The sequence below is a fragment of the Diaporthe amygdali genome, assembly GCF_026229845.1.
Source record: "Diaporthe amygdali strain CAA958 chromosome Unknown NODE_40_length_369474_cov_65_526704, whole genome shotgun sequence".
In the NCBI taxonomy this organism is placed as follows: Eukaryota; Fungi; Ascomycota; class Sordariomycetes; order Diaporthales; family Diaporthaceae; genus Diaporthe; species Diaporthe amygdali.
In genome coordinates, this window is record NW_026517060.1 from 1 (window position 1) to 59,554 (window position 59,554).

The 59,554-nt window shown below is 51.5% G+C and overlaps 18 protein-coding genes across 18 annotated transcripts; 8 read left to right on the plus strand and 10 right to left on the minus strand.

Moving 5' to 3' along the window:
- Positions 1–1,218: 1,218 nt before the first annotated feature.
- Positions 1,219–4,105, plus strand: J7T55_007153 (uncharacterized protein; the record flags this gene model as incomplete). The annotated part of the gene is made up of 3 exons (XM_053133853.1): positions 1,219–1,537; positions 1,593–3,608; positions 3,672–4,105. 3 exons carry the CDS (start codon positions 1,219–1,221, stop codon positions 4,103–4,105), a joined length of 2,769 nt encoding a protein of 922 aa, XP_052988198.1.
- A 556-nt stretch (positions 4,106–4,661) lies between these two features.
- On the minus strand, positions 4,662–6,304 carry J7T55_007154 (cation efflux family protein family; the record flags this gene model as incomplete). The annotated part of the gene is made up of 2 exons (XM_053133854.1): positions 4,662–5,861; positions 5,936–6,304. The coding sequence occupies 2 exons, from the start codon at positions 6,302–6,304 to the stop codon at positions 4,662–4,664; spliced, it is 1,569 nt and encodes a 522-aa protein (XP_052988199.1).
- A 969-nt stretch (positions 6,305–7,273) lies between these two features.
- On the plus strand, positions 7,274–8,356 carry J7T55_007155 (uncharacterized protein; the record flags this gene model as incomplete). The annotated part of the gene is made up of 1 exon (XM_053133856.1): positions 7,274–8,356. One exon carries the CDS (start codon positions 7,274–7,276, stop codon positions 8,354–8,356), a length of 1,083 nt encoding a protein of 360 aa, XP_052988200.1.
- A 2,541-nt stretch (positions 8,357–10,897) lies between these two features.
- Positions 10,898–13,074, plus strand: J7T55_007156 (uncharacterized protein; the record flags this gene model as incomplete). Its single annotated transcript, XM_053133857.1, has 2 exons — positions 10,898–11,158; positions 11,221–13,074. 2 exons carry the CDS (start codon positions 10,898–10,900, stop codon positions 13,072–13,074), a joined length of 2,115 nt encoding a protein of 704 aa, XP_052988201.1.
- A 1,670-nt stretch (positions 13,075–14,744) lies between these two features.
- J7T55_007157 (uncharacterized protein) lies at positions 14,745–16,247 on the plus strand (the record flags this gene model as incomplete). The annotated part of the gene is made up of 1 exon (XM_053133858.1): positions 14,745–16,247. One exon carries the CDS (start codon positions 14,745–14,747, stop codon positions 16,245–16,247), a length of 1,503 nt encoding a protein of 500 aa, XP_052988202.1.
- A 263-nt stretch (positions 16,248–16,510) lies between these two features.
- On the minus strand, positions 16,511–17,990 carry J7T55_007158 (uncharacterized protein; the record flags this gene model as incomplete). Its single annotated transcript, XM_053133859.1, has 4 exons — positions 16,511–16,875; positions 17,005–17,489; positions 17,682–17,850; positions 17,909–17,990. The coding sequence occupies 4 exons, from the start codon at positions 17,988–17,990 to the stop codon at positions 16,511–16,513; spliced, it is 1,101 nt and encodes a 366-aa protein (XP_052988203.1).
- A 1,091-nt stretch (positions 17,991–19,081) lies between these two features.
- J7T55_007159 (uncharacterized protein) lies at positions 19,082–19,569 on the minus strand (the record flags this gene model as incomplete). The annotated part of the gene is made up of 3 exons (XM_053133860.1): positions 19,082–19,243; positions 19,314–19,400; positions 19,483–19,569. 3 exons carry the CDS (start codon positions 19,567–19,569, stop codon positions 19,082–19,084), a joined length of 336 nt encoding a protein of 111 aa, XP_052988204.1.
- Positions 19,570–20,250: 681 nt separating this feature from the next.
- On the minus strand, positions 20,251–21,055 carry J7T55_007160 (uncharacterized protein; the record flags this gene model as incomplete). Its single annotated transcript, XM_053133861.1, has 2 exons — positions 20,251–20,346; positions 20,408–21,055. The coding sequence occupies 2 exons, from the start codon at positions 21,053–21,055 to the stop codon at positions 20,251–20,253; spliced, it is 744 nt and encodes a 247-aa protein (XP_052988205.1).
- A 652-nt stretch (positions 21,056–21,707) lies between these two features.
- Positions 21,708–25,004, plus strand: J7T55_007161 (uncharacterized protein; the record flags this gene model as incomplete). The annotated part of the gene is made up of 5 exons (XM_053133862.1): positions 21,708–21,778; positions 21,842–21,891; positions 21,947–22,148; positions 22,211–22,379; positions 22,641–25,004. The coding sequence occupies 5 exons, from the start codon at positions 21,708–21,710 to the stop codon at positions 25,002–25,004; spliced, it is 2,856 nt and encodes a 951-aa protein (XP_052988206.1).
- Positions 25,005–26,125: 1,121 nt separating this feature from the next.
- Positions 26,126–27,008, minus strand: J7T55_007162 (uncharacterized protein; the record flags this gene model as incomplete). The annotated part of the gene is made up of 3 exons (XM_053133863.1): positions 26,126–26,505; positions 26,757–26,831; positions 26,921–27,008. The coding sequence occupies 3 exons, from the start codon at positions 27,006–27,008 to the stop codon at positions 26,126–26,128; spliced, it is 543 nt and encodes a 180-aa protein (XP_052988207.1).
- Positions 27,009–28,184: 1,176 nt separating this feature from the next.
- On the minus strand, positions 28,185–29,277 carry J7T55_007163 (uncharacterized protein; the record flags this gene model as incomplete). Its single annotated transcript, XM_053133864.1, has 4 exons — positions 28,185–28,565; positions 28,637–28,808; positions 28,887–28,999; positions 29,056–29,277. 4 exons carry the CDS (start codon positions 29,275–29,277, stop codon positions 28,185–28,187), a joined length of 888 nt encoding a protein of 295 aa, XP_052988208.1.
- A 698-nt stretch (positions 29,278–29,975) lies between these two features.
- J7T55_007164 (uncharacterized protein) lies at positions 29,976–30,191 on the plus strand (the record flags this gene model as incomplete). The annotated part of the gene is made up of 1 exon (XM_053133865.1): positions 29,976–30,191. The coding sequence occupies one exon, from the start codon at positions 29,976–29,978 to the stop codon at positions 30,189–30,191; it is 216 nt and encodes a 71-aa protein (XP_052988209.1).
- Positions 30,192–31,094: 903 nt separating this feature from the next.
- On the plus strand, positions 31,095–31,376 carry J7T55_007165 (uncharacterized protein; the record flags this gene model as incomplete). The annotated part of the gene is made up of 1 exon (XM_053133867.1): positions 31,095–31,376. One exon carries the CDS (start codon positions 31,095–31,097, stop codon positions 31,374–31,376), a length of 282 nt encoding a protein of 93 aa, XP_052988210.1.
- Positions 31,377–32,093: 717 nt separating this feature from the next.
- J7T55_007166 (uncharacterized protein) lies at positions 32,094–34,343 on the minus strand (the record flags this gene model as incomplete). Its single annotated transcript, XM_053133868.1, has 1 exon — positions 32,094–34,343. The coding sequence occupies one exon, from the start codon at positions 34,341–34,343 to the stop codon at positions 32,094–32,096; it is 2,250 nt and encodes a 749-aa protein (XP_052988211.1).
- A 3,485-nt stretch (positions 34,344–37,828) lies between these two features.
- J7T55_007167 (fad binding domain-containing protein) lies at positions 37,829–41,949 on the minus strand (the record flags this gene model as incomplete). The annotated part of the gene is made up of 9 exons (XM_053133869.1): positions 37,829–38,513; positions 38,636–39,815; positions 39,872–39,932; positions 40,212–40,297; positions 40,488–40,700; positions 40,837–40,899; positions 40,955–41,149; positions 41,224–41,470; positions 41,758–41,949. The coding sequence occupies 9 exons, from the start codon at positions 41,947–41,949 to the stop codon at positions 37,829–37,831; spliced, it is 2,922 nt and encodes a 973-aa protein (XP_052988212.1).
- A 1,733-nt stretch (positions 41,950–43,682) lies between these two features.
- J7T55_007168 (uncharacterized protein) lies at positions 43,683–46,506 on the plus strand (the record flags this gene model as incomplete). The annotated part of the gene is made up of 5 exons (XM_053133870.1): positions 43,683–43,759; positions 43,826–44,204; positions 44,260–44,857; positions 45,637–45,706; positions 45,819–46,506. 5 exons carry the CDS (start codon positions 43,683–43,685, stop codon positions 46,504–46,506), a joined length of 1,812 nt encoding a protein of 603 aa, XP_052988213.1.
- Positions 46,507–47,453: 947 nt separating this feature from the next.
- Positions 47,454–49,076, minus strand: J7T55_007169 (uncharacterized protein; the record flags this gene model as incomplete). Its single annotated transcript, XM_053133871.1, has 7 exons — positions 47,454–47,721; positions 47,813–47,908; positions 47,982–48,367; positions 48,438–48,476; positions 48,694–48,759; positions 48,817–48,836; positions 48,893–49,076. The coding sequence occupies 7 exons, from the start codon at positions 49,074–49,076 to the stop codon at positions 47,454–47,456; spliced, it is 1,059 nt and encodes a 352-aa protein (XP_052988214.1).
- Positions 49,077–50,336: 1,260 nt separating this feature from the next.
- Positions 50,337–53,781, minus strand: J7T55_007170 (polyketide synthase; the record flags this gene model as incomplete). The annotated part of the gene is made up of 6 exons (XM_053133872.1): positions 50,337–52,429; positions 52,491–52,754; positions 52,862–52,886; positions 52,945–53,102; positions 53,167–53,434; positions 53,488–53,781. 6 exons carry the CDS (start codon positions 53,779–53,781, stop codon positions 50,337–50,339), a joined length of 3,102 nt encoding a protein of 1,033 aa, XP_052988215.1.
- Positions 53,782–59,554: the final 5,773 nt, after the last annotated feature.

Genomic DNA, 59,554 nt, shown 5'->3' on the forward strand with positions numbered 1-59,554 from the left:
TTTTTTTTTTTTTTTTTTTTTTTTTTTTTTTTTTTTTTTTTTTTTTTTTTTTTTTTTTTTTTTTTTTTTTTTTATTTATTTTTTTTTTTTTTTTTTTTTTTTTTTTTTTTTTTTTTAAGAAAAAAAAAAAAGGTGTACTCTCTTCCCTAAGCCTCCGGCCCTCATTGCCCGAAAGCATTATAACCTCGACCAACGAGTCATTCGTAGCGGCGAAGGTCTCACCAGACACAGCATGGCTCACCTATAGGAAGTCATTTCATAGCATTTCATCCCATAGAATGCTGGAAGATATCCCACAGAAAGTTATCCTTGAGAGGGTGCGTACGGGAGTGAAGCGTAGCCGGCAGGCAATTGCTTACATAAGCGCCCGCAGCCCTCTGGGCCTTTATTTACTTCGGACCCCACGGCCCCCAGGGCTTCCCTTTTGATAGAAGGTAGCGCCGACTTAACTTCAATTGACGTATTGAGGACAGCTGCTTTTGTCTCTGAATCCCTCTCGTGACAATCCTACAAAAGTTGATCCTGGAAGAGGTTATCCCATAGAATGTCATACAGTAAGAAACTACCCAATAGGAGGTTATTCTATAAGAGGTTATGCCATAAGAGACTATCCTACAGAAGGGTTCCCTGTAAGTTATCTTATAACCCATAGGAGAGCACTCAATCAGAAATTCTGCTATGGAAGGCTCTCTTTCAGGAATGAATACCATTAATGAGTTCCATGCACTGTACTGGGCAAGTCATGCGTGAACATTTGGGGTCCATGCAAGACTATAGACTATCCCGTAAGAGGCGGAGTCAGCCAAAAGAGGATCAAGACCAACAGCAAAAAGAGGAGAATCCGTGGATCGAACACGGGACCCCAAGATTACTTGCAAATTGCAATCTTATGCTCTAGCCACTGAGCTAATTCTCCGTGACAAATGTGTATTTTGAGGCATGATATCCCTAACGCCGCTCACCCGCGTGGTCAACCCCTCCAGCCGACAGTTACCCACTGTGCAGCGTGCAGCATGAACCACACGGGTAGCTCCACGCCACTTTGTGACTGACCGCACTTCAAGCTGCTCTCTTCATGCAACAACTTTACAACTCCTACACAACACTGCTCGTTTCCCCCCCAGACGACAAAGTAGACCAGCCTCCCCAGACCTCCAGAGCCCTCCAGCTTTATATGCCATCTCCAACCAACCTGCGTCCTCTTCAACCGCCACCACCATGAGTGGACGGCTCCTGGCAGCGGGGATACTGCCCCTTACCACGCGCCGCGCCGCCGCCAATCTCCCTGAAGCCGCCGTCCGCCACTACCACCGCTTCCGACTCCCCACCGGAGGCCTTCAACGCGCCGATGCAGCCATCCACGCGACGAGACAGCGCATGTGGCCCCCGGGCAGTGCCTTCCACAATGCGGTCATCGTGCGCAACGCCTCCTTCGCGAGGTTCCTGCCCAGGCTGCTGGTCAAGTTCGTCAGGATACCCGCCATGTTTGGAGGGTTGATGATAGGCGGAGTCGCGTGGGTGCAGTACCAGGCAATACGTAAGAATGGTCATGTGTCCCAGGGCTTGGGGACTGGGTGCTAACTTGGTTGCAGAGGTCAGCAACTCGGCGTCGGAGATGTACAGGAACATGAAGTCGACCGCGATGGATACCGCTTCAGATTTCTTCGGTGGGGCGAAGGACATAGCGGGCCAAATTGGAAGGGGATGGGACAACACTAAAGAGTCGGTCGAGCTCCCAGAGTGGATGCAGAAGGTACTTCGATTACAGGAAGACATAGGCACCAGTGGAAAAGGGCCAGACCCAGGAGACGAGCCGCCGAAACACAGCAGGTCTGGAAAGGTCATGACTGGTGCTGCGGCAGCAGGCGCGTGGACTCAGATTGTGGACGACGAGCGGGATGGAGAAGAAGCCGCCAACGACGACCAGATGATGGTACTCACCAAGAAGATGATCGAGATCCGGAATATTCTCTCAAATGTCGGCCAGTCCAGCGCCCTCACACTGCCGTCTATTGTTGTCATCGGGTCGCAATCTTCAGGAAAGAGTTCGGTTTTGGAGGCTATCGTGGGGCATGAGTTCCTCCCCAAGGGCTCAAACATGGTCACAAGACGGCCGATCGAGCTCACTTTGATCAACACCCCCGAGTCAAAATCCGAGTACGGCGAGTTCCCGGATCTAGGCCTGAAGACATCCGACTTCTCCTCCGTGCAGAGGACACTGACCGATCTCAACCTGGCTGTTCCGGACAGTGAATGTGTTTCCGACGATCCCATCAGGCTGAGCATCTACTCTCCCAGTGTGCCAGATCTGTCTTTGATCGACCTGCCGGGCTATATCCAGGTCGTCGGCCAAAACCAGCCTCTGGAACTCAAGTCGAAGATTGCAGAACTATGCGACAAATACATTCAAGCGCCAAATGTGATTCTCGCAATATCTGCGGCAGATGTTGACTTGGCCAACTCCACAGCGTTGAGGGCAAGCAGGAGGGTAGACCCAAGGGGCGAGAGGACAATCGGTGTTGTCACTAAGATGGACCTGGTCGACCCAATAAGGGGCGCGTCCATATTGTCAGACAAGCAGTATCCCCTCAGGCTTGGATACGTCGGGGTCGTCTCTCGAGCACCTGGCGTGAAGACATTGTTCAACAAGGGGATGGGCAGCAATCTCACTGCCACTATTGCCAAGAACGAAAATGCCTTCTTCTCATCACATCCTTTAGAGTTTGGACCCGACGCTGGCCTCAGTGTCGGCACGCTGACGCTGCGCAAGAAGTTGATGCACGTCCTTGAGCAGACCATGTCTGCCAGCCTGCAAAGCACACACGACGCTATAAAACAGGAGCTCGAAGAGGCCACCTATGAGTTCAAGGTTCAGTACAATGACCGACCGCTGTCGGCAGAGTCGTACCTAGCCGAGAGTCTCGATGCCTTCAAGCACTCTTTCAAGCAGTTCACCGAGGAATTCGGCCGTCCGCAAATGAAAGAGATATTGAAGAAGGAGCTCGACCAGCGCGTACTAGACCTGCTTGCTCTCCGCTACTGGAACAAGCCCATCACCGACCTTTCCCAACCACCTCCAGAGGTCGACTCCCTCGCAGATCTGCCCAAAGCCGATCCTAACAACCCCTACTGGCACCGCCAGCTCGACGCCTCCACTGCGTCACTGACGAAGCTGGGAGTGGGTCGTCTGGCTACGAGTGCGGTGGCCACGACAATCCAGCAGCACATCGAGCAGCTGATTGCACAATCGACATTCGCCAACCACCCCTTTGCGCGTGAGGCAATCACCAATGCCGCGTCAAGCATCCTGAACGAGAGATTTTACAGCACAAGTGATCAGGTGGAGAACTGTATTAAGCCTTACAAGTTCGAGATCGACGTCGAGGACAGGGAGTGGAACGTCGGCCGGGAGCACGTTGGAGGCGTGCTCAAGGGTGAGCTGGACGCGTGCCAGAGCGCCCTGACGAACCTGGAGAAGGCGGTTGGCGGGCGGAGGAAGATGAAGGAGGTGATGGGTTTTGTTGACAAATGCCGGAAGGGAGATATCATCGTTGAGGGCGACGGGAGGATTGGCGCGGGCGGATTCAGCGCCGCGCTGCTGGAGAAGGGTAAGTCGACTGCGCACCACATTTCGTCCTGCAAACTCATACAAGCTGACACATTATGTACAGGCCGCGAGGCAGTGTTCCTGCGCGACCGCGCAGACATCATCAACATGCGGCTGCTGGCGGTCAAGTCGCGGCAGTGCAAGGACCCGAACAACAAGTACTACTGCCCGGAGGTGTTCCTGGACGCGGCGGCGACCAAGCTCGCGCAAACGGCGGTGCTGTTCCTCAACGTCGAGCTGCTGTCCGAGTTCTACTACAACTTCCCGCGCGAGCTCGACGCGCGCCTCGGCCGCCACCTGTCCGACGACCAGATCGAGCGCTTCGCCAAGGAGGACCCCAAGATCAAGCGCCACCTCGAGGTCATCCGCCGCAAGGAGCTGCTCGAGCTCGTCCTCGACAAGATGGAGAGCCTGCGCCAGCTCGAGGCCCCGAGGGGGTCGGCCAAGGCGGACCGCGAGGGGAGGAAGGAGAAGGGCGGGCGGTGGGGCCTGTTCTGAAGTAGTGAGTGAGTGGCTGATTGATTGATTGATTGATCACATATTCAATCCTGAGCAGGCCTGCCTGGTCCGCCCCGGAAGAGGAGCGCCTGGTGTTGGTTTCGTTGGGTGCCATGACTTATGATATATATACATCTCATCACAGCAGTGGGGTGTTGCAGGCAGGAGTTTCTGTGTGGCCGGTCGTCGTTCATTGATTGGATTGTTTTGAGATCCCCTCCCACCCAGCTTATTACTTACACATATGTATACAATTAAAGCTGCGAGCAAAGAAAGATATTCAACCTCAAGGTCGTGTGGCGTGGTCGTTTAGGCTTGCTGGTTTACGTATAGAACATACAAGGACTATCCTCCTCGCCTTATTTTATTGTGTCACGCATGAAATAGTCTACATACTCCTCGCTTCCAAAGTCGCACTCGCAAATACATTTCGTTACCGTGGTCTTCATTCAGTGTGAAATTGGTCTATGGCGAACGATTTTGATTCATAATCAGATCTTGTATACATCTACCCGATCTACCAAAAAAAGAAGAGGAGAAAGAAAGACCGTTCCCCTCAGGTCGCATCGGTACTCGTTTGTAACGTAACCTCCCACCTGAGCGCCCCTCCCTTGCCGTACCCCTCGCCCAGCCTGTTCTGTACGATGCGGCCGACGCGCTGGCGCAGCAGGCTCAGGGCGGCGTCGTCGCAGCCGCGGGCGACGCACAGCTTGAGCGTGGCCATGCACAGGCCGTAGTGGACCTGCCAGAACTGGGCCTCGTCGACGCGCGACACGTTGGGCTCCGACTCGATCTCGCGCACCACATCGTCGGCGTCGCTGTTGCCGCCATGCTTGGCGCCGCTGACGCCGAATGTCGCCGCCACCGCTGAGGATGAGGTGCTGATGGAGGATTTGTGCTGCCGCCCGCTGTACGACATGAGCAGCATCAGGCCCTGGGCCACCGCGAGGCGCATGCCGAGCACGAACATGGACACGGCGATGGCGACGCAGATGAGCTTGTCGAGCCAGGCGAAGGACCCCATCGGCAGCAGGGGCAGCATCAGCATGAGGAAGCTGAAGAAGAGCGTGAGGGAGTGGAAGGGGTTGGCGAGGATCTCGGGCAGGAAGGACGCGAAATAGCTGGGCCGCATGACGCGGCGGATGCGAGCGTGGTTCTTGAGGCCGTACGCCGATACAAGGGTGCTCAGGACGGCGGCGAGGGTGGCCACGTCGACCGCGCCGGCACTAACAGCGCCCTCGTCCCCGCCATGACCGTGGCCGTGGCCGTGGGGGTGGTGCGGCGCGTGCGAGCCCACGCTCTCGAGGACGTGCTTGAAGTTGTGGCTCAGCAGGTCGAAGCCGCCGAAGACAAGGAAGACGCTCATGGCGAAGCCGGCCAGCACCTCGACGCGCTGCAGGCCGAAGGGGTGCCGGATGGAGCTGCGCCGCCACACCTCGAAGTTGCCCAGCACGTCGACGCACACGCAGATGGCGGCGGACCCAACATCGAAGAAGACCAGGTGCGAGAGCGCCGTCATGGCTAAGGACCCTCCCGCGCTGAAGAAAACGTAGCCGGCCACGCAGGCGTGGCAGAGACTCCAGTACAGCCGGACCCGCTGGTCCTTATGCATCGAGCCCCATGCTTCCTTGAGCGTCGGCACGGGGAGGGAGGCGGGGAGGACGGGCGGCGGTCGCGGTGGTGGCTCCTGAAAGATCTGGTGCTGGGTGCTTATGGAGGAGTGTTTGTACCTGTGGCCACGGCGCTGACCGATGTTCTGGTCGTCATAGTCAATGTCAGTCAAGCTCATTCTGCGCATCTTTGGTGTATCATGGGTTGGGACAAACGTACCGACCTCACTGGCGAGGTGGACATGGACTGAGTCTGGAAGTTGAAGGGCCCTGGGGCCGGGGCGGCTGGGACGAGGCCATTCTCAGAGAGGGCTGATTCGGTCGACATGCTGCTGGCTGGGCGCCGGATGCTTCGTGGCGTGTCGGGGCTGAGGAGGGAGGCGCTGTTCGGTGAGAGCAGCAAGCCGCCTATGTCATTCCAATTGCCGATGCTGCTGGTGGCGCTGGCACGCGAAGCGGGGCGGTCGACGTCGAAGTCGCTGTCGAGGGCGAGGTCGAGGTCGACGACTTCGTCCTCAGGGGGCGGCTCGACGAGAAGGGGAGGAGTCGGGGATGGTGGAGGGAAGTCTGGCGGCAGGCCAGACGCCATGTGCCTTTCTCGGACGGGAAGACGGCACAGAGAGGAGGGGAGGCACACGGAGGATCTATCTCTTTGATGGCGGTCGCGCTCGCGATCGGTCTGGGGATAGTGGGCCTTGGAAGAAGCAGCCCAACTGCTGGATTCAGTCTAGCGCATTGCAACTATGGGCGGCGATCTGCAGATATGCTTGTCCGGTGACGGTGACGGGAGCTGATGACGATGTGTTGAAGAAATCATCAATTGAAGTGGTGAAGATTCGTGTATCGCAGGAAAGAGCCTCACAGGTCTCATGAGGAGACCACGAGGCCTGACCGAGACAGGGACGGCTCGACGTCGAGGCCATCGCGCCCGCCCCCCGTGCAGTGCGAAGCGGGCACGCACTGGCATGATGATGCCTCCCTGGCCTGGGTGCATTGACTTCAATTCCGCTGCTGCTGGTGGCCAGGAGCAAGGGTTCAGGGGAAAAGGGCCGCTAAGTCAGGGGTCCTGACAGGTCTGATAGGTCCTCTCGGCAGGCACTCAAGGTTCTAGTCTTAGTTCAGTAGTCTGTGTAGTCTATTTGCAGTAGCTAGGACCTGCTAGGTACAGTAGCTGACTACTGTTACTGTAGGTAGACTAGGTGCGGACAGGTGCGGATACACAGAGTCGCATTGGATCGCTGATTTCTCTGGTTGCGGATTTCATCTAGGCCACACCCCATCATACGCTCGAGATTACCATGCTGCCGACTACTGTAACTGCACATGCCCCAGGCATTTTCGTCTTCCTCCGCCATAATTGACCACTGCTCGGATTTCACATGTTCCAATTCCAAACATGTGGGGCGGAAGCTTCTCTCTCTCTTTCTTGACCTCATCTTATCTGACATCTGACATCTGACATCAGCCCGCCTGTGGTCTGTGGCCTGTGAAGCAGTCTGCCAGTCTGCCTGGCTCGGGCGGATCGCCTATCGCCTGTGCCGCTCCCGATCGATCCATCATGGAGCCGCTACCTTCGACCCAAGACACCCACCAAGGTGCTGGTGCCACAGATCCAAACCGCCCCGGCCACAGACGCATGTCCTCTGGCGGCGGCCTCCTCTCCAAACTCTCCTTCATGCGCGCCCACTCCTCCGAACACAACGAGCTCGACGACCCAACCCACCAGCGCGAGAAGGAGAACCGATCCCCGGCCTCCACCATCTACATGCCCACACCGCGGGCCCCCTCCTCCATCGCGACCGCACTGCAGCAGCAGAAGACGAGGCGCCGCCGCGGGTCCCTCCGAAAAGTCGCCCTCCTCGGGCGCGGCGCCCAGCGCGAGCGGCGCGAGGCCCACCGCGCCAGCCTAAGCATCGACGTCAAGCAGGCAGAGACATACAGCATGAGCACACCCACAGAGGAAGGCGGCGCCTTCGGCCTCGGCATCTCGGACATCACGCCCCGGCCCTCGATGGACGGGTACGCGAGCCGCAACGCGCCGGCCGTGGCTGCCGCGACAAACATGCTGCGCGACAGCACTGCGTCCGGGGCTGCCGCGGCCCTGCCCAAGCCTAAGGTCGAGGTCGACGAGCCCACGCCCACGAGCCCCACGATGAGCTACACGACGACGGATGACGAGGACGTGCTGCATATGGGGAGGAACGCGGGCAGCAGGAAAGGCCCCGAGCTGGCGAGCCTGAGCTCCGGGTCCGATGGCTACTTTGGCTCGCTGCCGCGCCGGCGGACGATCAGCCGGGCCAGGTCGCCTCTGAGTCTGTCCGGGCTGGCATCTACGCCTCTGCTGCCCACTGATGACGACTGGGACTACTCGGAGACGGAATGGTGGGGATGGGTGATCCTAGTCGTCACCTGGGTGGTGTTTGTAATAGGCATGGGCTCTTGCTTCAGCATCTGGAGCTGGGCGTGGGACGTCGGCACGACGCCGTATGCGCCCCCCGAGCTGGAGGACGACCCGACGCTGCCCATCACAGGCTACTATCCGGCCTTGATCATCCTGACGTGTGTGATGGCATGGGTCTGGGTGGTTATCGCGTGGGTGGGCATGAAATACTTCAGGCACGCAAAGATAAGTGGCGACTGAAAGCCATGCGGATTGGAATCCTTTTTATTATCAACTACGGCAGAGGCCTTGACCTTGTCAGGTCTCGTCAAATCCAGAAAGAATGGCGTGGGATATGCCTTCAACTGCAGGCAATGCCTCAAGCCTGATAGTCATGTGGTCAGAACGACCAGGCCCTCGAACTGCCTCGCGGAGACAGCAAGTCATCCCTGCAGGCCGGCCGGCGCCCCATGAGAAGCTCTCCTCGCGGCAGGTCACAAGACCCACGACGAAAGTTGATGAATGTCTATTTGAGTGTGAGACAACACAGAAGAGACTGATCTCCGCCAAAGGATATGGAACCTGGGATGCAGGCCACATGCTTCATAGCAGTCACCGACACGTTGCCATCGAAGGGGTACCTGTTATTACAGGATTGAAGACTGTTGGGAACGAGATTCGGTCTGCGACTCGACGACTTCATACTAGGGAGGAAGGCGACCCAGTGAGCTATGGTTAACACGTGCGAATGCTGCATCCGTGAGCAAGGCTAGCAGAGGCAGTCCTGAGCTGGGGCGTAGTGCCTTCGATAGACAGGAAAGTAAGAGTAGCGAAGAAAGCACAGGCTTTGACAAGGCAATATGATCTCGGCTAGCCTAGCGAGTTTCATTGCCTATGGGCATGTCCACAGGAAGCTATAAAGATGAACAATAAAATACCTGATCACACTCTTATTCGAGTACTATACAACCAAGACCGCGCGTTGTCTTCTCAATTTTTCTTGTCCCAGCGCCGCCCAACTAATGGAACCGGACACCCTGCGCGGGACCCGTTGGACTCCACTTTCGGCCACACATGCTCATGACGAGATTATCACAGAGCAAGTGGGTAGCATGTGTTGACTTCTGCCCACATAGAATGTTCTGGATAGGCAATTGAAAGAGCAAGGCTGAGTGGGCTGGGGGTTAGTAGCATTTGAATTGTGGGGTTACTGTTGGCATTCGCCCTTGCAGGCAGCACAGTACTTCGGGGGGGTCAGTTCTGACAACTCAATTGGATGTTATGAGTTACACTTGCATCTGCGAACCCACGGGGCAGTAGGTGAACACAGGGCAGTATAGTAAGATTCTAGCTAGCAACATCACAGCCCAGTGTGAGGTAGCACTGCAGATTAAATTTCTGTGGCTCGACAGGCAACAGCTCTCTGGCTGAGTCTTGTGGAAATTCAACAAATCAAGTGGCGCGAATTTGCCTATGAATCAGCCTAGTGGTACATGCAAGTAAGCTTTTGCCCAACTCCCCAGATGGGTCTAAGTGCCTGTCTGACTAGGCACGCATACGGTCCAAAGACGAGCCTTGCAGAATGAAACGCAAGAACTTCGGCGACGGTGTGTGGCTGTGGCTACAGGGTGAAGTGCAGACGAGACGACGACGACAACGACGGCAGCACTTAATGATGGCTGATAGATACCGTAGATGGATGTGGTCTGCCTGCCGGATGAAGCTTTCAGCCTCATTTTCCGAGGCGGGCGGTTGCTAGGCAGAGGCAAGGTGGCACGGACCGAATTGCGGCCCCTGACCCCGAGATAGCTACAGTGAGTGCAGGTGAGGCTGCCGCTGGAGCACAGCAGGGCCGTGAACGCAAACGGGTAGCTTCTGGACGTGTCCAGCAGAGTCCATCACGCCCCAGATATTTCCACGACGCCGACAGATGCTTCCGCAGATCTCGAATCAGGAATAGACCTCCTTCCAGATCCGATCTTGGCCCCTCTTTCGGATTTCTGATCTGTGCAGGTTGGACGGCTGCGGCGAGAAAGATCCATCGATATTTTTGCATTTGCAGGGTCCCCCTCCAGAGCCAGAGCCAGTGGGTCTGCACCACCCCTGTCGGGCCAATCAAAACGGGAAAGGCGCCGTAGAAACTCTTAGAATTTCCATGGGCAAAGCCTCGATGTACGTATTTGAGCTCCCCTCTGCCTGCTGCTCTGCAACGCCAACCTCTTTCTTCCCAACCTCACAAATTCTCACCACTTCCCATCTTCATCAACTGCAGAAATCCCCATTCTCCCTTCCCTCTCAGACATCGCATCGCAAGATTCGATTCCACAAAGTTTTCTTTCCCCTTCGCTTTCAGTGATACCCAAAGGTAAGCAGACCTAAACCCAGGCCCCACCACCACATGAATCAGCTTCACCTTCCCCCCCCCCCCCCCCCCGCCTCAGCCTGCCCTGCGCCTGAGCGAGCTCTCTCCAGCTTCTAGTCTGGTGCAGATGGTTTCAAGCTTGAGATTGCGGCGCAAGGTTCTGGACTGGAAACACACCCGCGCTGCATCTTTCTGCTTGAATTCATCTGTGGCGACGCTCAATTGCAGGAAGCAAAGCGCTTGCTAGCAAACAAGGCTTCCGTTTGCACTGCTTGTTTCCACAGTGACCTCCACCAAACACCCGCCCTCATCATCGCTCTATCCACACTGCCGCACCGCATTGCAATGCGCAGAGCTGCTTTGTTTGACTCGCAACAACAAATTTCAACTTTGCTGACTGTTGATCCTTCAGTAATTGACGACGTTACGAAACCTCCAAGATGTCTGGCGAAACCTTCGAGTTCCAGGCTGAGATTTCTCAGCTGCTCTCGCTGATCATCAACACCGTCTACTCAAACAAGGAGATCTTCCTGCGAGAACTTGTCTCCAACGCATCAGATGCTCTTGACAAGATTCGATACGAGGCCTTGTCCGACCCCAGCAAGCTGGACTCGGGCAAGGACCTCCGTGTCGACATCATCCCCGACAAGGAGAACAAGACCCTGACCATCCGCGACACTGGTATCGGCATGACCAAGGCTGTAAGTACCAACTCTCCAACCTGAAATCGTGTTGTAATCACAGTGTACTAACCTGCGAGCAGGACCTCGTCAACAACCTCGGCACAATTGCCCGCTCCGGCACAAAGCAGTTCATGGAGGCCCTGACCGCAGGTGCCGATATCTCCATGATTGGTCAGTTCGGTGTTGGTTTCTACTCTGCCTACCTCGTGGCAGACCGCGTCACTGTTGTGTCCAAGAACAACGATGACGAGCAGTACGTCTGGGAGTCCAGCGCCGGTGGTACCTTCACCATCTCCACCGACACTGAGGGCGAGCAGCTTGGCCGTGGTACCAAGATCATCCTCCACCTGAAGGATGAGCAGGTTGACTACCTCAACGAGTCCAAGATCAAGGAGGTCATCAAGAAGCACTCCGAGTTCATCTCCTACCCCATCTACCTCCACGTCACCAAGGAGGAGGAGAAGGAGGTCCCTGATGAGGAGGCCACCGAGACCACCGAGGAGGGTGATGACAAGAAGCCCAAGATCGAGGAGGTTGACGACGAGGAGGAGGACAAGGAGAAGAAGCCTAAGACCAAGAAGATCAAGGAGACCAAGATCGAGGAGGAGGAGCTGAACAAGCAGAAGCCCATCTGGACTCGCAACCCTACCGACATCACCCAGGAGGAGTACGCTGCCTTCTACAAGTCGCTGTCCAACGACTGGGAGGACCACCTGGCCGTCAAGCACTTCTCTGTCGAGGGTCAGCTTGAGTTCCGCGCCATCCTCTTCGTGCCCAAGCGCGCTCCCTTCGATCTCTTTGAGACCAAGAAGACCAAGAACAACATCAAGCTCTACGTCCGTCGTGTCTTCATCACTGACGATGCCACCGAGCTCATTCCCGAGTGGCTCAGCTTCGTCAAGGGTGTTGTCGACTCTGAGGATCTGCCCCTCAACCTGTCTCGTGAGACCCTCCAGCAGAATAAGATCATGAAGGTCATTAAGAAGAACATTGTCAAGAAGGCCCTCGAGCTCTTCCAGGAGATCGCTGAGGACAAGGAGCAGTTCGACAAGTTCTACACTGCCTTCTCCAAGAACCTGAAGCTCGGTATCCACGAGGACTCCCAGAACCGCCAGATCCTGGCCAAGCTTCTGCGCTTCAACTCCACCAAGTCTGGTGATGAGCAGACCTCTCTGGCCGACTACGTCACTCGCATGCCTGAGCACCAGAAGAACATGTACTACATCACCGGCGAGTCTCTCGCCGCTGTTGCCAAGTCTCCCTTCCTTGACGCTCTCAAGGCGAAGGACTTCGAGGTCCTGTTCCTGGTTGACCCTATCGACGAGTACGCCATGACCCAGCTGAAGGAGTTCGAGGGCAAGAAGCTGGTTGACATTACCAAGGACTTCGAGCTCGAGGAGACCGAGGAGGAGAAGAAGCAGCGTGAGGAGGAGGAGAAGGAGTACGAGGACCTGACCAAGGCTCTCAAGAACGTGCTCGGCGACAAGGTCGAGAAGGTCGTCGTCTCCCACAAGCTTGTTGGCTCTCCTTGCGCCATCCGCACTGGTCAGTTCGGCTGGTCTGCCAACATGGAGCGTATCATGAAGGCTCAGGCCCTCCGTGACACCTCCATGTCCAGCTACATGTCTTCCAAGAAGACCTTCGAGATCTCTCCTAAGAGCCCGATCGTCAAGGAGCTCAAGAAGAAGGTCGAGGCCGATGGTGAGAACGACAAGACCGTCAAGTCCATCGTCCAGCTGCTGTTCGAGACCTCCCTGCTTGTCTCTGGCTTCACCATTGATGAGCCCGCCGGCTTCGCCGAGCGTATCCACAAGCTGGTGTCTCTGGGTCTGAACCTGGATGAGGAGCCTGAGGCCGCCGCCGATGCTCCTACCGCATCTGACTCTACGCCTGCCGCTGAGACTGGCGACAGCGCCATGGAGGAGGTCGACTAAATTCTTCGATCACGGCATGGGCAATTGGGAAATGCAGGATTGGCGATCGCATAAAAGTGGTTACAGGAGTTTGGCACGGGTCTCTTCGGGTTTTGACACCTCATATTCGCAGGTCGCTACACGAGCGGTAATATCGTCCTTCAGCCTGGATGTACTGTAGTAGTATCTCAAAGAGAGAAAAAGGATTGTCTTTTCAGCACAATCCTAGTAGACGATAATGAATTTCACGTTTTGAAGATACATACTCTAGTCGGCTTCCCTCTCTTTGCTCCGTGAATGGATGAATTGTGGATTCTTAAGTCAGAGGCCATTCAATATTTAGAAATCGATCGTTTGTCCGAATGAATCCACCGGCTCTTTTTAATCGAACTAAAGAAGTCACGTGCAACGCACTCCTGTTGATAGATATATAAATCAAGCTGTTCTCCCAGTGCGGGAAAAGTAGCATCAGCATTTGTAGTGGGCAGATTGGTCAGTTGGGCCTACACCCATAAGTAGGCCTTGGAGGGATGCAGCCTTCGGCTGCTTCCTGTGGCTAAGTAAAAAACGACACACACAAATCAACACCAACATCCCCAAACGCGCATCGTATTCGAACACGTGACCCAGCCAACACCCAGAGTACTTCTTCAATCCAGTCTCAATGCTGTGGTTTTAGAAGCAAATGAGGACGCTTTCCCAAACTATGGCTGATATGTGTGCTGAGAGTTGTGACGCAGGTTTGAAAGCCGTGATGGCCCTTTGTAACGTGGCCCCACCCATGGACGGTCTGAGTCGTTGAGGACAACCTTGTGAATCCTATGTCCTGCCTCAATCATCTGTCATAAGCTCTCCACCCTATTTCGGGTTGTTCGTCATTGAATCGGGGGAATATCTCCGCGTTCAACATCTCCCGTGAGTAGAATTGCTCTTGCTCGGGTAGTTGACCCGGCTTGAAGATCTGGCTCTGGTGTGCCGAGGGCGATCAATTTTGTCTCTATCTCATATCTTAGACTTTTCAAGCCCTCTCCGTTTGATCCAGGGGGAGCTTCACTGGGTGAGAGGAAGTTGCGTGGCTGATATGTCTCGGGAAGACGTCGCAGTTGATCCGCCTCTCCCAAATCAAGACAGAACACACACAAAAACAGATTACAATATTCTCTTTGTCGAGCCATATCTGAAATTGGGGTCAAGTCCTCCTGACATTTTTGCTCTGAACGTTTGCTAATCTGCTGACTGCTCTGGCGTACCGTCTACGCCCTTATCGGTCTATTATCAGCATGCTCGGGGCTGCGCTGACAGTAAAGGCCCTCCTCTACAAAGCCTCTTGTGGGGAATGGGAACGTGGACTCACCCTACGATTGACTATGGGGGAGATAGCTCCCGGTGACAGGTATGAGGAGTGGTGCCGACACTAATTTAAAAAAAAGACTTTCCACCGAACTCTGTCCTAATCTTCTCAGTATCTATAATAATTGAAAGCAAATCCTGGTCTCAGTAACTGCTGTTAATGGTAATTCCGTATTATCGCCATCTATCGAAATACCAATATCAAACAACACTACTTGGTAGTGAACATCATGCTTGCAAAGAATACTGGCCTCTCCAAACGCATGGCCCCATCCAACTATCGTCGGGCTTATTTCATAATCACTGGCCTGTACCTATTCTTACAAGTTTTGTCTATATCAATGAATGGATCCTTGAATGAAGTCGACCCCTCCATACCAGAAAATCACTCATCCCGTTGTCGCGTTTTCTCAACAAACGATGAGCTCTATTCCCTTGAGAAATACCCGACGCAGTCAGGCCATGAACTCCGAAGCTATGACCTGTTGCTCGAGGACAGCTTTTTTGGTTCCGAAGTGTTCGAGAAAGTACCCACCGCACGCAACAATACATCATATGTCATCGAATTTGAGGAACTATCGACTCGAAATTCCCCTCCAGTCTGTGATTGTGCGGAAGAACCGTTATTGTGCGAGGACTGCTTGTTCAAAATCTACTTGGACGATTACAACCTCAACCATGCCGACCTCCACGACGAAGCTACCAAGGACAAATCTTGCATTACGACGGCGAAAAAAGAATTCCACCTATTTCCAGACTTACCATACGAATTAAAATTGGACATCTTGGAAAGGGCCTGGCCCACGCGCCTGGTGAGGTCATGCACGGTGGATCCAGGAATATTCTCATGCCTCGGGTGCATACCGATGTTGAACGTCCCGACAAGCCGTCCCGCGTCGCTGTCTCTGGTGAGCCACCTGATCCAGAGCTGCATCCAGAGATCGACGGCGAAGACGGTGACGGTCTGGACCAGGATGCCGGCCAACGGGCAGCTGTTGCGGCTCTTGCGCCACCGGCGCGCTTTCTGGTACAACCGCGAGACCGACTTGTTCTGGCTGCACCATCGCAGCCTCAAGCGCGTGATATCGCTCGCTGGCCCGTTCAGGGGTGACGATCCCTTGACCGCCGCCCTTGACCCACGGAAGGCGATCATGGTCGATGCAAACATGCTGGACTGTTACCTAGACCCCAGGGAAGGGGCAGCGATGCTCAACTTGGTGTATTGGAATTATCTCAGGCCAAGGATGCATGTGTACATCCGCGTGTGGTACATGTTTCTTACTTTGACGGCTCAAGGGCGGAAGATAGCTTACGAACGGAAATTATTTGCTGGCTACGAGGCGGAGAGCCGACTCGTCGATGTGAATGACAAAAAGAAACTGGTGAGGTACCTTGAGCTGCTGGAGTATAGCAGCCACCGCCGCCGGCATGAAAGGACAGAATCGGTCATCGTCATCATCATCATCTTCATGGTTGCTGTGATGAACAATGTGTGGCGGTTCAGGCGTGCTCAAAACACACTCGCGTGGTCTGTCGCCACGCGGTTGCCCAACTTCAGGGTAGAGCTGACCGATGCGCAACTGTTTCAGGTGCATATCGCGGACTTTGCACTGGAGTGTCATGGGGCGGGTCCTCGTCAAGGAGGAAGAATCCTCCGGCGTGACGGGAGCCTCAAGCATGGACATCCGTTTGTGAAGGAGTTCCAAATCAGGCTGCCTTTGTACACGCCCGTGTGCGTATTTGAAGTCGGAGATGTCTTAATTGAGCGATTCCGTAGTCTCAGAATTTCTAATGCAAGAATCTTGGAAGGAGATGATGTGAGAGAAATTCAAGAGCAGGAATAATTCATTCATTTTCAGACAGGGCCTAGCGGAATTGATTCATCTCAAGCGACCAAAATTGAAGGTTAGACATGTTTATACAGTAGCGATGCTCACTTCTATGAAGAATGATTTTGCCGTCTGCAAATGATCACTTCTCGCCTCCATAGACTACGAGAAGATCTCATAGCATGCATGTGTCTTTCGAGGTATATCTCAAGGATAATACCTTCTGCTTTCCCTGTTCAAGAGAGCACCCCGGGGGGGGGGGGGGGGTCAGCTGAATATCAGCGGAATCTTGACCATAGCTCCATTAGAGGATCCCAACAGCGACGCAGCCACCAGCGACGCAAGAAGAGTCTTGCGCGCGACGAATCCTCTTCGGGGTATTTGGGACGCATACTGGGTAGCCGGTCTAGCATGATGCTGCAGTCGCCCATTTCTTGTGTCATCGTCTCAAAGACGAGTACTGGAGTGAACTCCGGCAGCCTGAACTGATGCTCCTGGACTAGTGGGTGGTCCTTCTTGAGACGACCGTCCAGCTCCATGATCTCTTCACCCTTGCCGTAGCCAAGTCCTTTATCCCACATCAAGAAGTCAGCTATCTGGAGCATGACCAGCTGTGCATCCGAAAGATTCTCCCTGGAAGGAACTAGTCGATTTGATATCCACCGATCAGACCATGATTTAGCCTTTCTCCTGGCTTGGCATATATTGTTTTCGTCATGCCAGAGATTGTCAGACAAGTCGAGTCTGTTTGACGGCCTAATGTGCCGGTGACAATCATGCCGCGAGGCCTCGTACTTCTTGATCAGTGCCTTGTCATTGACGGGAACAAACCGGAGCTCTTCATCGTCGCCGGAGAACAGACCTTCACGAACGGCCCTGCGCCGTCCCTCGTCGGTGTACAAAAGGATCGGCAACCCACCAACACAGATATAGATGTGGTCTCTGGTTTTGAGGTATCGATCGTAGAGAGACCGGAGTCCATTTTGCAGAAAACGAAATCCATCTTCGGGCTCCATCCATGCATCAAGGATATTTACATGAAGGAGAAAGGTAGTGGCAGGGTCGAGAGCTGCCTGGAAGACGTCATCGTAATTGAATGGGCCAGAAACAATCGACAGACGAGTTATGGACTCCCCGTTGAAGAATATTACATCGGTATTTTTATTGAACCAAAACTTCGTGCGGACCATCTCATCCCTGAAGACAACATTTTGAGCAAAGTCATCTAGCTGAGCGTTGGTCCAGCTGGGCCTCAGCCTGGACAATAGGTGTGTTTCATCCGCCCACACAGTCAGTGGCCTCGAAATTTTCTGTGTTTCGATTTGTGCCTCGCGGCAAGCTTGCATGATCGTGGGAGCACGAAGGGGTGGTAAAAAGTTGCACCCGTGGCAACACTCGCAGGGTCGACGGCCTTTACAGTTGAACTTAGGCGCAGGCTTGCTTATGTACGGGATAGCCGCGCGCATAGGCCAGGCCATTGCCCAGATCTTGGCTCGAATTTCTGGGGGCAGATCGCCGAATCGGTGGAAGGTTCTCGCCGAGGCGTCGGTTTGCATGGCGGTTGAGCTTGCTTTCTTTGCAGCAAGGAGGTCGTCATTGTCATTCTTCGGGCCCGTGTCTGTGTAGACTTATGTTAAAATTTCTGCAGGCATCTTAGATGGACAAAATTCGTTTACCTCCTAGAGCAATATCTGGCATAATACTGGACTGCGTGGTCCGATCTAAGGCGCCTTTTGTGAAAATATTGATATGGTTCATCTTCATTGAGTGTTGTATCAGATTTCAGAAATTTTGGTGATGCGCACTTGTGATATGCATTTGTGTTTGGTGACTGAGAAAGCTTCTAAGAAGCCTCTTTGAAATAGAAGTTGCGGGAGCAGGAAAAAGGAAGGAACAGTCACTGCGTTTGCTGACTTACTCAAGGGGATGGCCGGGAAGATTGTGATCAGGACAAGTCACTCGACCCACTTGTCGTGTGGTGCTGAAAAGGGGGGGGGGGGCCTTCACAAGGCCAAGGGAAGACGGATAATTACGCTGTGAGCAAGAGAGTCTTCATACCCTGGGTGCTCATGGATTCCGTCCTCCGTTTGGTATTTGTGATCGAGATCAGGACATGCTATCGAACATCGTTGAAGAAGCCGCAGCTTCTGTACGATTGATGGCGACATGTCTTGGTGCAAGCAGATGGTCCGGTCCGCCGTAGATAAGGTCGTTTGGAAATGTATTTGGGTTCCGGCTATTGACAAGCCTTAGTTTGGAATCTCAAGAAAGGATGCCTTGTCTCAGCTCAATACTCTGCTCTCAATTAATCCACCACATATACCCCCTTCATCCATTATATGCCATTAGTAACCAAAAATATATATATTAAAAATTCCACTCGCCGCACATGCGTTCCTTGAAGGCAGCTCATCAGGACTCGGGCATGTGTCAAGTCACTGACCGACGTAACGAGGATATTGAGTAAGTATCACGCGGAATAACTTTCCGACATCCATCTCCAATAGCTGGTCACATTGCCTTCGAGGACTCTTCTGCTTCAGCAGCACCCCAAGTGCCCCATGCTTTTCTACATGACGCAAGGTTGCAATGCTCCCTATTTACAGGCCAACGATGGATCTATCAACAAATAATGAATGTCACCCGCAGCCGTCATTGAGCCAAATATTCACTCATAAGCACGGCCACGCATCGATCAACAAGCTCCAGCAGCTTCAAATACACTCAAAAGAGTCGCACCTCATTGAAATATTGATGGCTCCATGCCTATGACGCCCCAAAACCTTCCTCAAACTAGCCTTTGAGGACCGTGTTCATGCTTTCATGCCCACTAACCTGCCTGGCCCGGCTTATATGACCGGGTTGGACCCAAGCAAATCGGAGCTCTCGTTGACAAAGACTGTGTGGCGGGACGTTTTATAAATCTTTGACATGAGCGAGATCAGGTCGCGGATAATAAGCTGGATGATTTGTCGTGTTATGATGGAGTGTTCGAAGGTGGATTTCTTGGCCTATCAGGGACCGTTGTTGGCACGTCTTGCCTACCTGGCCTAAGATCCCTCGGGAATCGCAAATTCTTACGGCGCGGGAGATCGACATGGCGCCGGAAATGGTAAAGGCCCAGGAAACCCCGAGGGCCATGGAGACCGTCAGCGCCTCGACGGCGACCTGGGTCTTGGCGTATTGATGACGTTGAGCTGGATGGTGGACCATAAGATGAGCAGCTCACATCTTTTCGCACTGTTCGTACCAGTCCACAGATGCAAGCCCCAATAGCCGCAAGGATTATCACCAATATGACGATAATGATGGCTATGGTATCATTAGGTTTGGCCATGATGTTTTCAGGAGTGGAATCGGTTGATAACCTCCCTATTGTACATCGAAGTTATTGTTCTGCGACGATGGAAAATCTCCTGGGAACCCACGACTCAACGGTTTCCGGAGTCTTTTGATATTTGGAAGATGTTCCACGGGTGTTTGTCTTTTTGTTCTAGGCGTAAATTGTCAAAAGTCGGAATCAATAAAGAATTGTATGCGAGTGATATAAAGCAACTTATGACCGAGATTGGTACAAGATATAAGAGAATGTCGTTGTGTTTACTGTCCGAATAAGGTACGTTGGACTGGTAACCAAAGTAGGGTCGCACACGATGCTGGAAAAGTTAGTGTGTGTGCTGGAAAAGCACACACTAACTTTTCCAGGTCAGCTGCATTTCCGTACTTGTTCAGGCGACAAGTGTGGGAAGTGTGTGCCTACCCCGCCATCACACAGTCGGGGAGGAACAGCTACCCACAGTTATCAATGAGTGGAGATCCTCATCCAAAGGGAAACTAATGCTGACGAATCTAACGAGAGTGTTATAGAAGGTGTGAAACTATTCTCATGGTAGCTGGGACCCCAAAGCTTTGAAAGGCCGATTTAGAATTGCTCAATAGACCATCCACTGTTGGTCAAGTCTCAGGATAAAACCACTTGAGAAGCAATAATTGATGTGAAGAATCGTAACTAAGGCTATCAAAACTTTTGATCTATTTTCCCCGCATTTGTATCCATCATGGCACCTATTTTTGCATTGTCCTTCAGATTGTTTTGGAACTTGATGCTTCGCTCCTGGGAGGGTAATTAGAGTCTGCGGAACTGAGTATCACACGGATTTTGAAATCATTCTTACTCTTGGCTCCAAAATCCTCTTCAACTCTTCTGCAAGGATGCCATCTTGTTCCCCAATGGCTTCTCTCAGAACGCGGATGTTGTCAAGAAAGCCCAGCATCTCAATTTCGCACAGCTTTTTCTGCTCCTCCCTGGCATTTGGGAAGAGCTCGACAAGCTCGGTGGTGAGGGTTGTGAGATTTTCAGTCAGGCTAGCCATGTGTTCTTTGGAGTATATAGCCCATTTGGATTTCTTGAGGGTCGATTTGGAGGGTTGACGCTCGCGTAAGAGAGACAGGTCGCGCATCTTCTCATGCAAAGCTTCTGTAATCTTGTCGAGCCGGTTCGATTCAGGTGGCTCCTGGGACCCGGCGTAGTATTTTTGCTTGTGATTCTTCTTTGCGAACTCGTCTGAAAGCTCCTCGGTCTTCGTGAAGAGATCATAGATCTTCTGCAACGCTCGTATGGCTTGGTCCTGCTCTTGCTTGGGTGCTGATTTCAGATCCACCGATGAGCCCCACCTGGACAGTCGAAGCCTTGCATTGTCAAGCTTCAATTGGTAGATCTGGTAGTCGTTGCCGAAATTCCGAGCTACATAGACATACTCGAAGCATTCGAGTACCTGGGTCAAGGCTCCAGCAGCGCTAAAGGCGAGTCCAAGAGATTCCATCTCGATCTATCTATGCAGAGGCACTGGATGAAAGAAATTATCAGAGTGATGTATGAGACAAGTATTTGAAGATTTCACTTGTCCGGGGCAAGTTCATATTCATCAAAAGGCAGACAAAAGGGCCGCCATAGACATTCACGGGTGGAAATTCGTCCGATGCGTCACCTCAAGACTGTTCATTCTGCTAGATCCAGTGAGTGCATCTGCAGTCATCACCAATCGGCTGAAATGACAAGAATGAGGCATTTCTTCAATGCATGGTTATACAAGAGTGCCACAACACCACGAAAGCTGTGATACGAGCTTCTGGCTGAGAATATGCAGGCTGCGTTCTCATGGCCTACAAATATGCAGGCTGCGCGATTATGGCTGGAAATTATGCAGGCTGAACGATTTGGCTCATAATTCAGCAGTTGGCGTTGGATTTGATGTCGCCTTCAGTAAGCGAGCACCCACCTGACATCTACGAGTGTGGCAGTGAGTTACCGTACTGATACACTACGAGAATCGCCTGGAATTACAGAAGGCAGCAGTGCCTTGATTTCAATAATGGAGCGCCAGCGCCTTCATGCCTCGGCGAAGAGTCGTTTTGAGATCGAACATCATTATGCAAATCTACTAGTCCTGGGCCCCGTCACTGAGTCGCGCGAAGATGGAGAATTTCCACAATGAATTGAGCGGTGAATCCAAGATTGGTATTCAAGCTGTGTCAATCAATGAACCGTGAGTATCTGCTTTCTTGCCGCACTCAGGGATTCCAAAGACATTTGCTAAGGCATCGCATAGTGTTATCAACCAGACCTTTAACCAAATATCCAATGGGAGATACTGGGAAGGTAAACCGGTCGTCACAAGCACACGAAAGTTCTCTAGCGCTGAAACCATTCTTAGGCAAACTCTCCAATATACCACGATCAGCAAGCCACAAGTTTACTGGGCGGGAGTCACTTCTGGTGCGTCTTCAAGACTGCCTAGTGCGTACGCCAAATTGCAAAGTCCACAACAGGATGCGTGCTGTCTTCATATTGTTTGGCCTTGGTGGGTCAGGGAAGACTCAGGTGGCTTTGAAATTTGCGGAGCTTCACAAGAACACGTAAGTATGCAACTCACTTGACTGACAACTTTCTCGCGCAGAAATACTCAGTATTATTGCAGGTTCGGGGCCAGGTTCTGGTTGAGTGCCGAAAATAAGGACTCCGTACGCCAGTCATACTCCGAAATTGCAGGGCTGAGTGGGCTGGAAAAAAGCCAAGAGGCTGGGAAGGCATTGCTCGAGTCCACGGAAAATTGGCTTCTGGTCATTGACAATGCAGACGACGCGTCAGTAGACCTTTCCGACTATTTACCACCGGGAGATCATGGATCGATTTTAGTAACGAGTCGCAACCCTCAACATCGTACATATGCAACGGAAAATATGGAATTGCGTATGGACGACATGGATATTGACGGTAGCATTAAACTTCTTTTAAAGGCTGCTAGAAAGGGCGATTCAGAGCAAAATTATTCAGAGGCTAAAGAACTAGTTAATAAGCTGAACCGACTACCCTTGGCTATCGTTCATGCCGGCGCTGCCATACAACAGAACGATTTCTCCATACGAGCATACTCGCAGGAATACGACCGGAACCACAAGGAGCTCTTGACATCCTACCCGAATCAGGGCGCAGACTCTTATGGATTTTCAGTCTTCGCAACGTGGAGGACCTCCCTTCGTATGATGCAAACCCAAGACAGAAACGTAGCGGAAGCGGCCAAGGACATTCTCAATGTATGCACTCATTATGATCATAAAGAAATCCCGAAGTTCCTCATCCATAGTGCAGCGGTAACAGCGTCGACTGATGGTGCCTGGATGACGCAAACAGGCCTACACCTCTTATACTCAAAGCCGTTTTCTTCGATCTTCTTCAGGCCCAACTTCTCGACATTTGTTGATCATTCTCGGTGCACGAAGCAATGCATGAAGCAATACACAAAGATGGTGGATGAGGCAATTGTCAAGTTGTCTTGCTACTCCCTTGTTAGACTGCAAGAAGAATGCGTATCTATGCACTCCCTCGTGCAGTCTTGGGCACGTTACGAGTCAGATTCTGTTAGTCATACAGCACGGCGATGGGGGCGACAGACGGCGATGGCAGCACTGGAAAGGGTCATTGAGACTGGAGATGCAGCCGAACAATACGAAATGAGAAGGAAGTTATACCCACATGTGCGATGTTTCGTGGAACCTAAGGATGAAACTATGAAGATTGAGATCACTGCGGCTGTCTCCGCCAAATTCGCCCGGGCTGCCTTCGATTTTGGCAACTTCACTATGGCCGAGTCACTGTATCAAAAAGCTCTCGAATCGTTGAAAGCGAAGTCATGGTTCTTCAGAAATGATTCGGAGATTTGCAATTCTCTTGATGGACTTGTGTCAGCTCAGGAGAGGCAGGGCCGCTACATGGAGGCTATGGAAAACGCAGAGAAGCTTGTCAGGGGTAGGACTAGATGCCTTGGAGACAACCATATCAAGACGTGGCGGGCCAAGGCTCAGCTGGCTCTGGCGCAACAAGGCACGGGTGATTACCAAAGCGCACACAACATCAATCAAAGCCTGCTGGAGGAGATGTGTTCTCTTGACTCTGAAGACCGAGATATTGTGTTCACGGCAGAGGTCATAAAAAATCATGCGGATGTTCTCTTCCGTGAGGGCAAACACTGTGATGCCACTGAATTATTGAAAGCAGCGCTTGAGTTGAGGGAGGAAGCCATAGGTCTGACCCATCCAGAGACACTGGAAACGATGGCGAGCCTGGCCGATGCGTTAACAAAACAGGATCAATTGGTAGAGGCAAATCATTTTGCGGCTTTGGCATACGAGAGGCGTCAAGAAATTCTTGGAAAGACCCACCCCGACACACTTTCGAGTTTGCGAACATTGGGAAACGTATATTACCATCGGGGTCAATACACCGCTTCTATGAAATCCCAACAACGTGTACTTGAGTCTCGAAAATCTATCCTCGGCATTAATCATATAGACACGATTACCACCTTCAACGAATTGGCAAAGGTTCAGCTTGCGCTCGGTGACTACCAAACGGCGGAGGCAAACTTCCGTACTGCATTGGAAGGATTTGAGGCGCAGCTCGGAGGTCAACACCCCTACAACCTCATTCCTCAAATCAACATCGCAATGTGCTTTCGGTATCAGGCAAAATACAAGCAAGCGGAGGAACTGTACGTCAAGGTCCTAGCAGAATTCGAACATCGTGGAGACCCCGATCATCCAGACGCTCTGACCTGCAAATCGAATCTAGCTGCTGTTTTCCACGACGATGGAAAGCTTTCAGATGCCGAGATCCTGAAGAGAGAAGTCCTACGGGCTCATGAACAAACTTCTGACGTGGCCAGTGTAAACAAATACCGCAGCCTACTATCTCTGGCTTACACGATCGCCGAGTCTCCTGGACGGTACCAGGAGGCCGATGATATGATGAGAAGGGCAATTGAGGGTTTGGAGATGACAATAGGCTCTGAATCCCAAGAATCGTTAGATGCTATCTGCCAGCGCGCTTATCTGCTTTGGAAATCAAAGAAGTATGAGCATTCATGGCTCCTTTTTCGTGGAGCGTGCTCCGCATTGGAAAAGCTGGGAATCGACGACCACTGGTGCTTCAAGAAATTTCGACGATTGGAGGAGGTGATGAAACAAAAAGGTCTCGAACTTCCTATCACACCAGCCGTGTATGATTCGGTCTATGTCACAACTTTAGGAGGCCTACTTCGCGAGGTCGTTCACGAAAGCAGGGTGAAGAGAAAGCGATCGACTGATTCCGAGAATGTCTCTAGCAGAGTGGTGAAAGTGCGGAAGGTTGAACAAGACAACGCCGCCATGCCTCAGTGGCAGAAGGTCGTTCGAGAGGTGTTGGGAATGAGAATGAAGGATGAAGATGAAAGATGAGAGTGGAAATCCTTTAGGTGGGGTACAGACTTGCAGTAGCATTCTTAAAATCTTTGTCTGGTGTGCAGTAAGCAATTTGGTCTCAGATTCAAGTCTGTAAATTGATGGAGCAGGGTCCATGAGTACTGCTTAAGAATAGACATCAAAAGTCGCAATGACCACATGTGCGGCATTCTGCCCCTTTCTGCCTTGTTCATGAAACATTCTAAGTTGGTTGTGGCACCAAGCCAGTCATCCTTGCCCACCTGCTTCTGTCCCGAGGGCTACGAAACAGCGGATCCATGGACTTCCGTAGTCAAATACGGGATTTGCTCGTATTGATTGAGTGTTCTGTTGGGTTCAAGATATTTGGCGATGCGTTTCTTTGTGACGTGTCTGAATCTGGTGGCGTTCGTTGCGGTCAAACTGGAAATTAGCACTGATCAAATTTCAAAAGCCCTTAATCTAAGTAGAATCTGTGGAGCGTCAGAAGAAGAAAACGAACAATTACTCTATCTGACAAGTCCCCCTGGAAAGGACCGGAAATTTGTAATTCCGGCGATTCACCCGACCAGCGTACTCTTTAAGACTGAGAATGGGGACGCCACCATCATTCATAAGGTCAAGAGACTGACGAGCTGACTATTCTAAGACCAAGGTGTCCTCGTAACTGCTTTAGAGCAATGGTAGCTGAGGAGCAATTGGAAAGAATGATACACTCTCCATCTTGAATAGGCTTCTTCATCTTGCAGTCTCAAACCAAAAAAGACACGCAAGTAGGCAAGGAAATCTGACAACTTCATATTTGTGTAGTGATCTTATTAGGAGGCGGGGACATAGCATCATGTACAGTGTTGCGACAAAACCGTAGCATCATGTACAGTGTTGCGACAAAACCGCTACATTCTCAAAGATCGCGAAATGTCACTGCATAGCCTCCAATGGCCTAATTAATTTCTTGTCTAGAAGGTCTAACAGGAACATGTCCCACAGGAGGGTTTCTACAGAAGATTATCCCACAGGAGGTCATCCCACATGCAACTGCCAGAGCACCCTAGCGGTGCGGTCCTTCGAAGACAATTACCCTCGTAGCCCGTGTTGTTCTTGTGCCCCTAGTGGTCCTTCTGTGCCTCGGTGCTGTTTTACAAGTTGCTCAATACAATCTCCATTCCTGATCTCGTGATCTCGTTCTCCACCCGAATCTGTATCAACGAAACAGGCCTAATCACTTGCGCTGAAAGCCTCAAATCATGAATTGAATCACCAACAGACTTCACAGTCCTGGAGTCCAGAAGCTCCGTAACGGCATAGAACTCCCCGCGACAATGCCTGCGTATAACAGCCTCCCAGGCTTGGATCACATCAGGCTGCAGGGTGAGTTCCCACGTGCCCCTCCAAGTGATGACGGCGGTACGCTCCCCACGCTTGATTGACTTGTACTTGAAAAGAGCAGCCAATCCCTTCCGTCCGTTCCATATCTCCATTGTCTCAAGCTCCGGCATCATCATGGCCGCATCCGCCGCTGCTCGGATCATGTTATTGATTGCTTCCGAGCTCTTCTCGGGTGCGAGAAGCCCGGAAGTAAGCGCAAGCGAAGTTAAGTTGGGCCACTCCCAGGAGGGCTGACGAGCCTAGAAAAATGAATTGGCGTCCACCATGAACGAAACTGAAAGGTAGTGAAGTCCGAGACTGGCTTTGGCGGCCGCCCGGCTCACAGCAGGATCCGGGGTTCGAATGGGTTCGGAAAATATAGATCTGAATTTATATGAGTACACCTGATTGATATTTCAAAGAGGACGAGCTTCCGTAACTGATTGGAAGCAAACGACTCGATGAGACCTCGGTTGTCTGTGCCGGAGTTATTGATTAGTACGTATTCAGTGTTCAACGAGACACAGTAATGAGATCGAGTAATCAACGAGCGCAGGAATACTTACGAGAGTCCGTCCCTTTCTGCTGATCATTATACCATTCCCTCCAAGGCTCGTAGTGGATCTCTTGGAGTCTGTGAAAGCGGGCAAACATCTCTGCAAGTGCAGGTGGCTTCCATTGTCGACGATTCTGCTGGCGGAGAAGTAGACCTGTCACTGCTGGGACTGATGGCAGTTGTCGCCACCATTGCCTTTCCAGATCGGCACTCTCAAACGGTTCTTCGCTCAAATTTCCTCAAAAAGTCTGTAGATTGAAAATCTGGGCGGGATGTACCATTGAAAGTCCGATTGCGATGAATGATCGAGCCAAAATCGGGGAGGCGTGAGCTTGTCAGTTTGATCCGCATGAAATTGTGCTTCTCAATAATTTTCTGCCACTCTTTTGATACTGTGGCGAAGCGAGCCAATCTGCAACCATCCTGTAGTAAAGCTTCTAGAATCTTATGCCGGGCATCTTCGTACAAAGAGACCCAACCCCAAGTTTTTTTTATCGTCTGTCATTGAAGACACTGGTGTTGTTTTCGTGAGTAAAGGCAGACGAAACAGTCGAGATCGTATGTGAAGATAGATAAGATTTAAGAAGACAGAGCCATGTGGACGAGTTCTATTTAATTGTCCTCCATTTCAAGCAGCTTTCGCGTTCGACTATAGCCTGGCCAACACACTATCTAGTTAGTGAAATAATCTTGATACTCACGGCCACTTGAATTTAGGAGATTTATACATCGCTGCATTAATTTCTGTATGCCAGCATGTTTATTCATTATTGCTTATGTGGAGACAATTTAAATGTATTTCCAGGAAAACGAAACCTTTCATTTGAAGGACTCAATGTAATACGTAGCCTGTGACCGTTGGATGAAGACAATTTCCAAGTTTGTCTACTCGCAGTCTATCACAAAATATGTTACCACACAATAAGTATCGCACAGTAGCCTATCCTTTTATCTCATAGTACATTATCCTACAACATGTCATCCTAGAAGAGGACATCCTACGGTAGCTTATTGTTATTCTATAACGGGTTAACCCAAGGTAGGTAATTCCATAGTGCCTAGGTAGGGTATCACACGGCCATTAATCCCAAAGCACCAGGCAGGGTAGGTTATTTTACAGTAAATCAGTACTGCTAATACGCCGGCACTATCAAGGGCCGATGCGAGACGAACGAACTGGGAATCTCAAGTGGAATTCTGTAGTCCTGCTCTGTTAAACATTCGTGCTGATGGCCACATATGTGCGTGTCTCTTCAGATGGATATTTGGCGCCATTACTCGGCATCCGAAGCACCCTCCCAAGGCTCCAGCAGCTGAGAATACCCATCTGTGCCCTCGTCTGACTGTGCGATGTCTATAGCCTTAGATAGCAACTGGAAGCCCTCAATGGCTCTCACGTTGAGCGGCTGGAGGCTCATGTTTTTGTGATACACCTCCAGAGCGTACGCCTTCCTTTCCGGGGGCAACCTGTCGAAGACAGTGATGGGCGGTCCGTAGATGTTGGTGAAAACGAAGACTCCGCATGTCTTGCAGTGCACTGTACCACCCATCTTTGGCCCTCCGAGGTCAGCCTTCAGACCGGCATACTCAAAGCCATGTTCCCGGCCAAGGATTCTGACTTGGTCCTTGGTTGGGTAGACTCCGATGTAGGCATTCTGTCCACATAGACATCAGTGTCAGAAACGACTGAGGAATGGTCTCGAGCTGGGAAGGATGGCAGGCCTACCCTGACACAGGAACTGCAATTGTCCTCTTTGACTTCCTGGTCCTGAATGCGAACTAGAAGCTCAGCCTTGACGTTGCCACAATGGCAGGAGAATACTTGGTGTGCCGTTGGCTCAGTCTTTTCGAGCTGTTGAGCCTCAGGCTCTTCGTCTCCTGTCTCGACCGCCGCGATCCTGCAGAAAAGGCCTTAGTCAGGCTCAACATTATGAGTAGTAACAAGACACTGCCACTTCATTCCCCAGCTGCCTTACTTGATATTATACGGATTGACCCCTTGAATGGCCCGCACATTCACGGCAAATTGGCCACGCAATGGTCCAGCAGTGTGCTGTCCAATTACTCCAGTACCGCAATGGTTGCAGAACTGGTATCCAGAAGTATCAGCATAAGTCAGTGTAGTTCTGGGCTTCAGCCTCATACCTTATCACGTAGCGACTTCGAGGTGTATTCCTCTAGATTACCATCATCTTTAACGACCCGAAAACTGCCCTCGGGCGGAGCCAACCATAGGTAGCCTTTCTTGAGGCAGACGCTGCACGTACAAGAAGTAGCCGACCCAATCTCGCCAGGCAGGCTTAGCTCGTATCGATAACGACCGCAGTGGCAGTTCCCACGGTAGACAATGTTTTGAGCGTCAGCCATCTTGGATTCTCTGAGGCTGTTCTGACGAACCCGAGGTGGACAGGAATGTGTTTAGCACCATCGACCAGTCCCCGGCTCTCAGCTCGCTCATTGTTGTGAAAATTTTCCATTCCCCCTTGACCTCGGAAAGACGGCGTTCAGACGCGCCTTATCGAGCGTCCCCGCAGCTGACACGCTGCGGCTCCTTCGCGCGACGGGCTATGGGGAATTCCATTCCTGCCGGCCGTTTTTCTACCTGCCCGATTTGTGCTTGGTACATATCGAGGATGAAAAGTGAGTCAAATGACACAGGACTACGGGCCAATGGCCATGCACATCTCTTTTCTTCTTTATTCTTGATACAGTTCCTGTGATTGCGGCACAGCTGTGGCTGATGCAATCTGATGGTGACAATGACCATAGCCTCAATGCAGCATCCAGGCAGATGCTGCAATTGTGACTCGAGTTGACTCACCCTTGCAGCGCCAAGCATCCGTTGTATTCGCCTGTGTTCACGGGCGACGGTAGAGATGTGCGGCATTGTTCTCTCAAGAGCGTCATTAGTTTCCCAGCGGCCATTATTAATATAAAAGAATTCGAGCACTGTGTGACATATTGAGTTCCATCTTAGTCTACCCGTACGCGCTGAATTAATTCACAAGATTTTGCCCAAGCCCACTCGCGCCGCTCTAAATATTGCTCAAGTTTCAGTCGCCACCATGACTTCCATCGAAGACCTAGAATCAAAATTGGCCGAGGTTCAAGCAATGCTTACTGCAAAAGGCACAAATATGTCAAAGAAGCAGTGGCTAATCGAGTGGAAGATACTCCGGGAGGAACTCGCCGAAGCGAAACGGACATCAGCACCAAAAAATATAGCAGCCCCAGAGAGCAAGTCTGAAGACCAACAAAAAGCCGCTTCAGACGTCACCTGAGGGACGTTCTGGAAGCGCAGCCTAGATAAAATTCAGCATGAGAGTTTAGCAGCGAAGACTTAGTTTTGTGGAATTAGCTGAAGTGAAGAGAAGTCAAGTTGGACTACGTTGTGATGGTTATGATAGCGTGCTTTTTTTTTTTTTTTTTTTTTAAAAAAAAGTTCTCTTTTGGAATTTACTGAGATGAAGAGCGAGGGAGTGATCGGAGAAATAAGTGGATAGGTTGATGAGTATCTGAGCCTCGACGTGATCGGCTGTTTTGAAGTTGCTGTTGACAGGCGATGGATTTCCCCCCAAATGCCGGGAGTTAGCTGTTGGAAAACGATTGAACTGTTCGAGCTTGTCTAGGAGGGTATCTGTAAATTGAGAAGTCAATCATGTCCCGATAGAGCCGAGATTATTGACGTCGCGAAAAAAATACAGGCTATTCATATGGATACGCTACTGTCTGAATTGACCATGTCGTAGATTGGTATATATCAAATCCAAGCAGAGGCTTGTCTTGCAATCCCAGGTAGACCTTCCTAAACGCTTTAATGCGTTCTTCGGGCAAACAAGATTTCAATCAATCACGGCAAGCCTGTCCTTACTGACACGCAATGGTAATGTTTGGCCGTCACAAGCACATCGCGATGTAGTGTTTGATATGCTGTGGTTTCCAAATCTCAAACAATCTTGCGTCATATCAACGAGTAGATTTAAATAAGACACTTGATCCTCTGCCGAAAGAAAAAGTGTCACAAACACGACTCACAAATAGTGGAAGTACTTAGTCCATCACAACCATCGCCAGCGGAGAAGCAGGTTGGGGATCACCACTAGGCGCAGTAGAAAAGGAATATCTCCACGACCGCACCGTCTAGCTTAGTGTCACCCGATTCAAGCCAAAGCACCGCGGCATACATGGACGACGCAACAGCCACGCTCGTCGCAGTCCTGATCCCCTGCCTCCTAGCCATCCTGGTGGTAGCCACCATTCTCTATCTGGGTTTCTACAAGGACTGGATGGAGAGATGTCTCTATTCCAGCCCCCGGGCCAGGGAGGAGCCATCAGAGCAGCAGCAGCAGCAACAACAACGGGAGAAGAACAGCACCAATGACAGAAAAAGTATCGACTTGGAGGCTCAGAACGGTCGCGGCGATCCTAGTGTCGTCTTCCCGCCCGCGAGACCTCTGTGGTCCTAGGGGTTGACAGCTCAGACAAGCATTGTATCTTGACTGCCACGGCGTAAGGTTGCAACGCAAATGGGAAGGAAATTCATGACATTGTCATAGTGCGACGGATGGGTTCGAATTGTATGATAATGGCTGCAAAATGGCAAATGCTAGCAGCTGCCAACAACAATGAATGATCGTCGGTCATCACAGTGGCACGAACATCAAATAGCAAAACACACGACCAAAATGCCTTCATGAAAATAGACCTAAGACAGCCAACTCTGCATCTCGAACGCCAACACCATCGCTTGGCCAGATAAACACACCAATCTTCCCATCCTAATCCAAAGTGCCTTAAATATGTGACAGTGAAAGCACATGGACAGGTAATATAATGAATACACTCGGAAACCCCATTCAGGTATCTCGATATCTTAGATAGCATCTTCCCCGCCTATTCTGATATCTAATTCAAAAAAGGTCTAAGAAGCAACACATGGGGGGAGAAACGAAGGTGGGTAAGCTTGCCATCCCTCTCTCTTGCTCTTCCTGTAAATAACGGCCTAATCCCTGCCTCTCTTGTACCGTCCGTCGTTGAATCGTCGAATCTTTGTCCCGTGGACAGCTGCAAATGTTTGTTCCGAGCGCCGTAGCCGATGCGGAAGTGACCGAAAAAAGCGGATTCGGGGGCTGGCGCGGCCTCTCACGCCCCGCGATCCAAGGGATAGAAAGTCTTCACAAATGTCATACGATCTTGCCCTCCTTTTCCTCCCTGAACTTTATGCCGCCCTCGACAGAAATGCCTGCCTTCACCCACGGCATCTCCGCCACCTTCTCGAGCGACCATCGACTCCTGGATCGTTGTAGCAAGCCCTCGGTGACCTCCATCGCCCCCAACAGTCCCTCCTTCTCGAACTTCTGGATATCGCCATCATGGTCGCCGTCACCGCCAGCATATCTGATCCACTGCCACTCCACGCGGGCGATGCGATGACTGGTCCGACTGCGCATGCGGAGCGCGTCGCTCATTCCGGGTGGTGGGTCGAATGGCAGCCTGCTCTCGAGCAGAGCGTAGAGCAGTACACCTAATGACCATGCATCCGTGGCGTGACCGTTATACTGTAGGCCCATTATGACCTCTGGGGCGGCGTAGTCCTCACTGCCACAGCGGGTAGTGAGCTTTTCGTCATCCGCGACTCTCCGGGACAAGCCAAGATCGGTCAATGTAATCACGCTGTACGGGTAGTTCTGCCAGTCGACGGTCCGGTCGGAAAGCTCCTGTGGGGTGAGGTTGACGAGGACGTTCTCGAGCTTGATGTCACGATGTACGATGTGCCTTTCGTGAAGGTAGCGAACTGCGACGACGAGTTCGGAAAAAATGCGCCGGAGGAGCGAGGGCACGAGAAGCTCTCGATGTCGTGTAGCTACGTCGAATAGATCGCCGCCGATACAGTAGCTAAGGACCAGGATAGCACGGGTCGGCTCGATGCTGAAGGCTTTGAGGTCCACCAGACATGGGTGATGTATGCTCTGCATGATTTCAAGTTCACGTTTCAAGCTCATCTCGACCCGATCCTCAGAAGCGCCGCCTTTGGGGCCGTGTTCGCAGACCTTGACAGCGACCAGTGACTTTCGGTCAAGACTTGAAGGTGGTTCAGGTGTCAACAGGCCTGTGTCTACCTTGCCCTCCAGTTCTAGTTCCTCTTCTGATGCAGCCAATTGGCTTGTCGCCAACACAACTCGGCTGAATGTGCCCTGGCCCAGTGACTTGACAGCCCTCCATCTCCGAAGCTTGCCATCCTTTCTCCCCTGAGCATCGAAGTACTCATATCGCGGGGTCTCCTTGAGTGGCGTTGCAGAAGTATCGGCAGTTGTAATGGAGGATTCGCTCGGCGGCGGGCTTGGGGGTTTCTCTATTGGCGTCAACCCCCGGGCTTCTGAGAGGTGGGCTTCTCGGCGCATTGAGGTGTTGCCTGGGTTAGACACATGAGATCCGGAGACGCTAACCATGCGCTTTGGAATGTTCAGGGCGTCTGGATGGTATTCGCTAACGCTCCTGTTGCGTGTGTGTACTTTGACCTTGCTTGAGGCATCTTTTTCTGAGTTGCTACCCGAATCTTCCCCAGAAGTCTTTTCCGTCCCTGTAAGAGCCTTTCGTTTGGACTGGTGTGCCATGGCGGCAGCTATTGACTCGCCATTTCTGGTGACCAATACTGACTCGGCCATTATCGTAGGCAGTGGCTGGAGTTCCCTCGAGGGAGGTCGGGCGCCGAGGCGCTTCCAAGGGCCGGGCGAGTCGCCGGAGAGTAATGGGGATGGGAGTGGCGTCAGATCGCCCATAGCGGTTATGACGGGGCTCGAGACTCTAGAGCTCGTGGCAGAACCAAAGCCACGGCCGAAGGCGGCAGACTTGAAGCTTGGAGTCCGTGATACCGGTTTCAGGCCGGGCGGAGACGACTTGCGAGAGACGGGCAAGTTGGAAGTCGGGTTCGACCTCTCCGGGCCGCGGTGAGTTGAGTCGGCCCTGGATACAAAAGTCGAGTGGAGGTCGGTATGTATTCGAAGTGGGTTGGTGGAACCGGGCGAGGGTGGGCGGTCGAGTTGGTGTTGAAAATCCGAGTCGACCGGTGGTGGACCCGAGTCTCCGGAGGGCAAATTGACGGTCGGGAAGAAAGAGAAGGATTTTGACTGGTTTTCTGGTGGGCTGGAGGTGGTTAAGCCTTGGATGGAAAAGGCAGACGAGTCGCCGTAAGGTTCTGAGGGGAAGTTGATGGGGTCGATGTCCGAGTTCAGCATCGCGCTGCGGTTGTTTCGAAGTTTAAATTCATGGGTGGCGGCGGCGTCTGTTGCCGAAGGCGCGGTCAAGGAGCGGGAGTCTCCAGTGGTGGGAAGTTGAGGTCGAGAGAAGACATGGTTCTGGGCCTTGGGATCGACGTGGATTGAAGAAGCGGCTCCGGAGTCAGGGTGCAGGGGCTGAGGATCCCTCGGCGACATGGCTCTGGAGGTGAGGTGTCGTGTCGTGTTGAGTCGAGTCGGGTCGGGTCCGCGGGCGGAGGAGGAGGAGGGCGAGTGTGAGAGGGAGTGGGTGCGAGCGAGGGGGGTCCTACGCAGAGAGAGAGGGTTATGTCAGATGGAGGACCGTATCAGTGAGAGTGAGTGACACTGCATCGCCCTAGCGGCAAGCCAGTCAGAGGTTGTGTGAGCGGGCGAGACAGGCATCGGGACTGGCGCATGATTATGGGCGTGCATATGGACGCAGGCCCACGATTCAAGACTCCATGCAGGCAGTTCAGAAGCTCAACAGGTAGCAGAGAAAGATGCAACCCGAACAGGACGAGAGCTTACAGTGAGCCGAGAGGTGCGTATGTGCGTGCGTGTTGGCGCCGGGCTATGATATGTTTGGTAGGAATTTATGACGACGACCACCGCGACAACAATGACAAGCAGCGCAAGCAAGCAGCAGCCAAGCTCGCCTTTTTGCTTGCACAGACTGGGCCGTACTAATGTACTAATAAGCGAGCAACGTGACAGGACCCAGGTGGCAACCAGAGCGAGCTCAGACGTAGTGCAGCGTGTAGTGCAGCGTGGTGGCCCTCGCGCCCGTGGGACTTGGGAATTTGGGGACTTGGACTCGGAAGTCGGGGCTGGGCGACTGGACGAGTAAGAAAGTGGGAACTGGTGGTGACCCGAGAGGGTGGGCCGGCCGGACACGGCGATGGAAGGGTCCGAGTCCCTGTGCAATAAATGAGTTGCAATGGAATAAACTCCAGTGCAGGCACACACATACACAGAGAGAGAGAGGAGCAGTGGTGATGATGAGTATGTCGCTCTGTTCTGATCAGCTGGTCGTTGTTGTTGTTGGTGGTGTTGGTGTTGTAAGTGTGATTATTGTCGTCGTCGATGCAGGCATCTCAGGCGTGACGAGGAGGGAAAAGTCCAGGAAGATGCATTCGAGTGGAGTGCAAAGTGAAGTGCGGCAGGGAGGTGTTGTTGGGTGAGGGAGTGTTGGGCGAGAGTGAAGCGTTGTGGAAGGAGGAAGGGGAGGTGCAGGTGCAGGTGCAGGGTGCGGGAGCAGGGAGGGTGGACCTTGCCTTGTGTGCGGCGGGACTTGAACGTAACGTTTTGCCAGGCAGGCCAGGCTCCCAGACAGGGAATGGACCCAAACGCTAACCTTTGGCTACTACCGTCGTGCCTTCGCTTCGTGCCTTCGTGCCTGCTGTTTGGTCGTGGTGGTGGTGCTGCTGCCACATGTACCTGGCCCTTCGTGCATATATTTAGTATAGTAAATGTACCTACACTGCTACATTACACAGCACACACACAGACACACTCACTCATTCACACTAGCACTTAACTTCCGCTCTGTTGGAATGTCTTGCATGAGAAAGACGACCCGGCTACTGGCTGATTGGTCTCCAGAACGCGCTATCAGAGCTATCATGGCTATCTCGCACATGCAGTGCTGATTTGGCATTTGGCCATGTTACTGGTGGGGGTCGCCTTCGCCGTATCTACCAAGGCATCTACTCAAATGTCTTTGTCTTCGTCTTCGTCTTCGGTCTGCTAACATGGAAATTGATCTGTGGTTGGGTTTAATCACTTCATTTCTCTAATTTCAACCTCTGTGCGACGGCAGTCCAAACTGCCTGAGACTCCTCCCTCCTCAGACATCTCTAACCGCCTGACCGCACGGCAAGTACCCGTCACCCGTCTCACATGTCTCACTCCAAGCCAATGCAAAACTGGGGAACAGACAGCAGTCGCAGCTATTCTCATGCCCCTGGGTTTCCATTCCTGTCTCACCAAATTGCTGCCTCTCGATCAGACCCATATCTGGCAAAACACCATGAGAAATTACAATGCACACACACAGGCACACGCGCACACAAGACTGTGACCCGTCACGTCACATCACGCTCCAAATAGCCTGTTGTTCCCGCCCTGCCGCCCTGCCGCCCTGCCAGGGCCCAGCCTTGACCAAAGCCATGTCCAGCCAGCCAGCCCAGCCAGCCCAGGCCTAGCCCTTCGGTTGACAGCCGACCCAATGCACGCGTGACAGCCTGACGGCAATTTAATCAAAATTGTTCTCGTATACAGCGCCCGTCCAGCCCGTCCTATAGCTAACTAGACTATGACTTGACGACTGAGGAATTTTGCAGTCATTTCCACAACATCCTCTCTCTTGGGGCTTCACTCATTCTGGATTGGATTTGGCTCTCGTGACGAGCCTCACATCCAGTCCCTCAAATCTCACCCGCCTCACTCCCAATCACATTCCTCTCACATCCACACCCACATCCACATCTCAAACCCAAATCCACATCCAAATCCATTTCCCATATCCACATCAACAACTCACACCCATGCCCATTGACACATGGCAGTCAAGGGTGACATGCCGCCGCTGTGGGGTCCCGGGTTCCCGGGTTCCTCATCTGAGTTATCCGTTCGCTTACGCACCCAATGCGAGGCCACTTTTCAAGCAATCAACTCTAATTCTTCCCAATCCATCTCCTCCCCTTTAAAATTGCACTCGCACTCAAAATTGCACCACCTCATGCTTCCCACAGATAACCATAAACGGCGCCCGCCCACCCGGATATGAGCACCGCATCGGTGCACCTGACAAGCGCCTGCTTTGTCAGTCGGTCAGTCTTGCGAAATGGCAATCATTTCACACGCCCAATGCCCCCCCCCAAAGCCCTCCCCCCAACGCCCAATGCACACGGCGCGCGGCCACACGGCACACCGGATACACCAACGTTTCATTTCACCAGAGAAACACAATGCTCCGGGTTCGTCCCAACATCCCAAAGGGCGATCCTGAGGTGGTTGCACGGGAACAAATAGGAGGAGCATCCCTCATCCTGACGTCTGCACCCAGAAATGCGAGTCATCTCGGCCAGAGTCGCTGGGCCTGTCGACTGCACCATGTTGTCCAGCCCTGCCCGCTCATTGGCTAAGGCGGACCCCCATCTGGGCCGCTTTCAGATCCTCACTTTGTCTCTTTCTTGCTTGCTTTGATGATCTTGCAGACTAGGTAGCTTAGCTGACAGGCCATATCTTGGCCACTCCAACGTCATCGGTGTCATTTTCTGTTGGCTGTGCTTCTAAGCGATCGCAGCTAACTGGTGATTGTCGATTGACATGTCAGAAGTGATGGGCGCAAGCTGAAGTGGAAGGCTTGTGCCATGAGTAAGCCACACAACCCGCGCTCGACGAGGTCTGACGTCTCTTCGAAGAAAGGCCCAGTCAATTGATGGTGTCCTGTTCTCCTGTGTATGCTTGTTTCCTAGTAGCTGTGGAGGAATGTCATCTCTGCAAGGCTCTACGACTCGAGGTGGTGCAGTGCAGTACTTAGCTGCCAGTCACTATTAAGCGCCTTCCATCGCTCTTGATATCCTCATGCAAATGTAGACCCTTCTTCCTATGCGTCTTCCAAATCGCGTCAGCCCTAGTATAACATCGAAGAATTATGATCAGGTAGCCCTGATACTGATCGGGATACCTGGATACACCCATGCAAGTCGCCCCATACGCTCCTCAGCCTCATCAGTAGAAGCAACACCAACCCTGCGCCGTGGGTGTGTCCACTTCTCTCTGCCCTCCCTATAGTTCTCCTCGTCCACAAAGTCCAGAATGATCCCCGACCTGACAATGTCCCCAGCGATGGCCGGCACGGCCCAGTCGTAGAACCTGGACCGCAAGCCCCGGTCGGCGACCGCCCGCGCGTACAGCGCCGACAGCTGCACCGCGCTCCTGGCCAGGTCCTCGCGTCGCTCCTGGTACTCCCTGAACACTCGCTTGATGCTGGCCGTGCCTGGGCTGTAGCCGCCCTCGGTCCTGAGCAGGAGTCGCCGTACACCGTTCGTCAGCTCCGCCACGCCCTGCCAACCTGTGTTGACCCCGAGGCCTATGTGTGGTCGCGGACTGTGCGCTGCGTCGCCTACCAGCACTATCCGCTGGTGATACCACTTTTCTATAAGGCCTTCGTGGAATTTCAACATCTTGCCACTCCGCTTTACACGCCATAGGTTGCCGAACTTGATCTTGTCTGTTACTGGGTGCTCTGCGAGGGCGGTGGCGAGCTGCTCTGCGTCTTGGTCTGTGTAGGCTGTCCGATCGCAGGTGGGCTTGTCCAGCCGGATGAAGACGAGGAAGTACCTGTAGCTCTTGAGTTAGTTGACTCAGGTTGAGAAGATCGAGATATAGCAGTTTGCGTTGTGTCTGATGCATGCCATGATAACATCAAACATAGTTCATGCGTCTTTTGTGGTGTAACTTACGCCGTGTCCTCACCCGCAAGAATCTGGAACGTCTTGCCCTCAGGATCGCTCCTCGTCTCGTAACAGGTACCAGGCTCGAGCCCGTCCATCAAGGAGACCGACCCGATCAGACTGTAGTACTTCGCCATCATGGGACTGTCCACCTTGCCACCATTGCTCCCACCGCTGCCGTGGCTCATGAGGCTGAGCCTATTCGCAATTTTCTTCTTCGCCGCGCGCAGGTCAAGCACAGCCTCCCGGACAAGGCTGTGCACCCCATCGCACCCAGCAACAATCGAGCCCTCTTCGACGCCCCCATCCGCACAAGTTACACGCACACCCATCGCATACGTCTCGACAGAGACCACCTCCCTCCCTGTGTGAATCCGCTCTTCCCTCTCCGGCAGTGCCTCCCACATCATCCGCAGCAGCGTGGCGCGGTCGAGCAGCATCCATGGGTGACCGTGTTTCTCCTCAACACGCACGAATACGTCGCTGGAGTCGCGCAGAGATCCGTCCGCTCGGTGTTTGTGCTTGATGCGCATGTCAACTGCGTGCTTCCACGCCTCATTGAGGAGGCCCAGCTGGTCTAGGATGCGCACCGAGTTTGGCCACAAGGCGAGAGGGGTGCCATCATCGGTGAGGATGGTGGGCGAGCGCTCCAGGAGGGTGTAGTCGATTCCGGCCAGATGGAGGGCGTGGGCTAAGGCTAGGCCATTGGGGCCGCCACCGACTATTATTACTCGAAAAGTAGGGGGTTTCATGCAAGTGGCTCGTGTCTCTGAGTGCTTCTGGACCTGTATGTTGGCTTGGGTGTAGATGGGTGTCGCCCAGGCTATCGGGTTTGCCCTGAGGGGATGGAGGTCCAGCAATGGGATACTGTCTGGTATGTCGACGTAGGTGTCAGAGTTTGTAGAGTAGGATGGTATTAGAGGCACGTCATTGTCGTTGAGTGTGATAGTTGGGATGCGTGTCTTGGGATCAGCCCTGGGGCTGTCAGCGTTGCTTTCGTTTGTGACGATCGGGATGACTTGTTGATTTCTGCTGTGGATAGAGTCATCGCTGTAGTACTTGTTGCTGGTGTCAATTGACCTGGAGAAATTGGTATCGAACTTCTTCCTGATTACCTCTGGCCCTTCATGAAGCAACTTCACTAACTTCATGGAAAGCATTGTTAAGTTGGGTAACTTGATCTCATCTCCTGTCAATATTGTCTCCAGTTCTGAATCATAAGGGGAACAAATTGTCAATTCTTACTTAACCATGATATGCTGTTCGCAACTTGTGGCAGGGCAAACTTCCCAGAGAAGCCCTTTTCCTGTGTAGGATAATCTTGCCCTGTGAATGGGTGGCTGGCTGTTCCGCAGTTACTTTAATCTATGTAGATGCGGAGATTGGCGTAGACAAATTGGCAACTGGCGTCGCTGTCCAAGCAAAATCTTCAAACACTTCAGACGGTTCCCAAGCACCTCGGACTCATAGCCAGCGTTCCTATTGGGTACCCTGTAAGAGACATCCTGTAGAAGTTGAAAAGGCCCTGAACCCGAAATGGCTGGCCATCCATATTTGAAGAAATCGACACTAATGAGACACACACCGGAAATGCTTTCAGACACGAACTCCACTGTCTGATCTGGGGTGGCATCCAACCACATCGGATGTCGTCCAGCTGGAACACGAGCGCTGAAGTGGAATGATATGAAGGAAAAATACTGGAATAATGGCGGTGACCAGTGGTAGACGTTGTGATCACAAGTCCATTGACCTCATGAAAAATCGAGATTCAAGTTTTAAACGGCTACGCAGAGAAATCAAGTGCTCATAAAGAAGCATGTTCCGTATCATACCATATAATATACAAAATGTCATGCACCACTCAGTTTTCCGTGCTCTTTAGGATTGTTTTGCAAGATGAGCTCCTCAAAACTGTCATCGTCGTGTCGCATACTTTTGTTTGTCCCTCGGGAAGGCACCTGGCCGATCGTCCTGAGCTGGTGGTCGTTTGTTCGGGTGCCTGTAACCGTGGTTCGCTGGGTCCTGAAGGGGTGTAAGAGCTTCCTCATGGGCATTCTGAGGACAGGGAGACCTGATTATTGGTAGATCAGTATTGTCTCAAGTTACGGCCCCTGTAATAACAAGATAGAGCGGTTGATGAGGGGGTGAATGTATTGATTATCTGGAACAATTTGGCAAAGAATCATTTGGAATCTTCTTTGACTCACAAGCACATATGATACCGACGTTTACTTCGAGGAAAGTCCAGCTATTCGACGTTGCTTGATAGTCTGTTGCGTTTGTCAATATTGCATGTTGCAAGAGTGAGGGTAGATGGCTGCTTACAAATTTGATCTTGAGCTGTGGTCTTAGGCGAGACAGTGCACATTCGAACAATTGTACACACAATCACGAATATGCCTAGACTGAAGACCCCTGAGAGCAGTAGCTTCCGGACAAAGGGCAGTTGGAGATGCCGGATCTGGTTCAGAGGAAGTAATATGATCATCACATCAGTTATGATGATCATAATTGAAGTAGCTGACGTAAAAGCAGGTCAATACGTTGTTGATAGGACCACAAAATCAAGACGAGGGCATACGGGAACAACGTACAATACCACACTTGGATTATGTCGACGCATTTTCCATCAACTTTCTTGTCCCAGGCCTTATGAATTGGATTACACGAGAATACTGTGACAAGGCAAGCCGCCAAAGTGTATGCGATAACGATGGCTCCAACGACCCATGTGGATATTCGAAACTTTCGGTCTGGGAATATTCGCAGATAAAGCGCGAGAATGGACAGCTTCGTCAAGCAAGTGGCGACTTTGTAGATAAGCTGGGCTGCGAAGAACCACTGTACAGGTCAGCTTCACTGGAGAGTGACTTCTCACGAATAGCTCCACTTGCCTTAAATGCCTCAGTCTTATGTCGCAAATCGACTTGTGTAGTGTGAAGGCCAAACCCATTCTTTGCTTCTAGACGGCTGTCAGATATTTGAAGAGGCTAAATAATGATTTGCACGTCCGCAATTGCCATGCCCAGTATGTACAGACCTTCATTATAAGTCACAGCTAAACCAATGGCCAGTATCTAAACAGTCGATCAGTCTATGCACAGACGCGCTTGGAGGTTCACACTGACCATTGATCCGACGATCAGGTAATCGTCGGGCCCCGCCAATTTATTGACAATGCACCTTACAAGAAGCCTCAGCGAGACCAAGACGAATGAGAGGCAGGCGAACGCAATAGAAAGAATGGCGTTGATCTCGCCCCTTGGATTTGAGACGCCATCGTCAATAGCATCTCGCTTCCAACCGACGAAGAGCGTCATTGTGAATTTCAAAGAGAGTAGGCCAAGTTAGTATCAAAGTCGGGTCCCTCCGAGGAGCCAACAGCGGGAGAAGCGGGTAATATGTTTCCCAGAGTCTAGTGTCTAGGGCATACGCAGCCCGGCCACATGTGCAGATTCTGTGTCCAGGGGCCACATTTCTAAGTTCACCGTTGCGGACATCAGTACGGATGTATCACCCTTCACCTTTAACCTGCAGAAATTAGCCCCTGCATCGGGAGACAGTGAAACTCGCAGGAACTACGAAGTGGCGAGCTCCCTAGAGGTCATACCTAGCTGCCCTTCATCGATCATATATCACATTTCTTGAGGCGAGTGGGACCTGACGGAGGAAAACGCCTAAAAAGCCTAGAACTAGCGACTCTCACACCAAGGACCCGAAGACGCCAATGCCGCCGTGTTTACATTAGCTCGATGTTCTCCTGTCTCCATCATAAACATCGTCTGCAGCAGAACCACAGGCACATTGGACAGAGCCCAACATTCCCAGTTCCTCATACGTCCCCTTGCTAGGGCTATCAAGGGTGGAATCCTCGAACGAGTCATCGCGAATTAGCCTAGGGGCTAAAGGGCCCTCCCCTGCCTTCGTACTATCCGCACGTGGTCTTGATATCCTACACGACTTCTTCCACCGCTCAGCATCCTCCTTCAGACGCAGTCTGTCCGAGATGTGACCCCCAACTGCTTCGCCGATCTCCAAGGTTCGACTACCTGTTTCAATGCCTTGGTCCTGGGAATGTTGCAGGATGCACTTGCCCCGACTAGGAAGCAGACCCCCCGCTCTACCATCCTCCTGGGAGGGCTGAAGCTTGTCGTTGACGAACGCTATTGAAGATCCCTGAAGATTAAGCATTCTAGTGGCCGAGGTAAGGATCAGGGGTCCACCCGTAATGAGATATCATCCCACGCTCGAGACTGGTGCCTTTATGATAAGTCACATCTTGATGGACTTTTACATCCCCACGGCCCGGATTTATGGAGACATGGAATCCAATCACAACCAAGGAAAGCAGTTGAGAAGGATTTGATGTTATCAAATTTGAAAGCATTGACAAAGCAACGTTGAACCTGGTCTGACTTATCCTTAGCCGTTGAGAGACCCGGGTTCGTAGTGGAGTTGATGGCGCCGGATAGAGGGAACTTTAGCGGGGGCTTGAATCCTTCCACCATGGCCGTGCTTTTCCCGCTGGATTAGCCCATAAAAGCTTCAAAATTAAGGGTATTACTCTGCGGAAAGAGTTCCGAACGGGCTGCGATCCTGGGAGGGGGTGACGACTTTGGCTCCTCCACGACGGCCATGAATGCTGGGAGAGGATAGCGACTTTATTCCTCCTCGCGGCCTCGGTAGCCATGAATGTTCTAGATTTTGATCTCGACACAATCTCGCCTACCGCAGGCTCCGCTTTCAAAATCCCATTTGCCCTGGCAATCGAGCATGCCTGGGTTGCCACACTCATATCTCAGACAGAACAAGAGCGAGTCTAGCCACTCGAAGGGGAGCGCGTAATTGACTCCGTTTTGAGTGACATCGCTCGCATTACCCCTGTTAATCTGATGCCGCGGTTCAACGCCTTCTGCATGTATCGTGCTTTTAAGGGACATTTGACCAAAAATGTTAAGGTATCCTAAAGGAAGCCATTTGTGACCGGACACCATAGTGTTCTGTGTTCGACAAACATCTATTTTGCCCCGGCAGACAGACTGTGGTTGCGACAATGAAGCTTTCCGCCTTCCCGGTTTCGCTCCTCGCTACCGCGGCTTCGGCGTTGCGGACTGTTCAATACGGAGCTTTGTATGTCCCCGTCGGCTTTTTCCGTGCTGCGAAAAGCAAGTTTGCAGGTACTGACTGAAGCCTCAGCCTTCCAACCGCGACTTATTCGGTTGCGAATCAGCTTGGATTTTTCACAGCCAATGGCCTCAACGTTGTCTTCAATCAAGTCGCCAGCAGCACGGATGCCTTCAACTCAATCTTGAACGGGCAGTATGACATTCTCACTGCCACTGTCGACAATGCTCTGAACTATCGGTTCAACCAAAACCAGAACGTCACAGTTCTAGGGCAACTTGACCAGGGCCCGGACTTGGTGATCGCTTCTGTTCCGTCCATCACCGATATATCTCAGTTGAAAGGCAAACCCATCATTGTTGACTCACCCTTGAGTGGATACTCTTACCTGCTACAATATGTCCTCTCAAAGGCTGGCTTGACACTCGCCAATGGGGACTTCTCTTTCATGGTCAGTCGAAATAAGCGCACAGCTGTAACGCTTGCTGACATCATGCTCCACCCAGACCGTCGGTGGTACCAGCACCCGCTATGCTGACCTCCTTAATGGCACCCTGCCCAATGGCACTGCGGTGTATGCGACCATCTTGAACTACCCTTTCACGGTCGAGAGCCAGTCCCTGCCGACCGGAGAAGCACCAAACGTTCTGGCACGCGTCGCCGATTACGTCGCCCCCATCACCTCTTCCGCATTCACAGTCCGGGAGTCATCTCTATCCAACAAAACCGAGTCTGCCCTCCTCGCCCGCTTTTTAGCATCCATGTATGCCGCCAACAGATACCTGCTCAACCCTGCCAACGCAAACTGCTCAGTGAGAGCCATCGCCAAACAGCTGGGTGTGAGCACAGACGTTGCCTGGCAGGAGTACACGTCCGTGACTGACCCAGTCTCGGGCGAGATCTCGCCTGGTGGTGATTTCACATTCAACATGGAGGGGCTTCTAAATGATGTGATGGTTAGATCGAGTTTTGGGGGCTTCAGCAGCATTTCGGACGACTTCAACTTTACAGAGGCCCTACAGCCTGGGACAGGAAAGCTGATCGATTACTCAGTACGGAATGCTGCGGTTGATTTGTGGTGGAGGGACAGAGTGGCTCTTACTCGTAGGTGTTCAGCATAGACCCTGGAGCAAAGAGTTGTCTCGATAATACAGTCGATGGTACACAATAATGTAGATAGCAGTGCGACTTATTCGTAGTAATGAAAGATAAATGTCTAATTATATCGATTCACTTTTGCCAGAGTGACCCAAAGCTCGTAGATGAATGTGAAGCTCATGCCATGATTTCGGCCAGTCTCGGTCACGCAACATGCTAATGCGTACGAACTGCAACACCAACCAGGAAGCTGCAACTCATATTTCAAATATTCACACTGCTCTACTATGCTACAGGAAAGCAGTCTCAGACCAGGAGCCATCTCCATTATCGATTTGATGAAAGCTTTCCTGGCTTCTCCGATGAGCGTAGTCTTTCAGCATCAGGCTTTGAGACCCGTGGATCAGATCGGTCCTTGTATAAGAGATTATTTGCCTTGTTCAGATGAATGAGTGAGTGAGAACGCGGTCTCGCCTTATGTCACTCAAGAATACTAGCATACAAACCCTGTTGTATCACTCTCCTCTACATTTCAGTAGACTGTATACTACTCTCAAGTCACAGTAAGCTATCATTCACCACTGCATCGACATGTTGAGTTATCATGACTGTCGAACAATTCACTACCCGCGCTCTGCTTTTCGTATCGCCTCTACTATTTAAAGTCCCCTGGGCTTCAATAGAAATTCGTAGGATAGGATAAGCTTTTGCAAGCCAGACTTTTCTACCAAACCTACAACACCTCGAAGCCAACATCACATTTCAAGAAAACGACATCTGAACAGGCGAAAAGCACCAAGAGCCATCTTGTGTGCCACTTTCGAAATCTCAACTCGTGACCATGTGTTTCTTGATGTAAGAGAAACCACTGATGCCTTTTCTTACACTTTCTCTTATTTTCCTATTGTATTCAAAGCTGGGTACGTTCTAGTGGTTATGTTAACCAAGAATTTTCTACATGTAACAGTTACGAGGCACATGAAATGTGCAAACACCCGGTCCGCACCAGATCGTCTAACGAGTGGTATGAACACAGGAAAATAGAGCCATGTAGGGACGCCAGGCTCGCTATGAAGCACTCCCGTCGAAACCCAGAAGAGAGCTACTGTGATGCAGAAGATTGCCGCTGGCGGGCAGAGGTCAACCATGGCCTAGACCTTTTCTGTGCCACCTGTGACAACGCGTACGGAGTCAATGGTGATAGACTCGACTCCGCCACCAATCTGTACTCGGCTTTCAAAACTAAACGGAGTGACTGGGAGTACTATGGAAAATTGTCGGACGCGGAGACTGACACAATTAGAAGGGATGCAGAAGCACAGCTACGTCGATATCACGAGGTGACAGATCAAGGACCCTACAATAACTCGTACGCAACTCTCTGCAACCTTTTGGAGGAGTACACTTTGACGTGGAACAATTATCTCGATGCTAAATTGAAGGAGGAGCAACGAAAACAGCTAGAGAGGGAAGATGCAGAGATTTGGAGAGAGGCGCGCCTGAGCAACCGGTTGTCTGACGCTATGGAGACTGTTATTTACCCTGCTGGTCGCAACGATTATTCATCACATCCTGCTCGTCAACGTTCACCTCCTCGGCGACGGCGTAACGGGCCTTCGTCTAGGTCTGATGATCGTAATTGCGTGACCATGTGATGAGATGGTCTACGATTGCCGAGGCAGGTAACTGCCCACGGGAGAGGGAGAGAGAGGATCACACTGCGATGATTCACAATGCGATGAATTAGAATAGAATCGAAGTCAGCTTAACGAGATCTGTCGTTCAGTATTCTGTTGATTTGAAAGTCCGAGGGCAGCGTTCGCTATGATCTTTTCGAGAAACAGAGAATATCCAATTGGTTTAACTTGTTCAATTCTCTATCGGGCTGCTGACATGAAATCCTGTGCTCTTGTTGTGCTGTCGGGTGTCTGAATACCCATCTGGCTGGGACCTGATCCAAGAAGGCCGCAGTCAAGACCACAAAAGCCTCTGTAATAAGCTGACATCTCTGCCTTCAGTATCATCGCATCAGTTGGTCAATCCTCCCCTCGCCTAAAATCGTGCCATCGCTATCTACTCCATCACGCCTCTACTCCAGGATCATAAGCTGAGGCTTGCCGCAGAATGGCGGAAATGACACATATTGTGTCCGGCTATGGCGCGAAGAAGATCAGTTGGAAATTATGGGAGAGATCTTGGCCATTTGACACAGCTTTCTATATGATTACGGTGTTCGGCTCGGGCGAAGCGGAACTGGGGCCCTGAGGAGTGTTGCCTGGAGCAAGACAGCACAACCATCTCAGTGGTGGGTACGCTCGGTACAAGTCTAATTCATGGCATATAAACTCACGTTCTCAAGTCGTCGATTCAGAAGGCAAGGTGGTAGATCTTCTTCAGCGATCTCAGGGACCAATTGGGGCCTGGTGGTACTGGTGCTATATCACCGCAGTCAAACGGGTAAAGACCTAGTTTCCTTCCACAACGACAATGACCACCCCCTAAACGTATCAACACCAGCTCTTACAGCCTCTTTCTTTCATAAACCAATTCTGAAATCTTGTTAAAGAGAATCCCAAACACTCCCAAATGCGGACATGCCCAGTTAGACAACGCCCCTGTGAGTTGCGTTTGGAAGTCGCTCGAGCGATCCGTCGAAAGGCATGAAGTCCTCCTGCTCGCCCAGAGCGACCCAGCTTGAGCCGACGGGTCGATTTGGTGGGGTGAACCGCTTGGGCGCGTAATGTGGCACATGCAACTTACGTGATGAGTAGGCATGAGGTGTTTGCTCCTTGCGACCAGTCACTGTCTGCAGGAAGCGCGGGATGTATGGAGCACCCGCAACGACGAATCCCATCATAAATTCAATAGCACTACATCGGAATTAGTTGATGAGAATCATTCTAGTAAAACGGGTGCCGGCAAGAGCTCATTTGAGGGGAAAGAAAAGTTATGCAGACTTACGTCCAATTTCCCACCCCCATGAAGACCCAAGTGGAATCCTCAGTGAAGAAGAGCTCTACACCATAGTAGAGACGGACGCATGATGCGGCAATAGCACTAGGTCCCTCACGGAATCAGTCGCGTGTATCATTGACTCGATTGGGCTCTATTGAGTGATCAAGAGACTCACAAAAGTCCAACTCCGAACACCGACGCGGCCATAAGCTTCTTTTTCAGGGGCATGTTCAACTTCGCAATGCCAAACAAAGGGGTGATAAGGATCGAAACATCCGAGGCAACATTGAGGGCGGCGGCAGCAGTCATACATGCTGTGGCAGAAATGCAATGGCCTTCGATATTAGGATGGTAGATCTTCTCTCGAGGGGTACATGCGAAAATGAAAGCCAAGCCCAAAGCTGTATAGACGAGGAAGTTGGCAATAATCAAAACCACAATGACGAAATGGGATGGACTCCCACGGTCGTGAGAAAAGAAAATGAATTTTATCTGGTGAAGCAGAACAAATTTGATCGGAAACATAGTCGTGCAGTACAATATCTCAGCAATATTTTCGTACTGCAACAGTTCATCAAAGTATTTCAGCAACGCATTAAATGCCTGCGCTGGTAGATGGTGTTGGACTCACATAAAGTGTGCTGTAAAGCTCCGCCACGGAGACATCCCACTGTTGATTTAAATCATTAGCTTACAGATTCTCGAAACCCGTGCTTTCAGCCTATAGTTCCCAGATAGCTTCACTCAATATCACCTGTAGCATGTGCAGCCGTGAAGTACAGTCCCTACCGCATATTCTTGAGATATAGATGCTGAATCTCTGCAAATTTGGAGTGCTGGCAAGCCCCAGAAGCTCATTTTGATCAAATTCATGATATTTGACTCACAAGATGCTTTCCATCACCGTATGTGGACACAATAACTAGCATCGATAGAAGGGCCGTGAAGGATGCCTGGGCTTGGTCAGCATGTGTACATCGTTTCTACAATGTAATGTCCAGGAAGCTCACCGTTGCAAAGATGAGGACCCCTTTTGGAAGTTAGCTCCATATAAAGATGCAGAAAGTGAAATGAGACATAGCTGACAGTCTTCAAAATTGAACGATTTGAGCAAATATCTCATGTAGATACGGATAGAGACGAACACGAGCACGACCGCTAGAGCTGCCGAGCATAAGCCAATCCGAGTCGTCATTAGCGACGTGGGATTAATGAGGTTTGAAGTCTTCCCCTCAGGCGCCTCCATCGCTGGTGTTGTGTATATGTCCATGGTGGTTATCTTTGATAGTCTGGACACGGTTATCGATCCAGACTTGTGTTCACAGAAAGTCCAAGAGATGCAAAGATCAAAGCGCGAAGATGATGATCTTACGCGAAATTCAGATACAATGAATCTGGATTGATCGGACAGTAAGCATTCGGATCAGATCAAGCAATTAAAGCCGGGAGAGATATCCAGTCCGTAGTGAGTCCGTAGTGCTGACCAAGCTGATCAGGTTTTGGCTGATCCAGTATTCACACCAAAACCAAACATCGGATGATATCCAATCGCTGCATTCCGATATTTTTGGAATTCGGCACTGCCTCAAAGCATCTCTATACAAAATTGCATCTGTTGGCTCGCACAATACATTAAGATGCTCAAAATTGTTTCGCGCATAGGCATTCAAGGGTACCATTGCGACGTTGAGGTCTCAACATGACCCATGCCAGAAAATCGTTGCCACCTGCAAATGTGACTGGCCCCAAAATGGATTTTAAAAGAATGTGCTGATAGAACTTTGTGCGGTGCTCGGTATCAATGACACAGTTTTCCTGACTTTTGGTGGCAGAATCAAGCAGCAGTGATTTCATCGCAACAACATTGTGCTACCTAAACTGGCCGATTGTCCCACAGACGCGCGTAAAAAGGAATGCAAACTTCGCGAGCCGTAAAGAAGGACTGAGAAATTTGTGACTTGTTACCAGTCAAATTGCTGGTAACAGGAGGAGAGTTTTAGTATCTTTGCAATGCCGAATTGTCCAGGACCCAAATAGCCATGCCAGCAACCCACCCCGGGAGGATTCTCATTGCGTAATTTATGCTGGTCCCTTTTGCTGGAATGGCGGACTGAACAGGCCTGAGAGAAAACAATGGCTGCTTGCGTTGGGTCGTTACGTAGGTATGGCAAATCGGAAAAGTTACATTGATTGATGTTTCTAACTAGGTACCAACGACTGTTTGATGTGAGACATCACATGGCAGCAGGGGCCATCGAACACTGAATGATTGAGAGTAACACAGAGCAAAGACATCCTGAGAAATTTGATAGAAATGAATGTTCCCAAATAGGTTGTCTGTGAACAACGACCAGTAATGTCAGAAATGATAAAATTGAAAAAGAAGAAAAAGAAAAAGGATAACACAGCTTCAGCTTGCAAACAACAGTAGTTCTTTCACATTTATCTGAGACTTCATGTATTCGCCTGATACTCATGCCGGCCTCTTATTTTGCCATCGATATATGGAAACTATTATTTTGGCAACAGGTTAGAGATCCCATTTCTTCAACCATGATGCCAAGGTCTTCTTTTGCAAGGGCCCCAAGTTCTGGCCTGTGATGGCTTCAGTCTTAGCCGTTTCGAAGTCCGCAGACTCTATACCGCCTCCCAAAAGCACGTAAAAGTCCACAAGTCGTACTGCTGGCAACTCTGAGATGCTCGTACCACCCGACTCAGATGCCTTACGAAGTTCGCCGACCCATTCTGGAAGAGAGATAACTCTTGAAATTGCTTGTCGCACCTTCTCGGGAAGTGTATCAAGCAGCAGTGTCCAAGGCTGTGCTTTGGATACAACGTTGTAGAACTGAGGCACCTGCACATCCTTGGCAGGCTGGAGGATGATGCGCTCGGAAATTGTCGCAAGTGTGTCAACCGGGACCCAGTCAACAGGCATAACAGGGCTCGGGAAAGATCCCAGTGTCTTCGAGGAGCGGATGATGGCCGAGACCCATGGCTGATCAGCCCAGACACCTTCGCCGTGGCTGAGACCACCAACCTGACCAACACGAACGACAGATACGGGCACTCCGCATTGGCGAGAAGCTGTGGCCAGAACTTTCTCTGCTGCCAGCTTTGATTGTCCGTAGCCGGTGTTCATCGCCGCCAAAGGGTCGTCGACTGGTGCTTCTGGGACCGCTGAACCAGTACCCAGGCCTGCTACCGAAGAGGTTGAGCTGACGAAAACTATGTGTAGTCTTTTCAGGCTTGAAAGAGACATGTCCACCAGGTCCCGAGTTGTACGGAGGAATGGATCGAATGAATGAAGAGCAAGTCCAAAGTCCAATCGCCATGCATTGTAAAGCACGACGTCTACCTCGTTAAGAATCTTTTGATACTGCTCTACGGCCAACCCAAGATGTGGAGCACCCAGATCCACCTGCATGAAAGTGAACTTCTCGAGAGGCACAGCGATATTCTCGTCGAGCTTGCTGAGTGTCCTTTCTCGACTGGCTGAGATATCACTGCCGCGGTTGAGGCAGTAGATGTGAGAAATAGCAGAGTTCTTCAGCAGCTTGGCGACGATGTGAGAGCCAACGTAGCCCGTCGAGCCGATGATAGCGACATTTTGACCTGAATCATTCCGGGAGCCTGCCTTGGGCTGACTTGTTGATTTCGTAGGCAAATCCTTGACGTAGCGGGCCACTGCCTCATCCAAAGCTCTCGCACGATTTGACGGTGAGTCTTCTGCAGGCAATACCCCATCATTCAAGAATGCACCCAAAACCTTGGAAAGATTGGCTAGTGTGGAGTGCTGAAATATAAGTCGTGGAGCCATCCACGCCACAGAAGTTGACTTCAGCGCTTCGAGGTTGTGCTTGAGAGTGGCTGTGATCTCTAACGTTCGAATGGAGTCTAATCCATGAGCAAAGAAGTCCTCGTCTTCTGCGATCGTAGAAGCTGGTGGAAAGGAGACGGCCAGGATCTGCCGGAGGAAATCAATAACATCCGCACCCTCGTATATTTTCTTCTGCTTGGCTTTGAGGTCGATTGAGACGAAACGCTGGGCTTTAGCTGGGCCCGTATATAGACGATCGATGTCGTCTTGGTAATCGTCCTGTGTCAATTTGCGAACAATGGTCCCCTTGCCAGTTCTAGTGAATGGTTTCTCGGATGTGGCACAGATGACCATGCCGCGAGCAACACGCCCAGGACCAGCAACGTGGCTGTTTGCCTCTTCGACCCGTGGCCAGAGCTTTTCCAGGAGTTGAGCGCGCCCGGGTTCGTCCAGGGCATCTCTGGGCTCGACGATCAACGCAGGCTGGGTCCGGCCATTGCCAGTAAGGAGGACACCCTTCAGAGATGCGTCTGCCTGAACATGTTGTTCCAGGGGAATTGGATTCACCTTCTCGCCATTGGTTAGAACTAGAATATCATCCCTCCGCCCATAGTACTTGTAGAGATTCGGTTTCGTCGGGTGCTTGGTGAAGAGATCCTTAGTGTAGTACGGATTCTCGCCGGGCAAGTTGTGGAACACAGGAGCTGCATCTCGGTCTGATTCCTCGGCAAAAATTATCAACTCAAAAGTACCAGTTTGCTCATCGTACGGCCGCATCTCGTGTTTGAGGGTTGGAGCGAACTCATCTGAGAAGCATCAGAAAAGTTGTCCCAGAATATCAATTTGCATTGTAGCGCGGGCACCCACGGTATTGCCAGTCCTCAGGACCTTTAGCAAGCTCTGGCAGAGGGAATGTCTCGGTCGAGCCAATGAAAATACGAAGCCTTACGATGCTAGAAATAGGATCTCCGACTGGGCCTGGCAAGGGAGCGCCGGCGCAGCCGACAAACTCTAGACGCTTAAGCAAATATATGCCTTTCGGGTCATGCGAGAGTTGCTCCAAAATGGCCGGGACGACAATGATAGCACGCAAATCCTGCTGTCGGGCTACCTCTTTCAGCAGCTCAGCATCTGGAGCCCTTTGAGGGGGTCCCAAGACAAGCGTCAGGTTGTTTAAAATGGCATGATCTAATATTTATCAGTCTGGCTGCAATTTGTTTTTCGCATTGTGAACGTACCCATGAAGAAAATGAAGCCGCCAAGCTGAGCGCTGTGTCAGTTCAATGTTACGAAATCACTGTCCCGTGCTTTGCGGACTTACATGGAAAAAGGGCAAGATGAGATACAAGCGCCGTTTGTCACCGTCAAGCGTGAAGACGGTCGTGTCTTGCTTCTCACGGCCGGGCGGAGATGGGACATTATGGTCATTGTCATGAGCAGCGATGGAGCCATGAGTGATTGTGATTGGTTTGGGCAAGCCTGGATGGGAGTACTGATTCAGCCCTATTCATTTCACCCCAAGCTGATTCCGTTTTTGTCCTACCAGTTGATCCCGAAGAGTGGAGGATAATGATCGGATCGTTCCTGGCTTCTTCGAAGGTTTTCTCATATGGATACGGCGTCGTGTTCATGGTGCCGTCGAGCATTTCCTCGAGGGAAGGGACAGCCTCAAACTTGGCGGAGGGTGCCAGAGCCTGGAGTGGTTTCATTAAGGGCTCAATCTCTGCGGCATATAGCACCTTGCTGCTACCTGTAGTATTAATCAGGTGCAGATTTATAGCTGGAGGATTGCGCGGTGAAGGGACCAAGAGCTGTCCATAGATTAGTATGAGCAGTCTCATTTTTGACCTGTGGGGTAAGATACCTTGTAGCCGACTTTGATGGCGGCCAGAAGGGTGGTAATGCCTTTGAGATCTGACAGCCCCACGTAAGTGATGGTCTCAAACGTCTCACTCTTGCCGAACTTCTCCTCAAGCCACCTAGCCATGAAGTTAACACAATGGGCGAGCTCGGCGATGGTTACATCGCGATAGCCGTCCTGTACATTAGATGTTTTTGGAATGGCAGCGTAGATTCTTTCCGGGACTGTGGCTGCAAGTTCATCTACGACCTGTGGTACAAGCCTCCGTCCGTAAGCTATACCGCTCTTTGGAGCCATGGTGCACAGTCTTAACTGTAATTGTGAATGTGACAATGTCCAAGACGATATCCGTAGATTGAGATCAGATCGACGTTTGCTCAGAATCGCGGAGCAACACAGCGGTGTACCAAGGTATGTTGATGTCCTGCTCAATACTGATCGTGGGAAGTTGGTCGCTCCTTGAGGCAGAGCCAGGATGCGGGGGCTGATCCCATCGCCTTAGGACAGTCCTGTTGTTGGGAAGAAAAGCGTGGCTTATGATGATACGCTTGTGCGGATCAAATGTGACATGGCTCAGGGGTCTTTACACAAGCGCCAACAGACCTACAACTTTTGCATCACGTTCTACGTATTTGGGGGCAGAATCATGTTGGTCCATCCAGTACCACCGATCATTTGCCCAACAGGTAAAGTCAGGCCCCGCCTCTGTGCATATTGGTTCTCACACCCCCGCTGACTGTGAGAAATGGTATAGGCTGTTTCTTGCAGCAGCCCCTGGGTTGCTTATATGGATGGTGGATGACCCGACGCTTGTACTAAATCAGAGGAAGCCCCTTCAGCCTAACTATCTCAGCCGTATCGGAAATAAGGTGACCCCAACAGCATATAGAAATTTTACACAAAGTGAAGAGCAGACCTTCCTACCTATGAGATATTGTTATAATATGCATGTCTTATTTAAAATGGCAAGAAGTCATGATGCTCAAGGGTTCAGGGCTTAAGCATTTTTCAATTTGTTCTCTTGCAGAAGATTCACTTCTTCTCCATTACCAGCTTCACGATGCTCGTTTTGGATGTACCAGAATTGGAACATACCTAGCAGCTGATACTGCCAATGAAGCCTTTGGTCAGCACAGGTACAGCCTTGATCTACCAGCACAGTCTTCAATACCCGTCTGATGAATGATGTCGCATTACAGCAGATAATGTAGTTGCTACTCAAATTCTTAGAGTTCCCCGAGCATAAGGTCTGTATGCAGCTCGCGAGAGTGACTAAATATAATGTGTGGAGTTCAGCACAATGCAGGATCGGGTTTATAATCTGGCCAAGACATCCAAGAGTTCCTCAACTTTGAGCCATTGGTCCTACGTATCTTGGCCAGCTGATCATGCGTCTACACACCATTCATAACATGAATAATTCAAAGTGCAGGCTGGTCAACGAGAAGGTATCCCGGACTGGTTGGAAAGAATGTCCTGGATAATATGCTGCATCGTGTTTGAAGAAGCGTGGAAAAGCTGGGTTGAAAATTACCTCTTCATCATATAGCACCCCATGAGACGGCGTGGAAAGCGTGAGAAGGGCCTGTTACGCTCGAAAGTCTCATAGAAAATGCACTCGGTGAGCTGACAATGATTCAATTCAAGCCCTAAAGTCTATCAAAGGTGTCTGCTAATTCTACACAAATATTTCACCGGACAAAAGCTTGGGCCAGGAGCTGGCAGCGACTTGTGACAAGGTAAGAAAAAAGTTAAGAATGAAGAGAAAATACATACTTAAGTCTCTATTCATCTGTCTCATCATTTAATCATAACTTGCTATTATAGAAGGACTGTACAACGTAAAACAAGATCAAAGCTCGACATGATGATACCAACATCACAGGACTCGCTACCATAGCCTTGTGTACAAATCAATGCGTTTTATGTATATAATTCTAATCATGGGAATATTTCTCTTGTGGAAGGTTAGCAAGTAAGTGGGATGGATGGTTGTAGAGCAGCTCTTGAAGATTTTGACATCTGGACTGAACCGCGTATGATAATCTCGGCGATATCCTGGCTGCGCATGAAAGCTAGGTTGCGATATGAGACGGCTTCTCAATGCACCAGAGGCCTTTGGGCACATGAGTTTGGGAGGGGGGTCAGCTTTCTGCCCGTCCTAACAGAGTACCGTATCCTCCTGACTTCGGTAGTGTTCCCTTCGTCGGCAACATCAGCAGAGAAGTCATCAACAATCACTTCATCTCGGTGAAGACATCTCATTGTCACAACGTATTCGGTGCTTGAATCTCATTTGCGCATGCATAAGGGACCCACACGTTCTTTGATGGCACAAAAGCAGCTCACCTGACCGGCAGGAAACCAGAGCGCATCTGAAATTCCCTCAAATCCAATGCAAAGAGCAAGTTCAGATTTTTAGGAAGTGAAAAGGAGTCGTAAGTCACACCACTGCCGCGTCATTTGCGGCATATATTGGCCGCGCACCTGAGGCTGGCGAGGCATATGTTGTGATCCGGAACATGACTTACCCAGTCAGCACTGTGGGACGGACGGCTTCGCATGACCCGGGAGCGGTTGACTCGCCAGTTTGCAGATCATAACTCTTCGGTGCGAGCTGATTCTGAGGCTTATCAGCTCGGGTATCGCACCTGCGCTTCCAGATTGTCCAGGTCGTGGACAATAATTAACGCACGAGATTGGGGACGAAATTAAAGCGGTTGAACCCGGGGAGCTGGGGACCCGCATTCTTGAAATTACTTATGGAATCAAAGAGCACAATCTTATATAAGCACTCAAGGTGAAACCCTCCTTGGATCGAGCACCAGCCCTACGTGTTTGTGCATTGAAGAGCTTCGTGAACGACAGTTTGGCTACAGCACAAAGTTGAACGATGGCTTACAGCCGCAACAGCGGCAATAAAGGATTCTCGGGGACCATGCCATGACAAGGGTAATATGCAAGCAGCCAAGCTAGTTGAGATTTCACAAAATATACATACACTCAAGGCTTGAAGCTTGATGCGTGATTTGCAGCGCAACAAGACGTCTCGACTTGTTCAATCCAAAGACATGGTAGCTTGGCCAACGGAACCCAATCCAGGCCGTAAGCTTGGGTGCAATTTGATCGCTGTTCCTGTTATGCTCACGGAATCCACCTTCGAATTCCGCGGTTCGCGTTGTCTGCTACGCTGGATAATAAAGCTTTTGTCATTTAGCCCGGCATGATGAATAACTAATGCGAAGTCGCATGAACACAGCACGTAACAAGATCATGTGAAGGTTTGCGTACTGATGTGGACCTCGAATCCTATCAACAAGCCATACTCGCACTGCACTGCCAGTGCCAAACACGAATACGGCGACCCAGGGGTAAGACTCCGTTCACATGAAGACATGACTTGCTGTGAAGATGCCACCGGCATCGCCAGATGCTACTCTCAAGAGGCAACCGATTCGTTGATCCAGAATAATCAGCCCTGCAAGACAGATCTGAAGCAAAATCGGTTGATCTCGGAAAGTCGGTGCTGTGATACGGGCAGACATCAATCTCACATGACAGCCACTTTCAGCAAGGGGCCGGCCGTTTGCTGGAACCCGCATGAGATGTGTTCTGCGGTGACCGCGGCGGGTTTACGATCACATTCTCGGCCAGCAACAGTTTCCGAGTGAGCGCTCGTCTGAACTATTGAAGTTGTGCTTTGATGAATATCCCTCAAAATATTCAGGTAAGCGGGTGAACAACAGACCACAAGAGGCCAGGAGACCAAGGGCCATACAGAAGTTGAGTGACTTAGTGCATGAGGTTTGGCATTGCGCGGCCAGATAAGCAGAAATAAAGTTTAGGCCGCCGCTGTAACCGAGGGAACGGCAGCCTCGGCGGGCTTGGGTCTGACAAACTGCTTCGCGCATGACGCTGAGCAACCCGAGGCCGAGTAGGGTGTTGTGAGATTTTAGGACGGCTCGGGAACAAAGGACATCAGGTGGCTTCGTCTTTCCGACCAGCGGGAAGGAAGGGAACAAAAAAGCCGCACCCACCTAGCAATAAGCTCCCGCCGGACTGAGACGCGGGCCACGAAACCGCGGGCTGTGCAATGAATGTTTGGTCTAGGCAGAGGCATGCTCGGTTTGTGACCGTATATGCAATTGGAAGCAACAAAACGGTCCAGAAACTTACACCAGAAGCCCCTTACCGATGACTTCGCGGTTGTGCGCGGCGAGGCCCAGCGTGGCCGCCAACAGGTAGGTGATGGAAATTAGCAGTCCACCACCCAATTTGAGACAATCCTCCTGCAACAACATGGCATGCCAGGCGACCGGTTGTTTATTTGCGGCGCCAGCGCGGGAATGGTGCGCGCTTGTTGACCGCGCTTGACAGGCCATCATCCGCCGCAGGATGTTTGATGTTGGCAAATTTCTTAGATAGGCTTTGCTGCGGCGCAGAATAGCAGGGCCTCTCCCGCGCCAGACCATATGTTTCAAGGGTCCTTACCGTGGTACCAACAGAGGAAGACCCGCATAGAGCACCAGAAATAGTGGTAGCCTAGGCCAAGCCGAAGGACTCCCAGGGTGGCAGCTAGCTGACCTGCTCGGGGGTCGCAGGAACTCGTCCCGCTGCTTTGTTGACGAGAAGTTTCGAGTTGATGTTGATTCCTCGCCTTGATACGACACCCCACAAAGGGATCTCCTGAAATAACCTAGCAGAGGACATATTGCCCAACGAGCAGGCGACTTCGCTGTTCCTGATGCTACCGCCCGCTAGACCATCCTGGAATGCCTAGAATGACTCACGCCCTTGAAATGGACACCTTAAGAAGGGAGTTAGGGGTCCAATAGGGCGGCGGGCATGATCCAAGCAGCGCGTTCCCCTGGCACCAAAGCATAATAAGCGGACCGCAGGGCTGAGCGAACTACAAGCCGTGCATGACAGGTCTTGACTTTTCCTCGCTCCCATGGCGGATACAACATGCAGGCCGAATAGAGTTCGCCAAGTCAGCCATGTTGTGGCATTGTCAACGTTAAAACTCAGCAACGAGCTCCACAATGTTTCGAAGAACAACAATGCTACAGCAAGCATGTTGCGACGAACGGGGCCCGTCGGAAAACGTAGGAGGGGGGCGGTTCGGTGGTCAGTGGCCCAAGCACTGCCAGGCTTCCGGGCTCCCTCTCGGCCCGGAGCCCAAGGCACTTGGACTCGGTCGAGAGCCCGGAGTTTGCGATCGATGATCGGGACTCTGATGATGCACAAGATCACGAAAGAGCAGCAAATTTCATCAGGCCGGACGTCAGCTCCGGGGAGGGGATGGAAGATCGGCTCCGGAAGCGTCATCGAGATCTCTGACCAACCCGCTAGTGCGGTGCCGTGCATATTCAATACCGCCCAGCTGGGACTGCGTCAGTGGGAGAGTGGTGCACCGAGTCTGTGCGATTCCACATGACGGCGGACACAGGCTCGGTATTGGGACCTCGGCCAAGACAGTGTCGTTTGAATTCCTGTTGGCAAGCCACAGCAAGCCACTAGCAAGCAGTGAAGCGTCGACCGCTAAGGCGTGCTGGGGGTAGTGGTGCCGTGATGCCGATGCTCTTGCGATATGACGATGTTTCTTGACACCGAAGCGAGGGCAATGATGGCCAGTGAGGTCCTCGTCTGACCCGCCGTATCGATTTTCCTGTTTAGGGGCTGGAGTTGAACGGCAAGGGGCTTGGCTGATTGGGTGCCAGCGGGATTGAGGTGCCAGACGTGCTCCATCCATTTCTCTGGCTGTGGCATGTTTCATCCGGGGGTTGCATCTTGGAATCAAGATTCTAGAAAAACCTGCCACGAGCCATGACAGCACCGCCACATCACGGAGCCCTCCAAGAGTCGATCCCGATGAAATGGTACGGGCCAAAAGGGCTACCTAGATATTCAATAAGGCAGAAACTATCAAAGGCATCTGGCAGGTACGCGCGACGCGCTGTTTGGGTTAATTCCGCACATTGGCCGCTGGGATGGGATTTGTTCCGTCCGGTCTATCATGATGGACGACTACGAGCACCAGATCTGATTCTCACAAGCGCATCGAGAATGC